The sequence below is a fragment of the Acomys minous genome (assembly GCF_964271855.1).
Source record: "Acomys minous genome assembly, chromosome: 18".
Taxonomy (NCBI): Eukaryota; Metazoa; Chordata; class Mammalia; order Rodentia; family Muridae; genus Acomys; species Acomys minous.
In genome coordinates this window covers 46,237,253-46,307,906 of record NC_140501.1, presented here as the reverse complement: position 1 = coordinate 46,307,906, position 70,654 = coordinate 46,237,253, and the positions used below count along the sequence as shown (strand labels likewise).

The 70,654-nt window shown below is 45.3% G+C and overlaps 2 protein-coding genes and 1 long non-coding RNA gene across 4 annotated transcripts; 2 read left to right on the top strand and 1 right to left on the bottom strand.

The window, feature by feature from the left end:
- The first annotated feature begins 30,210 nt into the window (after positions 1 to 30,210).
- MED4 (mediator complex subunit 4) lies at positions 30,211 to 41,535 on the top strand. The gene is made up of 7 exons (XM_084767558.1): positions 30,211 to 30,383; positions 31,473 to 31,539; positions 35,125 to 35,295; positions 37,328 to 37,385; positions 38,510 to 38,596; positions 40,000 to 40,131; positions 40,877 to 41,535. Exons 1-7 carry the CDS (start codon positions 30,232 to 30,234, stop codon positions 41,047 to 41,049), a joined length of 840 nt encoding a protein of 279 aa, XP_084623684.1. The 5' UTR covers positions 30,211 to 30,231; the 3' UTR covers positions 41,050 to 41,535.
- A 1,495-nt stretch (positions 41,536 to 43,030) lies between these two features.
- Positions 43,031 to 47,600, bottom strand: NUDT15 (nudix hydrolase 15). The gene is made up of 3 exons (XM_084767608.1): positions 47,355 to 47,600; positions 45,569 to 45,765; positions 43,031 to 43,690 (listed from the first exon to the last, which is right to left on the bottom strand). The coding sequence occupies exons 1-3, from the start codon at positions 47,507 to 47,509 to the stop codon at positions 43,530 to 43,532; spliced, it is 513 nt and encodes a 170-aa protein (XP_084623734.1). The 5' UTR covers positions 47,510 to 47,600; the 3' UTR covers positions 43,031 to 43,529.
- LOC311589300 lies at positions 47,459 to 66,942 on the top strand. 2 transcript variants are annotated; one of them, XR_014776493.1, is made up of 4 exons: positions 47,459 to 47,597; positions 49,973 to 50,076; positions 54,781 to 54,934; positions 64,822 to 66,942. It is a non-coding gene; the product is annotated as an uncharacterized lncRNA (long non-coding RNA). The 2 variants fall into 2 exon arrangements; XR_014776492.1 differs by lacking the exon at positions 54,781 to 54,934.
- The last annotated feature ends 3,712 nt before the right edge of the window (positions 66,943 to 70,654 follow it).

Here is a 70,654-nt window from a genome sequence, read left to right as displayed (position 1 = left end):
TCTAGTTCTGGGGGATCCAATGGCCTTGTCTGACTTCTGTGAGCACCAGGCATGAACATGGCACACATACACACTTGCAGGCAAAATATTCATACACATCGCTGGGAGGTACTGGCATATGCCTGTAATCCCAGCCCCCGGGAAACAGATTTCTGTGAGTTCGAAACCAGCCTGGTCTATAGAGTGAGCTCCAGGACAGCCAGGGTTGCACAGAGAAATCTTGTCTCAAAAAACAAATAAATCTATTCGTATACATAAAAATAAAGAGTCGAGCATGGAGGCGCATGCCAGTGATCACAGCATTCGGGAGGCAGAGGCAGGTGGATCACTGTGAGTTCAAGACCAACCTGGTCTACAAAGCGAGTCCAGGACAGCCAAAGTTACACAGAGAAACCCCTGTGTCTCTAAAAGAAAAAAGAAAAAAAAAACCCTCTCTAAATAAAAATATAAAAGAATTTATCAAGAGCGGGACTTTAATGACCATACTAAAGATTGGATATGAAAATCAGCAAAATACCACAGCACAATTTTACTGAAACAGACTGTTCCTTATAAGAACTCCAAAGTGGGGGACATAGCACAGAAACAAAAGCAAAAAGGCATGACTGTGGGAAGGGGACTTGCTTGGGGGCGGGGCTGAAGTGAGCGGGGATAATCAATAGAAGGTGAGATTATGTGAGCAGAGTGTGCTGTATCCAGGTATGAAACTGTTAACGAGTACTTTTTTTTAAGAGAGAAGGTGGGCCATGGTAGTGTGCAGACTCCTTTAAACAGCACTCTGGAGGGAAAGTCAGGTGAAAGTCTATGAGTTCAAGACCAGACAGAGCTGCGTCGTGAAACTCTCTCCAGAGGGAATGGCAAAGGTCCCCAGGTCTATAGCCTGGTGTGGTGGCTCACGCCTGTTAGTCTTACATCCAGGTTTTGCTGAAATGGGTCCTGGTCCCTGTTGGATATTGCTTGACTCATAGCACGGGCTATTGAGCTTGTCTGAGACTCGAGGCCCTTGACACCATCTGATGCTGACCAGCTACCTGATCCATCTTTTTCGTAATGGTCCAGTTTCTTCTTTCCCCTCTTATCAACGTCTCTCTTTCTATAAACGTCTCTCATCCACCCTGTGGCTGATCTTGAATATCCACCTTGGCTCCCACTGACTGTTTCTGTATTAGCCCACAGGCCTTGCTTCCTTTCTCATGCTTGGGGGAAATATGACCGACCCGGTTCTGATCCTGTGCCCTAGACCGTGAAGAGTAACTGTGACCACTGTCCATGCTTGAAGGAGAATTCCATGACACCACAGAGCATGGAAGGACCAGACTTCACAGTCCTCTGTGAAAACACCAGCTTTCTTTCTGTGGCCACTGATCTCTTATCCTCAGCTGAGACTCCTCCCCTGATTCCCTTTGTTGCAGATGTCCTCTTACCTCTTCTTGTCAATAATTATGTTTATAAAACAAAACAAAACAAAACTGGGCCCTTGGCTTTGCCCTTGTGGTTATCAGTTAGATCGCTATCGGTTGGATTGAACACCAGGGCTTGGCGCTTGCTATTACGTTAAAAGTTTCATTGGAGAAGGCCCAGTTCTTTTCATCAATTTTTCAAAAATAAGAAACTTTCAAAATCTTGGCTTGAAGACCCTTCCTTTGAATTAAGGATACTTATCTCTGAATGTCTGCAAAGTCCCAGACAGTATTGGCATCTCCCAACTCTACCAGACAGATGTCCTTCCTGGAGCTGTCTGGGGAAGAACGTGGACAGTCACAGTAGAGCTGTGCTCAAAGATGCTGTGGCATTCAGATCAAGATTATCTTGTGAGAAGAGGCAGGGAAGAGTATTCTACTGCCCCTGTCTGCTCATGTGCCATGACCAAAGCGATGGTGGTCTCTGAACTTCAGTTAGTTCTGGTTCGCGGTTCCGAGCACTCACTCTGTGTGAAGTGGACCTTCAGTCCTTCCTACATTCCTCCAGTTCAGGGAGCTGACAAGTGGAAATAACCCAGTTTTCAAATGTGGACCATAGGCCCTGAGGACTCAACCAACCAATCTGGGCAGTGACATGATGCATGTGTAACTCCAAGAAGCTACCAAAATGCTCCCCAGAACTGAATGTGGTGGTCTCTGTAGCACACGGCCTGGCTCCTTTGAGCGGAAGGCACATGACGCTGTGCGATGGCTGTAGAGCCTTATCCACAGAATGCTTCCTTACCCTTGGCTCATGGAAGGGGGCTGACTTCAGGCCACACTGTCCACTCGAGACACCTTCTTCCTGAGCCAGCTTTCTTTCAGACGATGGCCACAAACAGGTCTAAGCACATGTCCTGTGCTAGATTTCAGACCTTAGTCCTAACCACTATGGCCACAGGCTTGTGGCTTGCTTCACCCCAATGTGACCCTGTTTCCTCATCCGTAAGGAGGAGATCGGTAAAATACCTGTCCAATCAGTGGATACCTCAAAAATCAACTGAGTTCGACCCTGAAAACCCAACGCACACATGGGCAACACACACAGTTTCTTTTGTTCTCATTTATTTATGAATTTACTTGTGTTGATACATGGTCTTACCCCATAACCCAGGCTGGATTGGAGCTCACTGTGTACTCTAGGCTGACGTTGGGTTTAGGACAAGTGTCCTGCCTCAGCTTGACACGTGTTGGTTTTATCATTGTGGGCTCCCACCCCAGCGCCCACTTCTTATTTCTTGTATTTCTTTTCCCTCTTTGGGAGGCTTCATGCTGGGACCTTTCGTCTCATGAAAGTAGCAAAAAACTGAGTATCAGCCATCAGCTGTAGGATGGAAAAGTTCCTTCCTATTTAAGGAACTTCCGGTACTAGAGATGGGTTGGGGAAGGTGGGAGATAGGAAGAGGAAACATTTCGTGCCCTTGAAACATCTCTTTAAAAATCCACGTTTGTGTTTAAGTTTCTTGTTTAATTAATTAATTATTAACCCATTAATTTGTTCTTTGAGACCGGGTCCCATTTTTTAGCTCAGGACGGTCTCCAACTCATGGCAATCTTCTTGTCTCAACCTCCTAGGTGCTGGGATGACAGGCAGAAGGCCCCAGCCATGAAGTTGAGTGTTTTGTGAGTCTGTTCAATCATAGGCCTGCACCCTGTACCCCCTGCTGGGGATAAAATCCACAGCCTTTTGATTACATTTTCTCTCACGCTAAAGTCAAGGTCTACCTACCTGACAAGAACCCCTCTAACTGCATATATGTAGCAGGTATATTGTATTTATAATTTATATATATTTCTATAAATATAATTTATTTATTATACAAATATTTTATAAGTATATAAGATATATTATATATACTTCTTCCATCCATATCCTGTTCCTTTCAGCTGCACATTCCTATCTCAGCCTTAATATTCATTTTCTTTCCTCTCTAGATGAAGACTTCCCCTCCCCTAATTCACCGGGGCCCCTTTTCATGTGCCCTGTGCTGTGCTGGGTACTTCTCGTCCTTTGCCACTATGATAGCATTGTAGGGTCACAAAGTGAGATGATAGAAGTTATAAAAACATGGTTCCCGTATATAAGAGTAACACCAGCTATGTACATGACTGCTCAGTAATTATGCTTAATGGCCTGTCAGCATAATAATATAGTCTCTATCATTAGGGGCATAAGATACTTTACAAGTCCTTATTTGGAAATAGCATATGTCTATAATCTCAGCACTCAGGAAGTCTATGAAGGAAGTCAGTAGACCATGGCTCGCCTGGGCTACAAATGAGACCTTGTCTCAAAGAAAAAAAAAGAAAGAAAAGTGTTTTCCCAAGACCTAAGATGATGATACTGGTGCCTCCTGCTGTCTCTAAACTCTTACCTCACTCAGAGGAAATATTTTAAACCACAGGGATAAATAGCTATGAGTCTCATATCCAAGCTCCAGTCACACTTGAATGACAGCCTACTGTGTAGAAGTGTTTATTTTCTTGATTAAAAAAAAAAACCACACACATACACAGATAATAGAGGTTATGGGGATGGCTCAGCAGGCAAGAACATTAGGTACACAAGCACAAATCCCCAGCACCCACACAGAAAGCTGAGTGTGAGCATGCGCGTCTGCAACCCCCATGCTATGGGAGACCAAGACATGAGGATTGCTGGAGCCTGCTGGCCAGCAGCGTAACTCCAGGTTCAGGTAGACATGCTGTCTCCAGGCAATCCTAGGTGAACTTGGACACCTGACATCCTCCTCTGATCTCTGCGTGTACACACATCCATGCGTGCACATGTATATAAACATACACATAGCACACGCTCACACACACACACACACGCGTGCGTGTCCATGTAGCAGTTCTAAATGATACAAAAAGAATAGGCGTGGGACCATTTGAGATGGGTTTTATTCTTTGGGCCTTTGCTTCCTCCCCCCCCCCCTTCTGTTTGTCGCCCACCCACCAGGAGATACAACCTCAGGGCTTGTGCACGCCAAATACATGTTCTATCTCTGAGCTGTACCTCTCTTTTCTCTTCATAGCTTTTAGTCGAACCCCATTATTTAGCCTTTTCCTCATCCCTAACCCTTCTCCTGTGCCTGCTTCTAGCCCTCTCTCAATGCCCTTCAGTGTCCTGTGGCTGCATCACACAGCATGTGAGGAGCAGGCTGCTCAGCGCCTATGGGGAGAGCTTTTCTTCTCTGTAAAACAGAAGGGGGAAGGTCACTGCTCTGATGTCAGCATTTCCTGCCTTGGGGTGTTATTGTATAACTGGTGTTGTGGAAGCAAGCCACTTTGCAACTTGAAAAAGCAAGCCAGAGAATCCTGGGAGACTGCTGTACAGCTGCGGAGCCTACTTAGTTCAGCACCAATACAGGTTTGTCTGTGCAGTTCACAGGCTCTTAACGTTTTTATTCATCAGCTCATCAACACTCTGGGGCACATATGTTTAACAAGTCTTTGTCTCTTCATCCTAACACTGCGGTAATAGATTTTAGCTCCTCAAAGCTAGTCTCCTATTAACCAACTAGGATCTTTGGTAGTGTTGAGCACACACCCTTCGTATAGTACCAGGGTAATAACACTTTACACAGACACCAAAAATGTTGGAAGAGATGTCCTTAATGGAGTCCTGCTGCTGCTGGTATGTCTTCACAGTGACACATTCTTTCTAGGGGCATTTGAACCCTTGGCCCTGCTGCTGCTTTTGCTCTGGGAGGGTGCTGAGAGTGTGGGAGGTGAGACCGCACTGTGGAAGTGGGTCACTAGGGGCTCTGTGTGTGTGTGTGTGTGTGTGTGTGTGTGTGTGTGTGTAGGCCAGAGAACAGCCTTAGGTATTATTCGTCAGCCATTGTTCGCCTGTCTTTCTTTTTAAAATTTTCTTCTCTCTCTCTCTCTCTCTCTCTCTCTCTCTCTCTCTCTCTCTCTCTCTCTCTCTTTCTTAGATGTTTCCCGTTGACTGGAACTTGCCAAGTAGGGTTGCCTCAATAGTTTAACTGTTTCTACCTCCCCACTATTAGAATTACAAGTACCAGCCACCTACCTGCTGCTGTTATTGTTGTTGTTGTGTTGTTGTTGTTGTTGTTGCTGTTGTTACATAGATTCTAGGGATCAAACCCAAGTCTTTGTGTTTTCAAGGCATGGCTTTTGATGAGTGAGCTATCTACCTAGCCCTGGGGCTAGGCTTTTGAATGGTATAGCCCAGCTCCCTGTTTCTGGCACATTCCTGCTTCCTATATGCTATGATGTTGTCCATCTCTACCGCACATGTCTGCTGCCACTGCCTGCTAGGCCATAAGCAGCTTCTTCCGTGCCTTCACAAACCAAAATTCTCATGAACCAAAATAAACCTGCCCTGTGCGTTCCTCCTGCCATGTAACACTGTTACTGTTTGAATGTGGGGTGTCCTTCACCAGCTCCCGTGTCTTAACACTTGGTCTCCATCTAGGGGTGCTGGTTTAAGGAAACAGTGGAACTTATAAGTAACTCGGAGAGCTCATCTGGAGATGGGCCATCTATATCAGCCACCCACTGTGCAAGGCTCAGGGAACTTGATAAACTTTCCGAGAATTAAAAAATATTATTTAAAAAAAAAAAGAGTGAAGTAAAGTATAACTGAACGAAGGAGGACAGCAGGATTGGACTTCTGAAAGTTACAGCCCTGCTGGGCATGATATACACTTTAATCCCAGCACTCAGAGGCAGAGGCAGAGGCAGACAGATCTCCGAGGGTCTGAGGCCAGCTTGGTCTACTTAGGGAATTCCAGGATGGGAGGGGGGGAGGTTGTGGGGGGAGGGGGTGTTGGGGGAAGGCTAAACAGAGAGACCCTGTTGCAAATAAAATGGAAAGAAAGTTACAGCCCTCACTGCTGTCTCATTTCTGTTTTCTGCTCTAGCAGGATGTGGACAGGTTGAGCCATCAGCTCTATGCACAATGAGATGGAGTCTCACAGGAGTAACAAAACCCACTCAAAGCCCAAGGACAAAGAAGTCAGGCCACAATTAGAACTTTTTGTCATGTGCCTCTGGAAGTCACACTTAAAAAATATTTACTTGCATATGTATTCCATGTCACAGCATGTATGAAAATCAGAGGGCAACTTGTGGGAGCCGGTTCTTTCCTTCCGTGTGGGTCCCAGGTATCGAACTCAGGTCATCATACTTGGTGGCAGGTGCCTTTACCCCAAGCTGTCTCAGGGGCCCATGATGCTCACTTGGCACACTGAGCCACTTCCTTAATTCTTAGAGGTAGCTGTGTTGAAGTACACTTCTGCAAGCAGGAGCAAGCTGGCATCTCTCTCCAGTGCTCCGCCTTGGCAAGACTAGGAAAGACAAGCTGCAAGTCTGACATGCCAATGTAATCATGTACCGGGGAATGGATGCCCCTGTGCAAAGGAACCCTGGAGCTGTTTTCCATGCATTTGATTGACAGCGTGTCTATATTATTAAGCTCAAGTACAACCACCTCCTGAAGGCTCTTAGGTCGACATTTCTCAGGGTGAACTTTGTGTTCTCACGGGCTACCCTCCTAGTGCCTCGTGGCTGCTGACTTGATCAATCTGTGAGCTCCCTGAAGCCTGCAAACTAGTATGCTAACTCCGCTTTCATTACAATGGTCACACAGAAGTCCAAGAAATGTGTAACCCTGACTACCTCAGGAAGGTGGGTAATCTGTCGGTTTACCTGTCTACCTATCTGTCTTTCTAAAGATTTTGTTTTATTTATGTGTACTAATGTGTGTGTGCACCTGCATGCATAAGTGTGTATGTGTGTGTGTGTGTGTGTATGTGTGTGTTCATGAGCATGTGCCACATGTGGGCAGATGCCTACAGAGGCCAAAAAAGGGCATCAGATCTCTGGTGTTCATGCTGGGAGTGGAACTTGGGTCCTTGGCAAAAGTAAAAAGTGCTCCTGACCTCTGAGCCTTCACTTTAGTTCCAAGTCCTTGCCTTTTCAAGGCTGCTATTTCAAGGACAAGAGTGAGGTACCCAGGCCTCTGTCCTCAGAACATGCGTGGGCTCTTTTTATAAAATTTTTTTTCTTTTTCTTTTTGGGTTGTTATTGGCAAATAAAGAAATGAATTTCATTTACAGCTTTTTCTTACACACACACACACACACACAATTATGCTTTGTTTTTGTTCCTCACACATATACACTGTCATCTTTCCCACTCCTACTCCGTGTTGGTCTCTTATCTTGAGCCCTATAACCTTGTTTATCTGGTAGCAGCATCCTCTACTGGAGGTACAGTTGACTTCTTAGGGGAATTGAATAAGAGACCAAAAAAAGTTGGTTCAAGTCGTTTTCTTTTCAATGATTCTGAAATTAAGAATCTCTTTCATGACTATTTTGACCCCAAGTCAATTTTCTTTCTTTACTTGAAGACCATTTTCTTTTTTATGAATATTGTTATTTCTTCTTCTTCTTTTTCTTCTTCTTCTTTTTCTTTTTCTTCTTCTTCTTCTTCTTCTTCTTCTTCTTCTTCTTCTTCTTCTTCTTCTTCTTCTTCTCTTCCTCCTCCTCCTCCTCCTCCTCCTTCTTCTTCTTGTTTTGTTTTGGGTTTTTTTTTTTTTAGACAGGGTTTCTCTGTGTAGCCTTGGCTGTCCTGGACTCACTTCATAGATCAGGCTGGCCTCGAACTCACAGCCATCCCCTGTCTCTGCCTCTGCCTCCCAAGTGCTGGGATTAAAGGCGTGCACCACTGCGCTTTGTTACTACTTCTTTATGAATTTCATACAATGCATTTGCATCATATTCACCCCCAAACTCCTCCCTGACTCCCTCTCAGATTCACTCCCACAACTTCATACCCTCTTTTCTTTTATTTACTAATCCATGGACTCCAATTTGTGCTGTCCACAGTGGGCGTGGGGCTCCTCTGGAGTGTGGTCAACATGTCAGGGTCCACACCCTGGAGGGAAGCTGACTCTTTCTCTCCCAGAAGCCACCAGGAGTGGATGGCTCCTTAGTTAGGAGCAGTGGCTCACAACGCCTTTCCCATTCCCTGAGGGGCTGCTGACTGACTTGATCGTGGAGCACCTCTTTCCTGTCGTTTCTTTCTAGACACAGCAGCATCCTTGTGTTTCCAATGTGCTTTGGCCAGAACAACCCTGCCACTCCACTGCAGCCTCAGAGGACCTCCAGAACCACCTCAGCATGGGCTACTTTACTTTCCCCTGGGCAATCTTTTGCCTTCTGTCCCACTGCTTCAAAAATGTATCTTAAAATTCATGGTATTTTTATTCGTGAATATCTCAGTTTAATCAACTCTTTGTTTCTCTCCCATTGTGGAACATCCTTATACCACAAACACTATGAATGCCTTGGCCCATTGTAGGCTCAAATATCCATCTTGTTCTAGTCACAAACTGGGCAGAAAAAGCGAGTATGATTAGCACACAACCAATTCTAAACATTATACTAAGCATCTTCACCTATGCTATTTCATTGAGTTTTCAAAGTAACTGTGCAGTGGGCAGAACAGTATTAAAAACATAATGGATGCTCGTGAAACATTTGTCGAATGAGTGAAGAAGCTGTAACATCCATTTCACATATTTGAAAAAAAAAATCAGCCGGGTGTGGTGGTGCACGCCTTTAATCCCAGCACTTGGGAGGCAGAGGCAGGTGGATTGCTGTGAGTTCGAGGCCAGCCTGGTCTACAAAGCAAGTTTAGGACAGCCAAGGTTACACAGAGAAACCCTGTCTCGGGGAAAAAAAAAGAATAAAGAAAAGAAAAAAAAAGATCATAGATGACTAGGATAGGTAGCACATACACTTGTGGCTCCAGCACTGAAGAAGTTATAGCAGGAAGGGCAGTTCATGCCACAGTGAGCTTAAAACTAGCCTGGGCTACGTGAGATCCTGGACTAGCCTGGGCTACACGAGATCCTGGAGAGTTCTCATGCAGGAGAAGGAAGGGAGAAAGGAAAAGAGAAAAGAAAGATCGTAGCCCCAAAAGAGTATCTTGTCAGTTCTGGGCTCGTTTCTTCCTTGTCCCTGCCCTCTCCTTCTGCACCACTTGCCTGCAGAGCAGTAAAGTTAAATCACTTGAAGTCAGCTTACTGGTGTCATCAGATGGCAGCCCCGGGGGCTTTCTAAGTCACCACAATCAACGCTGACTAAATCCCACAGATAACCAGCGCCCTTTAATTCTGAAATGTGAAAGTAAAGGGCAAGGCTCTGGCTTTTCTATCTCCTGTGGATAAGAGGCCCCTTCATCTCATCTGTCTGGGATAGCAATTACCCAAACAAGTGTGGAGACATGCCCAGAAAGATTCAGAGGCTGAAATTAACTGAGTGACTGCAGGTTGTAGAAGGTCTCGTGAATTCCTGATGTAATCTTGGACCTGTCGCTCTCCGGCTGCCTTGTTGAAGTCAAACTCCTTCCTCAGCTTTGGGATCCCTCAGATGCCCTTCTCCATCCTTACTCCTTCCCTGCTATCCCTGGGTTCTGGTCCTCCTCCCCTCTAGGAGCCATTGTTAATAAGCTGTCTTTGAACTTGAACTTGAAAGACAAGTCGCCTTCTGTTTCCTGAGTCGCTTTTTCTTTGGAGGATGTTAGTAGCATCCCTTGTATAGGCACCACAGTCACTGTTGTCCTTGTCTGTTTTTCTATACAGGGTCTCACTCAGTAGCACTCACAGGATCAAAACTCCCCTATAGAGATCAGGCTAGCCTTGTGTTTGCAGCAAATCTTCCCGCTCTGCTTTGTGAACGCTGAAATGATAGGCATGCTCCACCACGTCCAGCCAACCTGTCTTGGATTCTCAACTTGATTGGCTATTTCTTGGCCCTGTTTAAGAGCACAGCTAAGCTTACCTTAATTCTCCCAACTTGTTTGCTCAAAGTCCTAGGTTCAATCTCAGCCTCAAAATAAACAGTAACAAACATACAAACAGTAGCAAAGCTAATGGCTTTTTATAAAGCCAAGTTGAAGCTTTTGTAATAGACACCCCTCCCCTCCCCCCTTCCCCACCCTCCAGGCCTTAGCACAACTGACTCCATGATGGAAGTGTCACTCATGGAGACAGCACCATGTGTAAAAACTAAAACAAAGGCCCAATCCATCAAAGTCTGTAGTTCTGAGAAAGTCTCTAAATGTACCAAGCTTGCTTTTTGGCTTCTGTAGTTTTGTTTCTGTTTAACTGTCCTTGTATAACCGAGGTATGTCAACCCAGGGCGTGTGTGTGTGTGTGTGTGTGTGTGTGTGTGTGTGTGTGTGTGTGTGTGTGTTTGTGTGTGTGTGTGTTTAAAAGCTCACCCTGAGAAAGGCCCAGGGCTACACTGGGATCTTGAACAGCCAGTGTAGTTGCCAGCTGGCTAATAAAGACTTTCTATTGCCTTAAACCCATGTCTGAGCAGTCATCTCTGGCGGCTACCTCATAACAGTTTTGGTTTTGTCTTTGTTTAGTAGGTCCAAGATGTTGGGACTCAAGTCTATAATGTCAGGACTCAGGCAGCTGAGGCAGAGGGGAGATTGCTTTGAGGTTGAGACCATTCTGGGCTATATAGTGAGAGCTTGTCTAAAAAGAACAATAACTAAAAACAAAAACAACAATAACAAAAAAAAAAAACCCTCAACTAGGTCACCAAACTGGACAAACTGGTACTCAAACCAGAGCCTTGCCCATACTAGGCAAAGGCTCTACCACAGAGCTACTCGCTAGTTACAAGTTATATCTTCAGGAACTCTCGTAGGATAGTACAAGTAAGATAGCCATTTGATATAAATCAATTAATAGCTTATTTGCTCTGCTTTATTATTCACCTTATTAAGCTTTAAAAACCTCATATACCAAAGCTCAATTGTTTTTGTAATTACTGGATTTTTGTTTCCTTTTTGGTTTTAGATAGGGTCTCACTCTGTAGCTTAGGCAAGTCCTGAATCATATAAAGTCCAAGTTGCCCTTGGATCATGGCAATTCTCCTGTCTCAGCCTCCTGAGTGTTGGAATTATAGGTTTAAGTCACCACCTCCTGAAACAGACATCTTCTGAGGCTTTCCAGGTAAGATGGTAGAGCTGCCTCCAGGTGAGCCAGGGAAGGAGAAGAACCCACACACAGAGGAGCAGACTCTGTGACCAAGAGAGAAAGAGGAGAAGTTTAATCCATAAAGGTAGCCAGAAGCCCAGGGTGGGGGTGGGTGGATCATGCCTTTAATCCCAGCACTCGGGAGGCAGAGACAAAGGGATCTCTTTGAGTTCAAGGCTAGCATGGTCTACAATGTGAGTTCCAGGACAGCCAGGTCCAAAAAACAAAACAACAACAACAAGCCAGAGCTTCAGTGAGGCACAGAGATGGGGGAGAAGTCCCATACAAAAGTTAAGCCAGATGGCCCTGGTGAAAAGAGCCTGGCAGCCGCACAATCCCACGGTCTTCACAAATTGCTAATTTGGGTGAGACAGAGACTCTTCTGTTGGAAAGGTCATTGTAGAGAGAGATCTCCATTTGTTATTCTCTGTGACTCAGCAGCCAAGCGTACCTTGGGGACAACCACAAGTCTAAGGGCTGGAAGTTAACCTTCCACAGCCTTGGGCTACAGCTCTGAAGAACACCAGTGGCCAGCTGAAAAGCTCCTATAGAAGGCTCAGCTCAAGTAGTGACATAACACTTCCCCTCGCCGCAATGTCCAGGAACAGATCTTATCAACTAAGAGCCCCGAGGCTGAGGTCAACAGATGGGTCGACCTCTGGAGCCACCTGTCTGCCTTTCAGTGCTGCAGAGTCTGAGAACTCTAAAGGACATCCCTCCAGCTGGGTGATTTGCACTTAGGCCATCTGGTCTACACATGTATAATCCCAGTCGGGGCTTTAGCTGCCTTCCCACACTGTCAATACGCTTTGGAAACACCTCCCAGATAGAACACATAAGAACTGACAGCAATGTTCTTCAAACTGTTATACAAAATAGTAAGAGAGCCGGGCGTGGTGGTGCACGCCTTTAATCCCAGCACTTGGGAGGCAGAGGCAGGTGGATCACTGTGAGTTCAAGGCCAGCCTGGTCTACAAAGTGAGTCCAGAACAGCCAAGGCTACACAGAGAGACCCTGTCTCAGAAAAACAAAAAAAACAAACCAAAGCAAACCAAAATAGTAAGAGAAGCTACACTTCCAAACTCCTTCTGTGTAGTCAATATTGCTATCATACCCAAATTGTATATAAGAAAGAAATAAAACAATAGATTGAGTGTCTTGGTGAACAAAGACATAAAAAGTCTCAATGAAATACTTGTTAATTGAGCTTAAAACATAAGAAGAAGATCATACACCAGAAGCAAGTTGGTTTCATCTGAGGGTAAAAAGTTGGTTCAACGTAAAGTCAGTAAATACAATATGACAGATAATGCAATTTAAGGACAGAACTGAGACACACTTGGTCTCAGTGGATACAGAAAATTTCCTTCACAAGAGTCACCATCCCTTCTTGATGAAAGTCCTAAAGAAACTATGAAGAAGAAGAAGAAGAAGAAGAAGAAGAAGAAGAAGAAGAAGAAGAAGAAGAAGAAGAAGAAGAAGAAGAAGAAAAGAAAGAAAAAAAGGAAGAAAAAAGAAACCATGAATAAAAGGAAAGGAACATGTTGGGAATGCTGGGGGAAGGAGGGGCAATTCGGGTGGATATAACTAGGATACACTGTGAACACGTATAAAGCCATCAAAGAATAAATAAAAGATTTTCTATTTTTAAAGAAGTATATCTCAACACAACACAATAAAAGTTTTAATGATAAACCCACCGACAACACGACCAGTGGGGGAAATTGAAAATAAGATGCTTTTTCTTCTGTCTGAAATCTGGAATGACGCAAGGGTGCTCATTAAGTCATGAAAATAGAAAACGGACCATAAAAGAAGAGAGGAGAGGAGGGGAAACAGAGGGTAAAGGAATCCATGTGATGTGTGAGCAGAGGGAGAATCATCTGGAAGGAGGAACTGGACCAGCAAGAGTAGGGGGCAGGGATGGGGGAGGGGAATATGTAAACATGTCAATGAAAGCCATTAGATTGTACGCTCATTTGAAGAGTGAATTTTATGTTTTCTTTTTTCAGTCCTGTGTGTTTCTCACTGGGGCTTAAGTCCTGGAGCACCCTGGAGCAGATCCTCGACAGTGCTCCAGCTAACCAACTTATCCCCATCTCCTGCCCTGCCACTCACCAATGTCCAGCATCATGCGTCGCCCAGAGTTCCCAACAGCATCCCACCTGCCACTGTCTAATCACTGGCTCTGGGATGGAAGACTTCTCAGCCAAGACAGCTTTCCCCCTGGTTTCTTTTGTCACCGGCCTCCGGGATTGTTGTGTTCTGCTGCCTCTGATGGTTCCCTGTGGCTCAGCACTGTTCCCCAGGGAGGGGATCGTCGAGAGATGGATCTGTGAGGCACGATGGCCGCTCAGTACTTTCGGTTTTATGAGTTCAAGGTTCTGTAAAGTGTTTGTGCCAGTCTCATATGGACTATGTCTTGAGCGGTTTGTAATCTGAAACTGATCTTTGGCTGGTGTCTGGCCGCTTGGTAGCAATGCTGGACAGGCAGGACATAGTGGTCAACCCAAAGGTCCCCACTGTTCCCACGTTGTCACAATCCAGGTGGGCTTGTCAATGTGGGGCCCCATCGTCTTGGAGACCTCAAAAGTTACTGTTAGAATGGTCACGGTTTACTGTAGACAACTTAAAACATTTAAAATGCCATATTCAGCAGATGTCTGAAAGGTCTGAGGACCACAATCTACTAAGTACACCCAAGGCATACAACCTTTGTTCCTAGTTACCTGCTTCAGACTCAAACCTGAAAACACATACAGAAAGCCAAAGGAAGCTTAGTTCTAGGATTTGCTAGTGCTCTGTATGACTACTAGTATCACAACAGAAAGTTTATATTTACATAATAATCTTATAGATGTAAGGATAATATTTACACCATAAGAAACGTTTTAAGGAGTCAAATGAAAACCAAAAAATTATGAACTTAGTTGTAATAAAATAGTCTTTTATTTTTTTGTTCTCATCTGTCCTAGACCAAGCAGCTCTTCTAATATGAGACAGATTTTCGATTTTTGTTTAACAAGTATGCTTGGGTTTAGAGAAGAAGAGAGCCAAGCTCCAACCCCAAAGCCAGCTTTAATCTCTCGTTGAATTGGGACCACGTTAGGACCATTTGCCATTAATGTCTATAGAAGGCAGCAGAGACAAGCTGAGGTGGACGATACCACTTTGCCAATTTACTCTTTTTCTTGGGACATTTCCTCTTGATGATCTGTCCTTTTTCTTCAGACGTTTCATTTGTCCAGGGGTCTCCAGATCCTTTAGTTAGATGCTTTTATTCTCCTGGAAAGATAAAAATAAAACCATGCCCCAACCCTAACTCTGAATTATATCTTTCCTAGAGCAAAGTGGGGTTTGGCAACAGAAACTATTTTTTTCTCTTGAATTAAAAAAAAAATGCTTTTGAAGTTTTGAATCTGAATATACCTTAGTATGTGTGGATGATTATATCTGTATACCCATTTCTCTTTATATGTAAATTCAAAGTTTACATGTAATTATTTTTAAGTCACAAAGGACATTTACTTTGAATTCCAGCCTGCCTTTTGCAAGTGGCTCTTAAATCTAAATCACTGTAATTCTTAAGTGCCTGTTTGCCTCCCAAGTGCTGAGATTAAAAATGTGAACCCCGACTCAGTGATGGATGCCCTTATACCAGTTATTCCCATAGGGTTGACCTGGTTTAACTTGGCTCTCCATTTCCCTTTGTTTTTTCACGTTAGGGGCAAACTTTCAAATTTTTCAAATGTGTAATCTATCATTCTTGCTGATTTATTCTGAGTTTATTCCCTGATTTTTTTTTTTTACTATCCTAGCCTTAATTAAAACATGATGCCAATTTGTCCACTATTTCATTACTTTCAGACATTTTGTCCTTCTTACCTGTATGAGGTGCATAAAACTTGATGTCTTTGCTAAGTCTTGCTGGGTCTTGCCATTTCCATTCATGCCTCCCATGAGCAGATAGCTCTGCCATTTCGATGACCCTATAGTTGTACCACTGCACACGCACCATGACTTGGAGAAGACAGAGATTTTCCTTTTGCTTTCCTGGTTGTTTGTCTTAGAGCCAATAGCACTGCACTGACTCTGTGGTTCCTTCCTCAGTGGTGGTGTTTCCATCCCCTGGTCTATAGGCTGCCGCATTCCATCAGTTTTGGTTCCATTAGTGAGTGATGAACCATCAATAAACCATGCATTAGCCAAATGTTGTGACCATTTCACTGGAAAGGCCAGACCTCTTTGCTACCATATTCTGGTCATGGAGGAATTCAGATAGGTACCAGTTCCATTGTAATGCCTTCAAATGGATACAATCCATTAATGTAATGGGCACCTTATGACCATAGGGTGGTTGGCAATGTCTCACTATAAGGTTCTCCATGCCACATACAATATCCAGATTTGTTTCTCTAAGAGAGAATATTCATTTCCTATGTATGGAAAGTGTTTGCAATAGAAGCCAACAGGCAAATGTCGGTGGACTCCTTTTTGCTTTATGTAGAGTCAATTGCCAACTCATCAATAAATATGATATCCACAATTAAGGTATCCTCTGGTTCAACACTGGTCAGGTTTGCATGCACGGAGATGAGCTTACAAGCAGCAGCAAAAGCTATTCTCTGTTCCTGTCCCCATTGGAAATTAGCAGTCTTTCTAGAAACCCTGTAGAGGGGTTTTATATCACTCTGTAAATATGGTATGTGATTTTTCTAGTGTGCAAACATACCGATTGTGAGCTGTGTCTGAGTTTCGTCCATGGGAGGTGGGAATAAAGGTGTGTGCTATGGCCACCTTGTTCACTTAAACTCTAGGATTTAGAAAACTACCAATTTATCGAGCTCTCTTCTGGGATTAAAGGCATGGTCTACCACTGCCCTGCTCAAATATTTTATCTTAGCTTCAAATCATTCCAACTCTTAGAGACTTTGAAAACAAGCTTGAACTGTATTTGAATTTACTTAAAATGTTTTAAATTTCTTAACTGTGTTTTACATACCAAGCCAGAAACATACCCTTTTTATTTAAGAAAAAGACTCAAAAGCTGATGTCCAAGATGGTGTGGGCCATGTGGCAATCTGTAGTCTAATATTCTAACATGGAATTAAGATATGAGTTCAAAAAAATATTTTCCACTTCATGACAGTAAGGCAAGTGTATCTTTGATAAATTATCATTATTGCTTCTTACTTTCATTTTTTCATGCCTGATCACATGAAAGGCATTTGTTAGTCTTTTTAAAATATATTTTATTAATTTATTCTTATTACATCTCAATTGTTATCCCATCCCTTGTATCCTCCCATTCCTCCCTCCCTCCCATTTTCCCCTTACTCCTCTCCCCTATGTCTGTGACTGAGGGAGACCTCCTCCCCTGTATATGCTCATAGGGTATCAAGTCTTTTCTTGTTAGCCTGCTGTCCTTCCTCTGAGTGCCACCAGGCCTCCCAATAAGTTAGTTTGGGCTGGATGACGAAGCTGTCTGATGAGCTATCGCCTCTCTTTATTTAGGAGATCTCTCCTGTTTGAATCAGATGATGCAGGAAGCTGATTCCCAACACACCAGCCTAAGAAGGACAGATCAGTCACCAGCTTTGAAAACCTTGATGCTGAAATGAACTGTTGCTGAAGACAGATGCTCAGGACTGCAGCTAAAGGATCATCACATTAATGGATCTTCATAAGGACATTCAGACTGTTTAGTTTTGAGGATTGATCATTGTTTTTGATAGAACAGTTTAACTGCATGCAATTTTTGGCTCAAACAGTAAGGGGGAAGGTGTAGAAGGAATTTAATCCAGCCACATCGCTATTGTGCTGTGAACTATGGACACGCCCTTAGTACACACTTTTAATTCCAAACAATGAAGGTAAAGTTGTTGGTAGAAGAAAGTACTGATTTTGAAAGTGATGTCTAATTGAGAGGCAGACATCAGAGAAAGTGATGAATCAGAGAACAATTTGACAGACTAGGATATGTCCAACTCTCACAAGAAAAGAGAGGAAAGAGAGGCAACTTAAGAGAGAGCAAGGGGGAGGGGGAGGGGGAGAGGGAGGGAGAGGGGGAGGGAGAGGGGGAAAGAGAGGGGGAGGGAGAGGGAGAGGGTGAGGAGGCAGTCTTATTGGGAGAATTTTACAAAGACAGGTTGTAGAGAAAACAAGCTAGACACAAGTGAAGACAGAACAAGCCAGAGACTGAGAAGGAGACAAAAGTTTAGAACAGACTGCTAGAGTTAGTTTGAGGCTAAGCAGAGCAATTTAGTTAGAAGTGAGAGAAGCCAGTTTGAATCAGTCAGCTTGGAGAAGAGTGAGCCAGAAAAGCTGAGTTGAACTAGCCAGCCAGAGTTCTGAAAGAGATAGAAAGGATGAGTTTATTCAGCAGTAAGTCTCAGAGACTGAAAGCATTCTAGACCTATATTAGATTGTATGGAGGTTAGACACTTCCAGGATTAGGCCTAGCCTAGGTTAGCAGATGGAGGCAGTAAGCCTCTGAGATGACAATTACAGCAGAGGAATAAAAGTTATTTTTATACATAATCATCACCCTGCTGCTGTTTTTGTCAAATCATATACTCCTTGCCTATTGGTCAGTTACTTGGAAGTTTTATGCCATAACCACGCTACATAAGAACTTAGTAAACATTTAATTTGCCATGAAGACCCCGCTTCTTGATAACTAGTGCCTTCATATCACAGATGGAACAGTCCAGGACATTTGCCTGCATCTAGGTTCTAACTGACAGACCTTGAGCAGATCTGTGAAGAGAGGAGTCCTTTTGGATGTGCTGGGGGAAGGGGAAGGCAACATCATAGACACTGCGATATGATCTCTCTTTGTGAATTGAAAAAAAAAAGAAAGTGACCCTGGGTAGGAAGTGTCTTTTTCAGGATGTAGCACCCCTGTTCATGAGACTCCACCCAAAGCAACCTACTGCCCTTTGCACTCCCATTTTAGCACAAATAAAATACTAACCCTGCCATGCTTTGCCTGAGACCTCCGTTGGACACCCACCTGTCTCTTCTGGTCTCTCTTACTTAATTCCACCATTTCCTCATAAAGTATGAGAGTTTGCATGGAGATAGAAAATTCTATTCTGCGGGGATCAACTTAGACAGGAAGATAACTCAAAATAGCTTCAGGAAGTCTCTGAAACTGACAGGATTCACTGTGTCTTTTCCTCCCAGGGAAAGCAGGAAACGCTGCAAAGAAGACTCGGAGACTAGCCCAGCTGCCTGGAAGAGCTATAGACCAGAGTCACCTGGAAAGGACACTCTCCAACCTGTTGAGCTGCCTGGTCCTCCAGGTTCCCAGCTTTGTGAGCTGTCACCCATGCTGGGGAGGGCTTTGGTGATGCAGCTGTCTTGGAGTTGTTTCTGCTCCTGTAAGTAATCCCAATAAAACTCACTGGTTCACCAAGATGGACTTTGGCGGTATCCGTACTTTGGTCTGTTGTGACTCCCTAGCTGGGGTGAGCGGATGTGTGTATGTAGCGTCTCCCCAGGAAAATTTGTCATACAGCACCTCAGCTCCTCAGACCCCTTCCGGTCTTCACTATTTCACAGCTTTTGTGAGTTCTCTTTTCCATCCCTTGGTACATAGCTAATGCATTGCCCTTCTTAGAGATAGTTTCGGTGGCTGCCCATATGAGGGGGCCCTCACCCCTTCACAATATTTACCACAAACTAAGATTATCTGGTCTGTTGGCTTGTTAAAGCTCTGCCTCCCTGTTGGAAAGCCAGCTGTAGAAGGGTAGGGATCATTTGGTTCATCTTCCACTGTGTCTTTAGCAGTGTCCTTAGAATCACAATTACTCCCTAAGTGTGCCAGAAGGGCTTGTGCTCAGGTTTGCGTGCAAGCTTTCTTTCTGTTTGAACTCACTCCCTGTGTCTCACCACTGTTCTCAGTTTCCAAAGGGAAACGCAGACCAGGAGATTATCCAGCCAAACCTCTATCAACAGAGTCTCCAGAGTGGTTCTGCTCCCCCCCGAGAGTTTTCCCAGGATCCTTTTCTCTACCACTTTGACCCTTTCTCAGGATGACTCAGGCCAGAGGCAGAGTTAATGGCCTTTCTTGTTTCACATTTCCTGGGGCCACCTTGAAGCTACCTAGGCCTCTGGTGGGACGTGCCATACAGGAACTGCAAATATATCCATTTTTACCCAGATTAGACAGGATAGGTCAGAGTTGTATAATCTTTGGATTTGGGCCATTTCATTGTCCTGGATGCTGGTCAGGTTCTACACTTCTTCTGGGGATCTAAAATTTCTGACCAGCACTCTGGAACACACGTAAGCCAAAAGCTCAGTTTTTGCAAGCATCTAAATATGCCTCCGTCAGAATTCTCCCTTGCCAAATGATATGTGCATTTTATAGCGCTACCATTTCACATCTGAATCTGGTGTACCCTGCTCTATGAATTTGGTATAAATCCGTGAGAAAAGCCACCGACACTTTTAAAATTCACTTATCCGGATACTCTTTGAAATGGTAAGGGTTTTTGTTCCAGAAGCATCTCGGTGCTTTTGCCAGAGCCTGAGAAGCGCCTCTGGGGCGCTTTGCACAGCATACCGGTACGACGGGAGAGTGTGCACGGGCAGATCCTGGAAGTGGATTGCCTGCGCAGCCCGCAGATGAAGCATTTTGCGCTTGTCTGGTTGAGAACAGATAAAAAGCCTGGATCAGACGGAGCGAAATGTGGCCATTTGGCAAGGACTTCCCAGGGAGAAGAAAAAGCCTGGCAAAGAGCAGAATTTGAAGCTTCGGATCTCCTAAGAGAGAGAATTGAGTGCCTGTAATTAGAAATTTTATATCAGGTATTAGATTCACAAAACGGGCAGGGAATGCGCTGGCAGCCTGACTGCCGAGGACACTGAGTCACTGTCTGCATGTCCGCATTGGGGCTGCCCGGACGGCATGAGGTATTGGGGGAGGGGGTGAGAATTAGACCTGGCAGCTGCCCAGCAAGACCAAGAGCAACATGTTATCCAAGAAGAGGCCCTGGGCCAAGCCCCAGAGACTCTGAAAAGGACAAAGAGCCCAGTGTTCTGTAGAAACAAGTACCAAGGAGCCTCCTTTAACCTTTCTTTGCATTTACTCAAACATTTAGCAGTAAATTCACCTTTGTGCCTTTAATGATGCAAACCTGGGCAGGCCTGGAAGCAGAGAGTGTGCCTCTGGGTGCATCTGACAGTAATTGGAAAGATGGGAATCACGGGGCTGTATTTATCAGAAAGACGGAATGGGCCGGGATGTGAGGGTCTTGATGCGCACACGGTTCTGCACTTGCTGGCACTGGGCTATGTTTATCTCCATGCCTTTGTGGGTAGACTACAGTGACTCATTTTGTGCAACAGGGTCAAATGGTACTTTCTGGATTGTGATAAGCACTCAGACCCAAGGTTAAGGCGGTCTGAGGGAAATTGTGCCAATTTCACTATATTGTTTAGCTGATCAAATGCTTTAGGAATTAAATGAAATTACTGTGCATTTACCAAGCACCTGTCTATCTCATGAGGGCTAACGGGAAAAAAGCAAACTGGTTTGAAAGGCAAGGAAATTGAAAACAAAGAGATCACGGCCAGTCTTTTCTGAATTGTCTCCCCAGAGCTACAGACAGGAAGCCCACGAACTTACCAACAGCTGAAGGAAACTTTTCCGGGAACCCTTGCACATAACACAGCCAAAGTAAATATTTTGATCGGGAAGAAAACAAAGGTTGAAATGAATGTAAAACTGACCTTCCCATGAAGGCTCTGGATGCGTCCTGTGATTACAACACGTGACAATAATGGGCAAATCCTAGGTGTAGGACAAACTGTACAGAGGTTAAAAGACCCAGATGGCGAACAAGAAGATCCATTTCAATGTCTTAGTCTGTCAAAATCAAATTCTGTATAAGTTTTCCTCCCCGCCCCCCCCCCCCCCGGTGGTGCTGAGGGCTAGACCCAGGATCTTACTTGTAGTAGACAAGCACAGTAGCACTGGGCTGCTTCCCCAGAACCTGCACCCTCTTTTCTTAAGGGTCTCACTAGCTCTCCTAGGCTGGCATGGGCTTGCGATAGAGAGGTCTAGGTAGGTCTTAGAGTATAGAGTGTGGGTAGGTCTTAAACTCCCACCTTCCTGCCTCAGCCTCACAAAGTAGCTGGACTACAAGAATGAAGTAGCCATGCCAGGGTAATTTTTTTTTTCCCTTTCTCTTCAAATCTTGGTTTTTTTCTTTCTATTTCCCATTTAGCTCCCTCTTTCCTCTTTCCCCTGCTCTCCTTCTTCTTTTTCTTCTTCCTTCTTCCCCCATCCTTTTCCTCTTTCTTTTTCTTTTCTTTCTCATCCTTCAGAGTCTTAGGAAAATTAGGAGGAAAAAGGCCAACATATTATTGTATTGAAGCCCATGAATTAGGATTTGGCCAAGTCTGTTCCAGTCAGATGGTGGTTACTTACATTCATACTAGTTAATTGGGTGTACTTAATTTATTGATTGCATTAACTTATTGATAGATGGCTGCTGAGGGCAGTCAGTCTCCACCATGCGTCCTTCCATCCAACAGGTCCTTGAAGACATTGGGCCTTGAGACCATTGTCAGTCATTGGTGCTACTGTCATAGAACACCTGAGGCTGGGTCAGTATAATAAACAGAAACACAATGGTTGGTGACCTTGAAGCCAGGAAGAACAGGATGTAGGAGCCACATCTGGGAAGGGCCTTCTTGCTATACATTTAAATGAGGATGTTGGTGACTTCCATGTTTGAAGCTGAAGGGTTCCCACCAGCCTGATGCCAGCTTGGTTTACACTGTTGTGAGTACTCAGCCAGCATGGGGCGGGGGGGGGGGGTGTACAGCAAGATCTTACCTAAAAACAAATAGAAAGGACAGTGATGCAGTATTACGTCTCTCTGGCTGTTAGTTATCCCTTTCCATGGTCCTCTCTGCTCCTGCTGATCTTCTAGGCTCCTGTAGTGCTAACGCCAGCACACTTCTACCTTGGGATTTTATGCGTTAATCTTCTCCAGGTTTTCTCCCTGTGTCTCTGCGTCTGTGTCTGTCTGTCTGTCTGTCTGTATATGCATTGTGAGCACTCATCTGGAGGCCAGGTAGCTTCCTCGCTAGTTTTCACCTTGTTTTTTGGAGACAGGGTCTCTTGGTCAACCTGAAGTGCTCTTGTTTTAGCTAGTCTGACTGGCCAGCAAACTTCTGAGATCTTGCCTGCCTCTGCCCACCAACACTTGGGGCACACATGGCCATGCCCAGCTTTTACATAGCTGCTGAGGATTCGAACTCTGGTCCTCTCGTTTTCACAGCAAGCACCTTTACCCATTAAGACGTCTCCCTAAGCTCCTTTAGGGACCTTCTTGTCTACTGTCATTTTGCTCATCCTCAAAGGCCCAATGCTTAGTTTGATCCCCCAGAACATGCATAGAGCTTGGGAAACATTTGGTAAGTAACGATTGAACCTGTGTGTAGTGGCACAGGCCTGTAATTTCAACAATTGGAAGGTTGAGGCGGACAGATCAGGGATCAGGGACTCAAGGCAAGAGTAAGCAATGTAACAAGTTCAAGGCCAGCCGGGGCTCCATTAGATCCTTTCTCAAAACACTCTGTCGAGAAGAGCTCAGGGTCTGTTTCTTTTATTCAGGGCATATTAGGCAGCGGCACGAGCATCCCAAAGACCCCGAGGACCATGGGAAAACAAAAAACATCAAGGCCTTCCTAAAATACCTAGGAAGCACCACCAGCTGCCAGGATTCAAGTCCCCCTAACTTACCCTGTTCACTTTCTGCGCATGCGCCAGGTCACTTTCTAAAGGGGGCTCGCCCCATTCTCGCTTTCTCTCTTCCTCGCGTCTCCCCAGAGACCACCTCTGTATACCTTTCCAATAAAGCCTCCTACATGGGTCTGCCCGTGGTATGATTTATATCTATTATGTAGTTACACCGCGGGAACAGTAGGGGGCTTGTATCGCCGGCTGCAATACCGATACAGCTCTGGTAGTGTAGAACCGTTTTAGCGACACGATTCTTTCAGTAATACAGCCCTTTCTACTGGGGTAGTAAGGGCTATATAAACCTGGGGGAAGTGGGTAGTGGTTTTCAGGTGAGTGAATATCGTTGGCTGGGGCTGAGACGCTGAGGATGCTTCGGACGCCTCATTTGCATAGAGAGGAATTCCACGTGCTAGGCTACCTGACTACTCAAGGGTGGGGCTTGAATGCAGGCTCAGAACAGGGAGGGAGCAATAAGATCCTTACTCCTGCGAGTCTCAAGATTGAGATTTTTCAAGGTTTGGACACTTTTCGACCTCACTGTAGCTCCAAGCCAGTTTCCCGGGTCCCACAGTCCACGTGCCCCACAACCCTCCCCACAACCAAATAAAAGAACAAATGAACCTGTCAGAGGAAGCCATGAGACACCCACCTTTCTTTGGCTACTGACAACCAGTAAGTCATCAATGATGCCTGAAATTTCAGGGAGACGGCAAGACTTTATTTTTAGAATAGATTAATTCTAGCTGACTTTTCCTTTGAAACCACACCACAATTACTTAAAGAGAAGCAAAGCTTTATTCTAAACAATTTGTTATCCTCAAAGTACAAGGCTGTTAGGAGTTAAAAAATCCGATGTCACATTCTCCAATGGGACTAATGACTTTAATTAACATAGAATGTGGCATTGTTGGGAACTTTTTGCTCTGTTGTGGGGATCATTCTTTTTTAGTTATATTTTTATTTATCTTGTATATGTATATGCATCCTGTGGCCAAAGTACAACTTGGGGAATCACTTCTCTCCTTTCACCATGTGGGGTTGTTGTGGGATTTGCTTAAATCCAACATAGCTCAAATGCCAGATCAAGGCAGATGACAGAAATTTATTGTAATCAAGCCTCAACTGATCGGTCAAGGCTGCAGAACAGACCCTGAAGGGACGTTGTACATACACCATATTTAAAGGATGAAGCCATAAGTTGAGGTAGAGTGGGATGGGCTGTAGCACTGTCCAATCATATTTTGACAGAAGGGGCTGAGCAAGGGAGCAGCTGCCATCTATCAGGACAGGAGTGGGTCCCTGGGTCTGAGAACATAAACTTAGTTGACCCTGCCAGCAGGATGGGGAAGTTGTCCTTGACAAGCTGGCCTCAGACAACCGTCTCCTTACAAGTTGTCCCTGAGATGTCTGGGCTCAGGCAACTGTTTCCTTCCAACAGAAGCTGTTCAGCTCCTGAAAAGCCCCCCTATCCCCCCCACCCCCAAGCTCCCCTAGGGCCTGAGACCTCGAGTTTAGTTTCTCTCTAGCACTGAATGGAGGCTGGAAAGGAAATGGTGGTACTTCGCCTGTTGGAAAACAGGTTCCTGGGGATGGGACTCCGGACCTTGGGTTGGCAGCTCACGTCGTTAGCTACTCAGCCGTCCTGCCTGCCCTGTGGTGTGGTGGGGAAATGAGGAGGCAGGGTCCCCCCCGCCCCAAGAAGGTTTTACAGTGCACCCCATACAGATTGTGAGTCTTCTTTATGTACGCAAGTCTCGGTCAGGTTTAACCCGGTGATTTGGTTTGTGAAAAGCAATTTAAGTGACACATTTTGAGGCTTTATAATGGATTTTAAATATGGTGGTATTAAGCCAGGTGTGGTGGTAGACGCCTTTAATCCCAGCACTCGGGTGACAGAGGCAGGTGGATGGCTGTGAGTTTGAGGCCAGCCTGGTCTACAAAAGCGAGTCCAGGATAGCCAATGCTACACAGAGAAACTCTGTCTCGAAAAACAAAAACAAAAACAAAAAACAAAAAACAAAACAACCCACCACTACCACCACCAACAAAACAAAAACCAACCAATCAAACAAAAAACAACTTGGTATTAACAACAACCCCTGACCTAGTGGCTTCTGTTGTTTGTGTTGCACAGACTGGCCGGGGACTTGTGGCACTTACTGTCTCAGCTTCCCAAAGTCTTGCCATGACCACGAGCATAGGAACATAGGCCACCACACGGAGTTCCCGGTGGAGAGGTATAGAGTTTCAGAAAGCACAGCTGGGAATCAGTAACTGTGAAGCTGGACCTTTTGGGACCATCCCTGGGTGGGTAAGCACAGACGGAAGCTTGGTGTCAAGGTAGATGTTGTTTGTACCCAAGCCTAGAAGGCCCCGAGGCCCATGCCTTCAGGGGGAGTGTCAGAGCCTTTTGCTCCTTGGAGAATGGAGTTAATGAACGCAGTGGGCGTGGCCTCTTTCCTTCACTACCAAGTTATCGGGAGAGGAATGTCTAATTCTGCTTCTCCACCTCACCCTTGATCCTGAGCAGGAGCCTGTAAACTTAATTTGGGAAATGGCTGTGGAAAAGAGCTTTCCAGAACCGAAGCAGATGACGGGCTAATGTCTGCAGGTTTCCAAGCAGCGCCCAGCACACCGCAGCTGTGAGCCGACACTCCATCTGTGCTTGAGCATCTTTCACATTTGGGGATCTGCCGTAAAGCGGGTCAAGGACTGTGTGAAGGCAAAGTAGCGGAAATAAGCTTTTTTTTTTCTTATTTTCTTACTTAAAGGCAAGCTGTATATAATTATAATTTGTTTTTAGTGTCTTTAATTTCCCTGCCTATCAGGTCTTTGGTGAGTTCAACATCCTTCTCAATAGTAAATACAAGACTTATAAGCGTCCGCTTTGCTCACTACATCAGTAAAAGGCAGAATTCCTGAGTACCACACTGGTGTTATGGACACGGTGGAGGCTAGGCTGGGGAGCTGCAGAGTGTCTTGGTCCACGCTGTGCTCCTAAGACAGATCATCCTGCTCTGGGTAATGGATAATGGGAAATTTGGTTGGATGAAAAGGGTGTTTGTTGTCAATCCTGAAGGCCTGAGTTCAGTCCCCAGACAGAACCCGCATGGTGAAAGGAGAGAGCCAGCTCCTGAAAGCTGTTTCCTGTCTCGTGTCTGGTGAGGGCCTTCCTGCTGTATTATCCCTTGACAAGAGGGCTGAAGTGCTCGCCTTTGAGGGGAAGGGCGGGGCACTCCCCAAGACTAACCAACTCACTCCGGAAATAACAACATCAACCCATTCACCCGGGTTCCTGCTGACCTCCTAAAAGCCTCAGTTCTCCATACCATTGCCAGAATGCTCGAGCGCTAGGCAGGCAGTCTGTGGTGTGACGTGGGTGGGCAGGTGGGTGGTCGCACGCAACGGAAACGGACTGTGGAAGCCCTTCCTTCTGAGTTTGCCTCCTTTCTTAGCGCTCCGAGTGGACCAAGATCCAAAAGTGGGAGAGGAGGAAAGGGGGAGGGAGAGTGCTGGCGCTTGGAGACAGGCCGGAATGTGAAATGATGCCAAGGATGTGGGGGAGGGATTCAGAGCACAGTGTAATTATGCAGCCTCAGCCAGGGTCACACTGGAAAGTCAGGGTTTGCAGTCATGAATTTTGAGAATAGCCGAGAGGCTTGTACGTTGTTTTTATTTTTTTTCCTCCGTCTGTCTTCTTCTGGGTTGGTATAGAAGTGTAGCAGGCAATGCCGCACTTAGCCCGGTGTGACGTCATGACAAGATGGTAACACACGTCACGATGGGGAGAAGGCCTGGGAATGTAGCTCTGGGGGAGAGCACTTGCCTGAGACTGAGAAAGCCCTGGCTTCAACAAGAAGCACCAAACAAAGAGGATGGAGAGAGGGTCACGTGCAATGGAATTCCTTCAACTCCTGGAATCCTTACCGACGTGCAAGCCCTCCTTGTACGGCTACTGGGGCTGCTCCCGCACTTCCACTCTGCTTTGGAGATCAGAGTGTGAGACCAATAAATAGGCCTGGAGGGGGCAGACTGGGCTTGCTTTGTCCCTCTCAGGCTTCCAGAGAGCCACCTCACAGGGTCATCCCAGCGCCTCTCCTCATATCTCTGGCACATCTATCTCTTACTCTCCCTGGGGGTGGTGCCATTCAGAGTGGATAGGGCCCCGCCCTAATAACCCTCAATTAACTTCACCACCTCTTTAAAGGATCCCTCTTCAAACTTTCACACTTTTCACGCACAGTAAGATAGTCATAATACAGCCAAACCTGGTGGGGCCCATGGGAGGCGGAGGTGTTAGGTCAGTCTACAAAGAGGATTCTAGAGCACTCAGAGCTTATGTAGCTGAGATCTTGTCTCCAAAAAAAAAAAAAAAAAAAAAAAATCGCTGTGTATAATTGAGAAAAGCTTCCTAGAGCAGGACTACGTGTCTTGTGTTTTGAATATTTTCTCTTTAATAACTGCTGCACAGCTTTCCACTAGACAGCTGATGTAAATAGTAAGCAGACAGAGGTATGCAAAAACAAACAGAAGAAAACAAATCAGCAGAACATGTGTACCTCATGGTCCTAAACTAGGACAGAGGAAAAGAAATGGGGTGTTGATGACACATAGAGCTTGATTCATCACCGCAGGAAAGAAATACATTTGTTAAGGAGTCCAATAAAGGCATATGTGTTTATATATATAAAATCTTAAAATCTGAGCATAAATAGTGAAAGTCATATCTAAAAATATTGATAGTTATTGCCTCGTGGAACAGCACATGATAGAACGTGAGGCTCTCGAGGTGATAACAGTAACTTTTTTTTCACATTTGTAAACATAATTTATCATGATGCCCGGTGGTTGCTGTGTTGACAGGAATGGGCCATAGGGATGGGGGATGGGCAGGAAACAAAAGGAGTTGGTGAGTCTCTTGCACCACGTAGGGAAGAAGGCACCCTGTCTTGTGAGCACAAAAGCTCTGGTCTCCAACACCGATCTCCCCACAACTGGGGAGATACACAGCCTCACGGCTGCATCATCAAGTGTGCAGCCTGTCCTCATTTGTTTGAAATCAAGATCACCGAGCAACTAATGTGATAATGAACTTTCCTGCAGGTTTATTTATGGGAAAATGTGCTCAGCACCATTATTTTTCATTGTTAACTGACTAAATTGACATCCTGGATTACACAGCTGTGGTTATGACTGAATATAGAAACACAAGTCTCCTGGGGAATTGTCAGTTCTGGATGCCCAGGTGGAGTCAGACTCCACAGGACAGTGGGTAGGGCTGAAATGAAGGGAGCACAGTCACTGTCATTGTCCCCACTCTGGTGCCTGGCTGTGAGGAGTGTCTTTACCTCATTTTTTTTGTTTGTTTGTTTGTCTTTTGGTTTTCAAGACAGGGTTTCTCTGTGTAGCCCTGACTGTCCTGGACTCGCTTTGTAGACCAGGCTGGCCTTGAACTCACAGAGATTGGCCAACCTCTGCCTCGTGAGTGCTGGGATTAAAGGCATGTGCCACCACACCCTGCTTTTACCTCATTTTTGGTAATAGTAACATGACTTAGCACAGCGTCCCCACTGCCGATAGCTGGAACTCTGGGTTTTCCTGGTGGGCAGGGTTTTCTACTGTGCTGATTTTCTACAGAAACAGTGGGAGGAAGTACATTTTCAATGTTGACACCCAGTCCCGCCTTGGAATATGTACTTCGTTGATTATTTATACTATTCTTCTTGAACTACCTTACACACTGTTGATTCACTCGGTTCAGCAGTCTTGTTGGAAGATACACAGGCTGAAGGTGAGTTCTAAAAGCCAAGAGAGTGACCCAACCCAATGCCCATCGGATGGAGGGTATGGTGTGCACATGTGGGAGTGTACCGCTCAGACTTTAAGAGAAGGGTTTTCTTTACCTATGACAACATGGATGAGCCTCGATGGCATTAGGCTAAACGAAATCAGTCTGGAGTAGTGGCTCAACGTTCAGCTGGCAGAGAGGAGAAGGTCAGTTCCTTCCTACTTTAGGACTAGCTTCTCCAGGAAGATTCTGTCTGAAAAAGAAAGAAAACAAAAACAAAAACACAAAAAGCCCGCCTCCAGAACAGTCTATGTGACTCCACTCATACAAAATATGCAGAATAGTCAGAGAGAAACAGAAAACGCAATGTGGTTTCCGGGAATGGGAAGTCCGTCTTCTGGGAATATAAAATTTACATTTTACAAGATGAAGAAATTGGAGGTGGATGTTATTTAACAGCAATTTGTTTTGTTTTGTTTTGTTTTGTTTTGAGACTGGGTTTCTCTGTGTAGCCCTGGCTGTCCTAGAACTCGCTCTATGACCAGGCTGGCTTTTAACTTGGAGATCACCCGCCCCTGCCTCCTTCTGCCTCCCAAAGTGCAACTTGATGCCAGTAAACCCTATACATGCAATGATTAAGATACTGAATTTTAATAGTCAGGCCTGGTGGTGCACCTCTTTATTCCCAGCACTCAGGAGGCAGAGGCAGGCTGATCTCTGAGTTTGAGGCCAGCCTGGTCTACGAGGCAAGTAAATTTGGCTACCAAATAGAAGAGTGAGTGAGCAGGGGAGAAAGGATTTTAGTTCCTGCCCTAAATTTACTACAACCTCATGAGAGACTAAATTTGATGGTTGGGACATTATTGTCGAAATAAAGACAAAAACAGAAGTTAATCATTATGAAATGCACTCAGTGTATCAAAACTCTTTTGTAAGAAGCCTTCCATTGTCGCTGAGGAAACAGATGACCCGGCCGACTGGGAACTGTGTCTCTCATCCTGGATCCAGTTGGAGCCTGCCAGATTGGAAGGCACCGCAAACCCTTCTCTACCCTGCAGATGGCGCTCGAACTGCAGTGCACCTCCAGGACCCTAGGCGGCGCTCGAGCGGGACCGCTTCGTCGTGGCCTCCGTTACTCTTTTTTTCCGTTTTCCGGTTCCGCCCTTCCTGCTGCTTGCTCACAGTGCGCATGCGGCGCCTGGTGATCAGCGGGACAATGGCGGCTTCTTTAAGTGGGGAGAAGGAAAGGGAGCGGATGGGAGGCGTCTCGGGAATGGCAGGCCTTGGCAGTACGCGAGAGCGGTTGCTGTCTGCTCTGGAAGACCTGGAGGTGTTGTCGAGGTAACCGCGGCCTGAGAGCCTGCTCGAGTAGGGTCGGCTGTGGCCGCTGACTGGGGAGCGCGAGTGCGGTGGTCCTGGGGTCTACTGCCTTCCGGAGCTGTGGGCGGCATTTTCCCACCTCGGGGACATCTCAATGACGATCACCTGGAGCCCCAGGGCAATCAAAGCTGTAGTAGCCTGTAGGAGGGTCAGATGCGAGCCCCATCATTCACGAACTCTCTGTAGACATTTAAAGCGCGCTCCCTGGGGTGCGAAGTCCTGAGATACTGTAGTCATGGAAGGATCCAGGGTCACAGGGAGGGAGACAGATGTGTAAATCTGCCGATAAGGGTTGAGCTACAGCCTTCTGCATTCCATGAATGGGACTCCTATTCCGGTGGTAGCAGGGCAAGCTTCCTGAAGAAACGGGCTGCTTACAAAGTCATCAGACTTGCTAAGTAGATGGGGCCATCATCCGAAAAAGCTTAGAACCATCCTGCAGGGCGCGGCGGGGTGGCTGGTGTGTGGCCGAGATGGATTAAATTGGATGTAATTCTCCGTAATGTCATGATAGCCTTGTATCTGTCTCTTGGGACCTTGTAAGGGGAAAGCAGCCACCATCAATGAGATCAGAACCGTCTTAAAAGAAAACATAATTTACAAGCTGGGCACCGGGGCACAGGCCTGTAATCCCAGCACTCAGGGAGGCAGAGGCAGGTGGATCTCTGTTAATTTGAGGCCAACCTGGTCCAGGACAGGCTACACAGAGAAACTCTGTCTCAAAAACAAACGAACAAAAACATACCTTACACAAATGGCAGCAGTAGATTTTGCCCGCAGCCCCACAGCCCAGTCAGTTGTAATTCACAACTGAGGCATTGGTGATTGTGTGTTGTGAGGGCTGATGTGTTTCCAGTCACCACAAATGTCCAGCATGCTGGGAGTACCATGGCCTCAACAATCAGGTGGGGCAGAGAGCAGTTAACTTGCACAGATTTTTACTGTGTTGTTAAAAAGGTCTCACTAGGTAGCCCAGGTTGGCCTGAATCCTCCCAAACACTGAGTTTCCAGGCAAGCACCGCCATGCCCTGATGGTTGTTTTTCTTTTAGGGAACTTATAGAAATGCTGGCAATTTCAAGAAATCAGAAGCTGTTACAGCTGGAAGAGGAAAATCAGGTAAGTGGCTTTTTAACTTAATTAAATTATTAATGCCTGGCAGTAACGGCTTACACCTTTAATCCCAGCACTCGGGAGGCAGAGGCAAGCAGTTCTCTGATTTCAAGGCCAGCTTAGTCTACAGAGCGAGTTCCAGGGCAGCCAGCACAGATAAACCCTATCTCAAAAAAAAAAAAAAAAACTAAAAAGAAAGAGGGAAAAAAGGATATTGTTTGAGAGTTTGTTTAAATTTTGTGTGAGAACAGGATGCTACATGAAATCTTTAAATTGATACTTTTTTTTTTTAAGCGCAGTTTTATTTACTTAATTTTTGTGTTTTTCTGTGACAGTGTCTGACTATGTAGCCTTGGCTGTCCTGGAACTCACTCTGTAGGCCAGGCTGGCCTCAAACTCACAGAGATTGGCCTGCCTTTGTCTCCCGAGTTTAAGGCATTAAAGGATTAAAAGCATGCATCACTGTACTAGGTGTATTGATAACTTTCCTTGTATCATGTATATAACACTGTGCCTAAGAAAGTTCCTAGGCGTGCATTCAAGCCTTAAATCCCAGCACTGGAGTGTCCCAGGTCAGCATCTCTATCAGTTGACGTTCTTATAACAGAGATCTGTATATGTTGCTGATTTGTCCCAGTGAAACTTGAAATGATTGGAAATCAAAGGCCATATCACTCTTAGATGCTTTTATACTGTTCCATTCTTTCTATTTGTCTACAGTAGTTAGATATATTTTAGTTGGTTTTTGTTTTTTGGTTTTTTTTGTGATTCAGAAACTTCTTTTTCCTTTTCCTCCCTTTCCTTTCTTTGGGGAGTGGGGGAGGGGCAGATTTCAAGATGAAGTTTCTTTGTGAAGCCTTGGCTATCAGCTTGTGAGCTGTCCCTGTTCCTCAGTGGCTGCAGCCCTCAGAGAGAGCAGGCACTGCACTTTGCTGGTCAGCGCAGTAGTGTTGGCTCATGTGTGTGTGGGGGTGTAGGTGAGCCAGCCCCAAGGGTGAGAGCCAGAGCGAGCTGGCCTTGCCACTCCATCTGTTGTGAGGTGTGGTGGGTACAGGGGTGATGCCCTCCCGCTTCCTCTCTTGGTACCTGCAGGAGTTCAGAGGGCTGGCTCTACCCCCTCACTGGTTGTAGCACTCGGGAGAGTGGGCCCCGTGCCTTGACTGTGCAGCCATAGGAAAAGGAAGGCTGGCCTGCTTCCTGCCAGTGGTGACACTGGGTGGCCTGGCAGAAACAGTGCTGGAGAACTGAACTTGCCTTGGTGGTGTCGCTAAGGGACAGCCAGTACGCTGACAGCTCAGCTCCCACCCAGGCCCAGAGCCAGGGCTCTGAGTTGGCCCACCCCAACATCTACGTCATCTGCAAATGGTTGGGAGGCATGAAAGGGCTGTCCTGCTGACCCAAAGCTGCAGGGTCTCCACGACACAGGACAGCAACAGGGAAACTGGGAAGGGTCCCACTGAGAATCCAGGACTGATGGTATCACAGGGGCCGGAGATGAGCTAGACCAGCGACTCATTCCAAGGAACATTCGCAAGTGAAGATGTGTGGACCGAGGACTGTACTGTGGGACACGCATGGTGTGACATAGTACAGCTGCCGTGATGAGACGCCTCCTGTGCTTTGGTGTTGTTTGTGTGTTTTTTATTTTGCAGGGAGGTTGCAGGGGCGAAGGGCAGATATGAGGGGACAGAGATGGGCAGAGCTGGGGTGCATGGTGTGAAGCTCACAAAGAGTCAGTAAAAAGTGTTTTAAACAGGCTGTTGATGTGTGAGTGGAGAAGCTGGAGAAACGGTGTTGAGGTTTCCACTGTGATTCCCCTCGCCCCACATGGCCGAGGGTCAGGTTGTTGACTGTGCTTCTTTAGTTAGGATGTGTTAAACATACAGCAGCCTTTTAAAACGATTACACAGTTCTCTATTCATTTTGCTGTGCCTGGCCCTAAGTGCAGCTGGTTAAACAAGTTTAATATATATTTTTCCAGTGTTGGCTCTGTTTCTCAACAATTAAACTTTATTATACAACCCAACTATCTTACATAAGAGGGAAAAAAGGTTAAAAGGAAACAAGAACATTCCAGTGGAGCCAGGCGTGGTGGCGCACGCCTGTAATCCCAGCACTCGGGAGGCAGAGGCAGGTGGACCTCTGTGAGTTCGAGGCCAGCCTGGTCTACAAAGTGAGTCCAGGACAGCCAAGGCTAACACAGAGAGACTTTGTCTCGGAAAAAAAAAATTTAAAAAAGAACATTCCAGTGTTAAGTCTCACACCTGTATACCCTTGGAGACTCCATCCTGATCCTTATCTTCCTTATCCTTAAGGTCTCACTGTCTTTATGTGAAGAGTGGTGTATAATTATTGAAATCTATAAAAATAAAGTGATTTAAATTAAAGAAAAAAAGCAGGCACTGCCAGTGCCACAGCCCAACTTTTTCTTTTCTTCCTTTTAAAAATTTATTTATGTATTATGTATACAGTGCTCTGCCTGCATGTGTGCCTGCCCCCTAGAAGAGGGCACTAGGTCTCATTATAGATGGTTCTGAGCCACCATGGGGTTGCTGAGAATTGAACTTAGGACCTTTGGAAGAGCAGACAGTGCTCTTAACTTCTGAATCATCCCTCCAACCTCTTTCTCTTTTCTCTTTTTGGGTTTTTTGAGACAGGGTTTCTCTATAGTCTTGGCTGTCTTGGACTCACTTTGTAGACCAGGCTGACCTTGAACTCACAGTGATCCGCCTGCCTCTGCCTCCTGAGTGCTGGAATTAAAGGCGTGAGCCACCATGTCCGGCTTCTTTTTCTTTTTTTTAAAGATGGGTTTTTATGTAGCCCAGGCTTACTTGTTGATTCTCCTGCCTTTACCTCAGAGCTGGACTTACATGCTGAGCTCTTCTTATGTGTTTCATGAGTATTCAAAACAGTCCGGCATATAATAGCTGTTATTAGTGACTCTTTCTCTTTAGAGGAGAAAATAGGCTCAGAGGGTCTGACCTCTCTGTCATACTGTAGCAAATGAAAGGCTGCAAACGGAACTCAGGCTTCTGTTGCTTACTAACCTGTGTGGTGGCCTTTTGCCGTATCAGCATACGTCTATGTAGTTTACTATTTTTTTTAAAAGCCACTCATTTTCTGGGCTTCCAAGCAATCCTGGGAATGAAATTACAGTTGTAACTGGGTTCCAGTTATAGCTTCTAATACATTAGTGCAGCTCAGACCTCAAAGTTTTTAAAGTTTTTGGTGACAACTAAAATTACCTCAAAGCATTAGATTTTGGGAGAGATATTATTCCATTTTGTATGTTTAAGGATAACTTTTTAAATTTTATCTGTGGAAGATAAATAAGTCTGGTTTTGTTGTGGAACTACTTGTGACAGATTTGTTCTTCCTTGAAGAGTAGAATGAACGGGAATTCCTGATATTAGCACTGTTTCCCAAAATCACCACAAATGCAGATGGTCCGTGCATGTTGTTCATGCTGATGAAGACTATTTTGAGGTGTTAAAATTTGTAAACCTAGCCAGTTCAAGTATGGATTCTTTGTCTCATTGGTGATCGCCTCGATTGTCCTGTTGTCTGATGGAATCAACCGTTACTTGATAGGTTTTGGAGTTGCTAATTCTCCGAGATGCGAACTTTCAAGAACTAATGAAATTAGCACTTAACCAAGGAAAAGTCCACCATGAAATGCAGGCTTTGGAAAAAGAAGTAGAGAAGAGAGACAGTGACATTCAACAACTGCAGAAACAGCTAAAAGAGGCAGAGCAGATCCTGGTGAGTTGACGACGGTTGGTCCTCGAGAGGAAGTTGCTTCATTCTCTCCTGAAAGGCCTGTTAGAAGGGGGGAGGGGGGGACTTTCCATTTTTAAACATTTCATCTTACGTGTATAATGTTTTGCTTTCGTGTCCTTGTGGATATCACATGTGTGGGCCTATAGAGAGCAGCAGAGGCATCAGCTCCCCTGGAACTGGAGTCACAGATGGCTGAGGAGTCACAGTGTGGTTGCTAGGGTTCAAACCTGGGCCCTCTGGAAGAGCAGCCAGTGCTCTTAGCCACGGAACCATCTTTCTAGGCCCCATCCCTTTGATTTGACAAGATGAGCTTTACTCTGTAGTCAGCTGTGACCTCAGCTTCCTTAGTGCTGGGATTGTAAGTGTGACTCACCAGGCCCAGGCAATTTTCCAAGTGGCATCCTAGCCATGGTTCAGTGGACTCCGTTGTCACCTCCCACTGCACCCGCCGCTGTACTTGCCACCCACTTATTTATTTCAGGTAGCCTGTATTACTCTTGAGCCATTATTTCAGTGTTTTAAATTACAGAAATAGGAAGGAAGCTTTACTTTTCTTTGGCCTAATTAGGTTTGATACTACTAGTCACAATCTTGAAATATTTTGGGTCAATAAACATGTTTCACAAGTTCTTTAAAATTTTATGAATTAATTTGCTTTTCCATCCTAAGGTAGTGAGTTTGTTATCCATCAGGGTTCTACATTAGGCTTTCCTTTGTTGGTCTCTACCATTTAAAACAAGTTTTTTACTTACATTTTTAATAAAACATTTTTACGTGTATGAGTGTTTTGCCAATGTAAGTGCACCAAATGTGTGCAGTGCTGGCAGAGGCCAGAGGGGGCATCAGGCCCCTGGAATTAGACTTTACAACTATTTTGAGCTGCAGAGTGGGTATGGTTGCCAGGAACTGAACCTGGATCCTCTGCAATTGGTCTTAACTGATGAGCCATCTCAGCTCCTTGCCTTAAAAAAAAAAATCTTGAGATAGGGTCTCCCTATGTAGCTCTGGCTGGACTAGAACTCTCTATGTAGACCACGCTGGCCTCAAACTCATAGTTATCCACCTGGCTCTGCCTCCTGGATGCTGGGATTAAAGGTATGCACTACCGTGCCTGGCTTGGCTACTATTTTGAAGAAGAAATTTATTTGCTTTGATTGTCCAATTATTTTGCTAACTGCTAATGCAGCTGTCTGGCACTCGTATTACAGAAACACCTGAGCTTGACTTCCTGTTGCCCAGCGGTGCTGCCTTTTTTGCTCCTGTTGAACAGCTTCCAAGCCACAGTGGGGCTCTAGGTAAAGGAGCCTGGGAGGTTTAGGATAGCTTGGGTCCCTTAAAAGAAGGAGACCCAATCCTAAGTAAATGCCTTGGGTTTTTAAGTAAATGCTTTTAAAAATTATTTTATTTTCTTAAGAAAGTCATATTTACTTACCAGGAAAAATTCAGAAAATGCAAGAAAATTAAAAAAAAAAAGAAAGAAAGAAAAATTGCCTTTGTCTCACAGTTCAAACAGTGACAATCCATATCTTGGTCTTCTGTTGTTGTTTTTGTTTTGTTTTTCTAGATAGGATTGGTCTATTTCTTCTGACATTTTTACTTGTACCCTCCCCCATCTTTTCTTCTGTCCCCCTACCCTAATCCCCACGTAAGCCATCTACTCCTAGTGTTCCTCTCTGTAACTTCCATGTGATGTATTTCTAACAGCCATTTATTTATTGATTTATCGTTATTAATTATCTACTTTACATCCTGGTCGTGGCCAGCTCCCTCCTCTCCTCCCAGTTCTACTCTCTAACAGCTACTTACTAATGGGGGACCAAGTCGTGACTGTATTTCTTTCATTAACTATAATTACGATGTAATGATACTAAGTGATGCTTCAGATCACAGATGAATTTCAGGGGCTTCCAAGTCTTGCAGATAGTTTCTGTAGGTGAGTAACCTTGTGAATCAATCTAAAAAGCTGCTTGGCATAGTTAAGAGTAATTTATACCTTAAATTTTGTTTAAATTAGGCAACAGCTGTTTACCAGGCAAAGGAGAAACTGAAGTCAATCGAGAAAGCAAGAAAAGGTGGGTGTGTGGGAAGCCCGGCCGGCTCAAATGCTGGCGAAGGGCTGGGGAGACGGTGCGGTAGGTGAAAAGCTTGTTCATGTGTGATCCTGGGACCCACATACGGCTGTACGTGTGCTCAGGCTTACACAGGTATGCACACATAAGTAAAAAGAAAATTAAGTTGATAAAAATGCTGCTAATGAGGCTGTTGGAAGCATGCCCAGTGGCTACTGTTTGTAAAGTGTGTTGTGGTCCTGCATTGCAGTCGGCACCCTGCAGAGGGAGGGTGCTTTTTACTTACACACGGAGGGCAGACAGCGGCTTATAGAACTGTTGAGAGAGAGGGGTGGGAGTTAAGCTGGAGCTTGAAGGCGAGGCCGAAGAGAACGGTGGTGACCACACAACTGAACTGAGAAGGGAGCCCTGAAGTCAGGCCATGCCAGCACCCTGCCTGCCCGCCCTCCTTGCCCACGTTAAAAGCCTCACCTCATGGGCTCACGGGATCCTCCAGTTCAGATACCGAGAGTGAAATTCCAGGTCTCTGATTTTAATACTTTGTGCGTTTGGTTTACATTCAGCCATCTCTGTTTTCTGCTTGCCGCTTTGGAATCTGCTTTCTGATTATTCCATGCGAGGAAGCAGCAAGTAATCTCTGAGAGGTGGGTGGGCTCCTGTAGCAAGAAGCATAGTGCTTCTCGAAACAGGGTGAAGTTATGGAGTGAAAGCTGTTCCCGGCCCTTGGGGGGAGCTGCTGTTTCTGTTGGGTGCACATCCCGCCTAGAGCCTCTCCCTTGGGTTCACAGAGGGTGTGCACTGCTGAGTTAGCAGCTCGCCCATCGCTGGAGCGAAGCGCTTCCCCCTTTGACTGTTTGAGAAGCGCTCTGCATTGGGTGGCGACTAGTAAGGAGACTACCGAGTGTTGCGCTGGCCTCGCCTTGATGTTACCTGAGTTTGCTGACTGGGCCTCTTGGTTCTCTTGTTTAAAAATATTTGTGATGGTTTTGTATATTCAGGTGTTAGGGAAGATGGCTGAGACTATCCCATTTCCTGATTGTTTGAAATTAAGCATGCTGTGTGACTGTGGTGTATGTTCTTCTGAACTTGTGCTCAGTGGTCTGAACTGGTTTATTTCCTCAACTCAGGTGCAATCTCCTCTGAAGAAATCATTAAATATGCACATAGGATTAGTGCAAGCAATGCTGTATGTGCTCCGCTGACCTGGGTTCCAGGTAGGAACGCTTCTCCGTATATCAGATCAATGTGGGTTTGAAAGTACTGGGGTGTCTAAGTAAAACTATTTAAATGTAGAATGCCCTTATTTAAAATGACATCTGCAGCTGGGTGGTAGTGATGCATGCCTTTAATCCCAGCACTTGGGAGGCAGAGGCTGGTGAATCGCTGTGAGTTTGAGGCTGGGTGGGCTCTCTGGCAGCTGGTGTTGCTGCAAACGTAGATGCCAGCCGCAGTTTGCGGATAATTCCTGACATCGGTGAGAAACATGACCAGGCTGGGTGTGGGTGTCACCACCAAGCTGTTCCTTAATGACAGTGTGTTCTCTTGATAAAACTAGAGAAGTACAGGAATTTGTCCATCCGTCTGCTGCTTTCTTTGTGACAGGCTTTATGTATCCTAGACCGGCCTCCATCTTACTATATAAGTGAGGATGAGCTTGAGCAGTCCTACCTCCACCTCGGAACTGCCTCCTTGCTGGCCTCCCTGATGCTGCCTTCCAGTGCTGGCTCACAGGTGGGGTCACAGGTGTGCCCACCACCCCAGCCTTGGAGCTAGGCAGACTCAGAAAGGCTGACAGGAGATAGTCCTAGTAGGCATTCCAGTCCTTTCTAACATGTGAGTGCTCTGCTCTCTATGTGTCATTGTCACATTTCTCACTGGGAAATAGAATTAAGTTGAAAGAATTAAGATTGTTAAAATCTACCTAAATCATCATTTGGGATGTTTTCTAAAATGCCTATTTTTTCCCTAATTTTTACAAAACACAGATAATAGTATATTCCTAGGAGGATTCAGAGGAGAAACAAAAATGTGTATATTTTGAAAACTAATATATGAGGGGCTGAAGAGGTGGCTCAGCGGTTAAGAACACTTGGCTGCTCTTTCAGAGGCCCTGGGTTCAGTTCCCAGCACCCACATGGCAGCCCTCAACTGTCTGTAACTCCAGTCCCAGGACTTCGGGTACCTTCTCACAGATGTCCATGGGCGAAAATGCCAATGAGCATAAAACAAAAACACATTATTTTTTTTTTACAATTGATACATTATACCTTTAACAAGTGACAGAATAAATTTTCGTTTTCCATAATTTTATTTTATTTTTTGAGAAAAATTCTCTATGTAGCCGTGGCTGTTCTGGAACTCAGTTTGTAGACCAGGCTGGCCTCCAAGTCAGAATTTTGCCTCCTGAGGGCTGAGATTAAAGGTGTGTGCCAGCAGGCCCAGCTTAAGAATTTTAAGTGTAACTTTAGGCAAGGCATGGTAGTACATGATGTAAAGACAACCCCTGAGGAAGCCAAGGCAGGACTGCAAGTTGGAGGCTAGCCTGGGCTACCTAGTGAGACTTGTCTCACATAGCTTGAGTTTTAACTTGAGTTAAAAGCTGTCTTTATTGTTTTAGGTGACCCTCGGAGGCCATACCCAACCGATTTAGAGATGAGAAGTGGACTGTTGGGCCAGATGAACAACCCTTCCACCAGCGGCGTGAACGGCCATCTGCCGGGGGATGCCCTCGCAGCAGGCCGACTGCCAGGTAATGCCGACTGGAAGGTGCTTTCAAGCAGACCGCGGTCTTTTAGAGGTGCCTGCCAGCGAGGCGCCATCTAGCAGTGAACGGCAAGGCTTGTTGCTCTGTGCCTGCTTCATCCAAAGAGCCTGCAGTGGCTGGTCTGACACTAGCAATGGCTGGTCTGACACTAGCCTAGGCCTTCTGTCCCTCGTGTGCATCTCCTGCCCCCCTCCCCAGGCGCTGACCACTCCTTTCTTACTATCCTGAAGAGCATTTTTTTGCAGTTTGCTAGGCATGCTCCCCAAAAAGAGCAAGCACGTTTTGTAGGTGCCATGTGCGAATGTGAAATAACCTTTCTAAGGAGAAAGGACGTAAGTGGGGGACTGCTTTCTGAAGCTTGTTTTTAGCTATCGCTACTGTGTGACGTGTGGGCTTGGAAACTCTGCTTATTAATTCCCAGAGGTTCCTTGAGTTTCTCATTGCAGTTGTACTGAACTGTTAGTTATAATCCTTTTGAGAGACACCACATCAGTAACTTCAGTAGGAAAAGTGAAAGAGTTAGTAGCTAGTAGCAGATACTGTAGTATATATGTGTATGTAATGTGGCTGGCTGTAGATGGATGGAGTTCCTGGGTGTAGCATTGTGAAGCCCTAATCTTAGCGTCCCCAGGTAGGTGGGTGCGTAGATAGAGCTAAGCTCCTTGCATAAAGGGAGGGGGCTGAGCAGGTGGACACAGGCAGAACTGATGTCATGTGCTGCTTTTCCCAGATGTCCTTGCTCCACAGTATCCCTGGCAGTCGAATGACATGTCTGTGAACATGCTTCCACCAAACCACAGCAGTGACTTTCTGTTGGAGCCTCCTGGGCACAACAAGGAGAACGAGGATGACGTCGAGGTCATGTCAACAGACTCCTCAAGCAGCAGCAGTGACTCTGACTGAAGGAGGCGGAGCTGCGCGCAGACTCCCGGTGCTGCGTTACCGTCAAGAGGGAAATGCAAACCACAGACCCTTAAGGAGCAGCCCAGTGAAGGCCGAACCCTGGCTTCTGTCGCCCTCGAGGCAGATCTTGAGGATTACTCAGAATGACTGTCATGCTGGGTTTGTACCTAGTAGTTCAGGAATGAGACTGAAGGAGAGCGGCAGGCAGCTCGTGGAGATTAGAAAGGGCACTGAGCCAGGCACGGCGGCTCGCACCTGTGGTCCCAGCACCCGAGGGGCCGAGGGGCTGCTGTGTCGGGTCAGTGTGAACTACTCTGAGGCATCAGGGCTAGAACAAAGGCTGGAGCTCAGGGAGTGTGATATTTCAAAATACAGAGCTCAGTTGAACTGCAGTTGGCTGCTGTGGCAGCGACAGCATTATCACTATTTATATCTAGTCAATACTGTAACTTGTGTAAATAAACTTGCTTTTGTTTGAATTTTTAATTTTTTCTAAAATTTTTCAGTTTATACACATTTTTTATTTAGGTACACCTTCAGTGTAGGAGGGAAAATTTTAACTCCAGTTGCGTTTAGGCTGAGCTGTGGTGGCACACCCCTTTAGTCTCCAGCGCTCAGGGGACAAAGGTAGGCAGATTGGAGTTTGAGGCCTGTGGGACAGCCGGGACTGGAGAGAAACCCTGTCTTGCTACTTCACCCCCTTAAAAAAAAATCCGGTTGCATTTTATAATATTCATATTAGGACTCTGGTATATATGAGAATGTACAAGACAAAATGACTGTATCTTAACAAGTAGTCACGATTAGGTTTCTAAGAAATTGAAACCATTTATTACAATCCAATACCACACAAACACACATACACAGAGTAAGTTTTATGGAAGGCTTGGAATAGAAGGCTGCTCTCTCGTGGCGTCACCTTGTCCACTGTAACTTTGTCTCATGTTTTATAGGACTGGGTCTTCTGCTTATGTAATGTGCACAGGCTAGCCTGGGACCGTTAAAAGGAGTTCCATTAACTGTAACTTCAAGCATTTAACATCTGTGTCTGAGACGTTTGTATAATTATCAGTTTTAGACAATATGTTTTATTACTAGGAATGTATTATAACATGGTAGATTCTTGGATATTTTTCAAGACAGGGTTTCTCTGTGTAGCCCTGGCTGGCCTGGACTCTCTTTGTAGACCAGGCTAGCCTCAAACTCACAGAGACCCACCACCTTCTGCCTCCCCAAGTGCTGGGATCACGGGTGTGCACCACCACGCCTGGCTCTTACTGTCAGACATTTAAGAAGCAGCGTAAAACATAAGAGTAAACTTGGCCTTCTCCTCAGTTAGTACCAGTTAACATTTTGGTATAGATTCTTGTTAAAAATTCACGTGCCAGACGTGGTGGTACACACCCTACTACCTAAGTGACAGAAGCAAGTGGATGTCTGTGAGTTCGAGGCCAGCCTGGTGGTGCACACAGTCCCAGACCACCTGACACTCATGATGGGTCCTTAAGGTATGCAGCAAGCACTCAACCAATGACCCACCCAGAAGGTCAAGGACCATACATGTATCATACGTGAACACACACATTCTGCAAATGTGTAGGTATAAATAAGAGAAAGTGGGATTTATAAATAGTAAGAGAAATATGGTACGTGTGTTAATTCTGAAAAAAAAAACAAAGGCTCCTTAGCAAACATACAATAATATAGTATTTGAAAGCAAATTTCAAATGTTAGCTACTTCTGACATCATTCGCAGCAGTGAGCTTGTAAAGGGAAAGACAAGCTGTGGTCTAGAGCAGCCACTCGAAACCCTTTTGGTTGCTGTTTTTTCTTGGAGCTGAGAACAACCCAGCCTAGCAAGAGCGCTACCACTGAGCTAAATGCCCACCCCGCCCCCTTGGGTTTTTGGATCCCTTTATAAAAGCTTAAAAACCACAGAGCTTTTTATAAGCTTTTATGAAATGATATTTAACACTAGAAATTTAAAACAAGTAAAGTTTATTGATCACATAATAAAAATCAAATGCATGTTAGCACGTTTTCTTGTAAACAAAAATCCACCAGTGGAGAAAGTGTCTCCTCGGTGTCTGACCTGACAGTAGGAAGCCAGCTTTGTTGGCCTTTGCATTCCGTCTGTTACGGCACTGGTACATCACATGTAAAGCTCTCGGTTCAACCTTCAGTACCAAAACAGAACATTCCAGAAAACTGACATGATGACAGGCACTAAATGGCCAGGTGTCGTGGTGCACGCCTTTAATCCAGCAGCCAGTGTTCCTCCCTGTCCTCCTTGGTTTTGCTCTGACCAAAAATTAACCCATGAGAAACAGGCAGACTGGTAAAAGAACAAGACCCTAAAGTAAAGGATGAGGCGCTTCAGGTGGCACCTGTGCAGCAGGGTGAGCTGGCGACAGTACACACAGGAAGAGAGCACCAGGGGCTTGTGCACAGAATCTTTACTAAAGCTTTTTTGTTTTTAATCAAGGAATCTTCTTGTTCTTTTCGAGGTGCTCTCCCCTGTACCCTTCCAGGTGGCTCAGGTCCTCTTTAAATGGATCATAGCCTTGTTCTTTTAAACAACGGAGAGCCCAGAAAAGCTGGTCTAAGGGAGGAAATGCTTCCCAAGGAATCCACTCCCAGCCTAGAAGAGAAAGAGAGGCGATCAGTGCACACAGGTGGCAGAGCAGGGAGCTTTCATTTGGTGAGCCAACCTATTAACGTATTCAACAAAACAAAACAAAACCAGCTGAACTTACAGGTGACCCCAAGCCAACCAAGGGCGATGTCTGGGCTAGCTTCTCTGAACAAATAGAACCTACATTTAGAATGAAGAGCTTAGGGAGAGGCGACCATGAAACATTAGGCTGGGTTTGTTTGTTTGTTTGTAGACAGGGTCTCATGTATTAAAGCATTCAGTCTACCTGAAATCCAAAGTGTACTCTTCGCACAGATGAGAAAAGATACCCCACCATTAAGTAACTTGGCCAGGGTCACAGAGAACTGTTAGATCCAACGTGGACCTCCAAAACAGGGCCACTGACAGGCTGGGCTCTCACAGGGCAAACAGAAGGATTGCTGGTAGCTGAAAGTCTTGGTGACGGGCGTTTCTGTCAGGAAGAGCCACTGTGTCCCTTCTCTGCCTCTATAGCTCAAACAAATGGGGCATCTAGTTCCCTATTAACACGTACCTGTAGCACATAGCAAGTCCCCAAGCTTGCACACCCCCCCCCCCAACAGCCCACCCAGACTCTAAACTTCTAGGCTGTTCCACCTGACAGATGCCCTCCAATCGCAGCCCTGTTTCTTTACGACTGCCAAGGCGTTCCCCACCTTTTGGTACTCTGTGTTGTGTCCCCCAACCCCCAACCCTCACCCCCACCCCTGCCATGGCAGCTTTCAATTCCTCCAAATAAGCCTTTCTTTCTACCCATGGAGTCGTTTAGATCATGACTTTCACTGTGCCCTCAATTACAAGAACAGTACAGGAACCATCACACAAGCCCAGGCGGTCTATTTTACATGCCTCAGGATCTGCGCGCTTTCACACTTATACTCTGTGCTGCTGTACCAGGACGGCTTGCAGTGCAAGGGCATTTATTTCAGTGATTTCTGCAGGTTGGAAGCCTCAGATGACAATGCTGGCAAGACATGATGTCTGGTCATAGCCCCTTTCCTGGCTCATGGGAAGCCACTCTCCCTCTGTAGCCTCACATGGAGGAAGTAGTGAGGATCTTTCTGGGGTCTCTTTCCTGTGAGCATCAGTTGCAGTTGTGGGCTGCTAGGCTTGAATACACAGTACTCCAGACAGGCTCAGGGTAAACAGTGGATCCCAAGCTGCTGCCACCGCTGCCTTTGCTGCTGCTGCTGCCAGGGATGCTGCTATTTCGGGAAGCGATAGAAACTTTAGGAGGCGTGGACTGTGTACAGGGTCACTGGGGATGCAGCTCTGAAGGCTACCGCTGGCCTGTATCACTCTGCCTCAGTCCTGCAGGGAGGCTGTGAGGCGAGAAGCCTCTATTACAGCTCTTCCATGACATTCCATCTCACTAGGGGCCCAGAATCAACAAAGCCCAGGTCCATGGGCTAAAACCTAGGAAATCCAAGCCAAAGGGATCTGCTTCCCTTTTGTCACAGGAGGGCTTTGCCCTCCTGACCAGATCACATCCCAGAGGCCCCATCTCCTGTCACCATCACCCTAAGTCAGAATTTCAAAACAGGTGGGGGTTTTTTGTTGTTGTTTTTTTGTTTTACTTTTTTGTCTCTCTTTGAGACTACATCTTTGTTTGTAGCCTTGGCTAGCCTGGAACTTTATTTGTAGACCAGGCTGGCCCCCAAATCACAGAGATCTGCCTGTCTCTACCCTCCAAGTGCTGGAATCGAAGGCATGTGTCACCACTCCGAGCGCCAACACTGGGAATTCTGGAGGGCAGACAGAGAATCCAGTTCTCTTCGTATGGCAACGATTCTCCTCCCAACTAGGTTTCTCTCAAGAAAATCACATTATTGTGTATTGTCTTACTTTCATTTTTTTCAGGTTCCATATTCCTTGGCTCTGAATCCCCAGTCGTGTCCACCTCCCCTTTCATGAGTATGGTGACATAATGGTAATCCTCCTCCTCAACAAAAGAGTTTACCACGGAGGCAAAGCGCACGTTTTTCAGGCGAAGTGCAGCCTCTTCCCACGTCTCCCTCTGTGCACACTCTTCCCAGGTCTCCCTGGGAAAAGAAACAGTCTGGTCGGTACACATGTGACGTGAGATTCTTGGTTGGAAAGTTGTAGTTGGTTGTAGTATAAAGGAAAAGCAACAGTAATTATGATTTAAAAGAAAACAAACCTCCATGTTGGTATTATACATATTCTATAGTTAGTGGTTTGAAGACCCAAATAGCTTTATATCAGGCAAACCCCAGCATTTCACCACCAGCATCAACTCCCAGGCCTGGAGATAGACTAAGCAGCCAGGGGGCAATTTACTGTGTCAGGTAATAACCTGGGCTTTCTCTGGGCGGTGGGGGGCGCACACCTTTAATCCTAGCACTTGGGAGGCAGAGGCAGGTGGATCTCTGTTCTAGGCCAGCCTAACCTACAGGGTGAGTTCCAGGACAGCCAAGGGTACACACTGTCAACAAAAACAACCAGACTTCCGAGTCAACTCTACCCAAGGAAAAGGGAAACATTAATTTTCTCATGGGTTGTTATGTTTCGGAAGTGCATTAAATGCCTTCCCTGTGCTTCAGAGTTCCAATTTAAGCCTCAAATTTGAGGCCATGAGGCAACAGAAAAATATGTGATCTACTTCTGGGGCTTGCTTGCAGTAGGCTAGTCCTGTGATGACTGTGCTCCCAGGCCACACAGGGAAGTAGAGGTTACCTTCAAGAGGAAGGAAGTTGTACATGTTCAGCCTGGTAGAGGACTATTTCCCTTCTGTGTAACGGAAGCCAGTGAGAGGCACATCCCATTAAATAAGGCATGCCAAAATCCCAACACTCGGGAAGCTGAGGCAGGCAGATCTGAGTTCTAGGACAGTCAGGGCTACACAATGAGACCCTGTCTCAAATAGTTGATAGATTAGATGGATGGATGGATGGATGGATGGATGGATAGATAGATAGATACAGAGACGATAGATAGATAGATAGATAGATAGATAGATAGATAGAAAGAAAGAAAGCATAACAATGGCTGATAATTACTGTAATAGGGAGCTAGGATTTCCTTTTAAACTGCCAAGAAAATCTAGTATGGTACATGTTGGATACGGCGTAGGGAGGCTTGAGACTTCACCTTCCAAGTGTTTTATATTACTATACATTACCAAAGGAAACCACACTAGATCTGGCTGTTTTGGATAGTTTTATCTGTTATTTTTAGAACACACTTGCGAGCACAAGGCCAGGGTTTCATGGCGCGGGTGTAGAAACTGCCTTAGCTGCTCTCCCTCCTTTGTAGGTCTGACACATACTCCACACAGAAGCGGCGGAGCCTGTCTCACAACACTCCGATATTATCTAAGTTTCACAGGGCAAAGGGAAGAGTCCCCGTTTTTTTCATTACATCCACTTTCTTTGTAAACACCAAGAAACACAAACAACTTCCACGTGCAGCCAGAAGAGGGCGGAGCGAGGACTGAGGGGGTGCGGGTGCCGGCACAGCGCCCCCTCCTGGCGCGATCCCGGAGGACCCCCGGGTCCGTAGGGAACACACGGAACGTAACTGCGCACTGACGCGCGTGACACGGACGCATGTGTCGTGCGGACTGCTGCTACCCGCGTAACTTCCGCTTTCCCGAGGTTGATTTGCTCACCCGAATTCCAAATGGCCCCCAGGAAGCTGGAAGCTGCCGGCTCCAAACGACCCTTTCCTCTTCCCCAGCAGGACGCAGCGAGGATGCTCGCAGCTGACCACCACCACGCCAACTCCAACCCCCGGCCGCCGCCTCCGCTCCGCGTCAGCGGCCATAGCGCTTGGCTACACCCGGAAGTGACGTTCTGCTCCAAGCCCACCTTCAGTTTACGGAAGCCCGCTGAAGCCGAGCTTAGTGCTTTTTGTGAGTGTTACATCTCAGAACTCAGCTGTTGCTTGGTAGGTAGATCGTGTAGAAACAACCCATGTAAATTACTCATTTAACAGAAAGATGATTCGGAGAAGTAAATAAGACTAATTCATAAATTCCGCTAGGATAAAGTACGTATTTTAGAGAAAAACATACTACATCAGATAAAAATATACGCCAATGAAAAATGAAATATAAAAGCAAAAACTCTTGGAGAAGTCAGCTGTAACTAAGCTTGACATGTTAAGTCTCTGGATAGGCAAGTTTGCTTTAAAAGTATGGTTTTATTTTTACTAAAGTAATGTGTGAATAATTTTAGAAACTCAGTAGCACAAAAAACTCTGAACAAGAACACTGTCCTCTTTAGTCCTGCTTCCAGTGACAGCTTTATCTCTTTGATAGGTTAATTATTATATTTGCACACGTATTTCTAGGTGGGTACTTATTTTAAATCCTAGGTCATCCATTAGAAATTTACAATAACAATTAGCTTAGCCAAGTTCTAGTAGACAGTTTAAAGCAAGAGAGGCACAATCATTATTTTTGAAAGTGTTGACTATCAGGGAAATACACACGAAAAGTTCTTTGAGATCCTATCTCACCCTATTCAGAATGCCTGCCATCAGGAGTTCTGACCACAGATGTTGGAGAGGCTGTGAGAGGGAGGAACCCTTATTCACTGTTGGAGGGGTAAAAACGGTTACAGACATTATGTGCATAAGTTTGACAGTTTCTCAAAAAAGTAAATGTAGAATTGCTATACAATCTAGTTGATTCACGCCTTGACATATACCCAGAGAACTGTGTGCCCATCACAGAGATATTTGTACCCTTGTTTCTATATGCTCTATAACAAGGGAATGGAACCATCCTAGTTTTCCATCAATAAATGAATAGATAATGGACGTTTGGTAAATACATTAACATGGATTCTATTCAGCTCTGAAGAAAAATAAAATTGAAAAGTTTGCAGAAGAAACTGGAAAGACTTGCAATGTATAGTGTTAAGCAAGGTCACACAATGTCAGAAAGAAAAAAGCGGCATATTCTTCCTCATATATGAATTGCAGCCTATGGTATATATGTATATGTATAAACACTTGGACATGGAGGCACAGTAAACCATATAGACATGGTGATGAGGAAGGGATGAATGAAGGTAAAAGCCTTCTAAAAGAGGAAATAAGGTTAACTGCTTTTTCTAGTTGCACTCTTGTGATTTTTCGGGATTTTGGTGGTGGATAAGTATATTTGATGGTGAAAGTAAAACCCCGCGTGAAACCCCACAGAATTACTGCTCTGACAGTATAGGGAGTTGTTGAGCTGTATTCCCTTAGGGTTTGGTAGGAAAAATGAAACAAACACTTTGGAAAACATATTGTGTTTCATAAAAAGCAAGTGCATTCTTGTGACACGACTCGGTGATCCTGCTGCTGGATAGTTGTTTGAGACAAACGGAAGTTTATGTTAATGCAGTGATAAGTGTGGAAATTCTACAGTGGCTTTATTTACAATTATCAAGGTGTTGCTCTGTGGTACATTCATAAGTGAGAGCAAACAAATTAACTGTGGCACATGAATAAATGAGAAACAAGGAACACCACATTGGTACCATCAACTGCGCAGGCAAATCTCAGTTGCACCACACTATGTAAAAGTATTAGATACAGAAGCTGGCTAAGTCCACTTAGAGGGTTATCTGAAATAAACCACACCTTTGCCACAGCCAGTACATCAGTGTTTGCCTGAGGCTTAGATTACAGGGAGAGGTCAACTACAAAAGACCAGGAGAGGTTTTCCTGGGACATGGAAGTGTCTGCATGTAGCCTATGATGGTAATAACGTGGCTGTTTTAATTCGGAGGAGTTTATTATAAAAGGAGTGGAGTTGCTGCGTCTGCATTAAGCCTCAGTATATCTAGCTTTTAAAAAAAAAGCCAAAATAGAACTTGCAGAAAGGAAAAGTGATGAAGTACTCAGCCGGTGAGGAGGACCGAGGCAGTGCAAAGCGAAGTGCCTGCTTGCTGTCAGAAGTTCCTGGCGTAGGAGTGTATCTAGGAAGATTGCGAGTTTTTTGAGGAGAGCAGCCTTGCACTGGGCGATGGGAAGACAGATGCTTCCTGTCACTGCGTCTAGTAGAGTTTGGAGTTGGACAACGGTCATAGCAATGGACGTCCATGTTCAAGAGAGTAGGTTGCTTTTAAAACAGAGTAAGACCTTGGGGACTAAGAGGAGGTGACAGGCGAAGAGAGCAGACTGTCCTACTTAGATAAACTCACCTTTAGCTGCTGCTTTCACGTTTTCCATTATTTTATTGTAATTCTGTTTTACTTTACGAAGTCCCCAGTAAACTGTGGTTCTCTCCTGCAGTCTAGTCTTCGCTGTGCTTTGGAGAGTTGGAGTGAGCATGGGCTTGTCTCTGCATGCAGGAATGACTGCAGAGGAACGTCATTCCAGAGAAGCGTGAAGCCAAGGTAAAGAGCCTTACCGCAGCATCCCTGGCTCCCAGAAAATGTCCCACATGTAAGGGCACCACGAAGAACATTTGGATGATGAGGTGGCTCAGCAGTTAAGAGCACTGGCTGCTCTTTCAGAGGTCCTGAGTTCAATCCCAGCACTCACATGATGGCTCACAACCATCTATAAAGGATCTAATGCCCTTTTTCTGGCACCTAGGTGTATACACAGACAGAGCATTCATGTATTAAATAAATAGAACATTTGAATAAAACTGCTGTCAAATAAATAAATAAGTAAATAGAACTTTGAATAAAATTGTTTTCCTATAAATGAATTAAGAAGAACATTTGAAGAAAACTCTTCTCCAATAAATAAATAAATAAGCAAGTAAAAAGAACATTTGAAGAAAACTGCTCTCCTATAAATAAATAATTGAGTAAAGAGAACATTTGAAAAAAAAACTGCTCTCCTATAAATAAATAAGTAAAAAGAACATTTGAAGAAAACTGCTCTCCTTTACACTAGTATAGTAAAATAGCAGCTGAGTAGTTACATTGTATCACAAGACAATGACTTTTCCTGCAAACCATGTGCTGTGTGTAAAGGGTAGCATGAGTCACATGGGGTACAAATGGCTGAGTGTGAAAGGTAAAGTGACATTTGAGAGGGGAGAGAGGTGGGAAGATGGTGTAGCAGATAAAAGGATTGGCCACCAAGCCTGATGACCCGACTTTGACCCCCAGAACCAACACTGTGGAAGAGGAGAACCTGCTCCAGCAAGTTAGCCTCTGATCTCTCCGTGTCCTGTCCCCACACACTAAGTTAACCCAACCAAACTTCCTCAAAATAAGAGGTAAAAGAAGTGAAAACTACCCTGCTTAGGTGATGCACAGTCTAACCTGAGAATCCACACAGCATGAGCCCTGCTGCGTAGTCACAAGTAATTAAACAAGGTGCGCCTGCTGTTACTGTAGCTCTGGATCCTGAGAGAGAGGCTCAGAGCCCCATCTCCTTCCTGGCTTAACATAGAAACTTTTCTCTTGTCATTGTACTGGTTAGTTTTGTGTCAGCTTGACATAAGCTAGAGTTATCTGAAAGGAAGGGACCTCAATTGAGAAAATGCCTCCATTACATCTGGCTGAGGGCACTCTCATACTCACACCCTCCTCCTCCTCCTCCTCCTCCTCCTCCTCCTCCTCCTCCTCCTCCTCCTCCTTCTCCTCCTCCTCCTTCTCTCTCTCTCTCTCTCTCTCTCTCTCTCTCTCTCTCTCTCTCTCCCTCCCTCCCTCCCTCCCTCTCCCTCCCTCCCTCCCTCTCATTAAGACAGAGTTTCTTTGTGTAGCCCTGGTTGTCCTGGAACTTACTCTGTAGACTACTCTGGCCTCGAACTCAGAGATCTGCCTGCTCTGCACAGGCCTGTTGGGCATTTTCTTAATTAGTGATTGATGGAGGAAGGCCCAACCATTGTGTGTGGTGTTATCTATGGGCTGGTGGTCCTGGGCTCTATAACAAAGCAGGCTGAGCAAGCTCTGAGGAGCAAGCCAGTAAGCAGCACCCCTCCATGGCCTCTGCATCAGCTCCTGCCTCCAGGATCCTCCTCTGAGTTCTTTTCCTGACTTTCTTCAGTGATGAACAGTGACATGGAAGTGTAAATCAAACAAACCCTTTCCTCCCCAATTTTCTTTTTGGCCACAGTGTTTCATTGCAGCAATAGAAACCCTAACTAAGACAGTCCTGTTTTACCATGTCCTTGATTTTGGTTTTTTCTTTTTTCCAGAGAGGGTTTCTCTGTGTAGCTTTGGCTGTCCTGGACTTGCCTTGTAAGACCAGGCTGGCCTCGAACTCACAGAGATCCACCTGCCTCTGCCCTCCCTATTGCTGGGGTTACAGGTGTGCACCACTGCCCCTGGCTCTATGTCCATGTTTTAATGACAGTTTATATGTTTATTTTCCATACTTCTGTGGTCTATGATGTTGTTTTGTTTTTATGTTCTACCGGGAATTGAACGTAGGGACTTGAGTGTGCAAGGCAAGAAGTCTGCCACTGGGCTACCTCCCCAGGCCAGTCTGTTCTTCCCAAACCAGTTTCCACCAGCTCGTTGTCCAGTCTCATTCCACATTTTGCACTTAACCTAAGAATATTCCTAGCAACGAGTTAGGGGTGAGTCTTCTGTTATTTTCTTGAAAGTGTCTGACAAGTTAGGATATAAGACAATGCTTTCCAAATTCTCCTCCCTTCACCTGGCGTTCCTCAAGGGGCGGACTCGGGAAAGAGACTCATCCCTTCATTTCCGCCTTGTTCTGACTAACTATTCCTGGCTGGTCTTCTGTGCTTGAACTCATCTGCTTTCTCTTTCCTCTTTGCTCTTGGCAGTCCCTGCATTTAGTTTTGAAGCTCTGTGTAACTCAAAACCCACATCACAAGTCTGTGTAGCTTAGTATGGAATCTACTGTATCCAAGTCATAAGTTTAAATCAAACTAGAATGCACATGTCCCCCAAATGACCTGTATCCCCCTTCTCTCCTTTCTTCCAACACTTATCACCAGCTGACACGTGGGTCTGTGCAGAATTAATTAAATGCATGCCTCTGGGGATTATCTTGGTTAAGTTGACAGGTAGGCAAACCTGTCTTCTGTGGACCGCACTGTTCCCTGGGATAGAATCCGGGAGTGTGTAAGGCTGAGAAAGTGAGCTGAGCACAAGCATTCATTTTGGATGACACTTGAGAACACGAGTCAGTGAGACACACAAAAGATCACTGTAGAGAGATACTGTGATCACAGAACACGGACAGTACACTTCACCAAAGAGACACATGACTGAGGGACCTAAGGGCGAAGTCATCATGCCCAGCACAGTGAACCAGCAAAACGATCACCTGTAATGGAGGGAAAATAACGAACCTAAGCAGCCTGGGGGGGGGGGGAACCCCCAAAATAAACTTAGCCAAAATTTCTCAGTAATAGACCTAAGTATAACTATTCTTAGCTCTCCAAATAAAGATACAGATCAGCTCATTAGATAGAAGAGCCAATAGGATCCAACTCTGCTGTTTCTAAGAAGCGTACTTCCCTGGCAGAGATGCTCACTGTCAACTCAGAAAGCAAGTGGACACCGAAAACAAGCTGGCTCAGCGATTCTGGTAACTGATAAGCTGGCCTACTATCACAGCTCGGAGAAATAGAACGAGAAACCAACAACAACAAACTACAGAAAGTTTGAAAACACTTGGGGATTGAGCCACGGACTCTTTTTAAAATACAAGGCTTATTTATCTTTATCTTCCGTGTGAATGTTTTGCCTGCATGTATGCATGTGTATTACATGTGTAACTGGTGACCACAGAGGCCAGAAGAGGGCAGCAGATCCTCTGGAACTGGAGTTTCTATCCAGGTGCTGAACCTGCGTCCTCTGGAAGAGCAACCCATGCTCTGACCTGCTGAGCCAGCTCTCCAGCCCCACACAACATACTCCCGAATAACCTATGGGATTATTTAGGAATCAAGGAAGCAATTGAAAAAAAAAAAACTCCTAGAATCAAATGAAATGAAATGAAAAATTACTAGTACCTCTGAGACACAGCCAAGGCAATTATGGGAAAAAAATTTGTGTGTTTGTGCTATTTGTTTTTTTTTTTAATCAGGAGCGAGGAGATGGCTCAGTGGGTCTAAGCTCTTGTGTCAGGCCTGATGATTTGAATTTGATCCCTGACTCTCACAAGGTGGCAGAAGAAAACCAGCTCCTGAGTGTTGCCCTTTGGCCCTCACACATGCCGTGTCATAACATGTCTTCACACGTACAATTTTTAAAAATCAGAGATATCACAAATAAATTATCTAATCATGCAACTAAAGGTTTTAGGAAGAGCAAGCAAAACTCCAAAGCAGCAGATAGAGAAAGGATATAAACAGCCGGACAGTGGTGGCGCACGCCTTTAATCCCAGCACTTGGGAGGCAGAGGCAGGTGGATCTCTGAGTTCGAGGCCAGCCTAGTCTACAAAGTGAGCTCCAGGACAGCCAAGGCTACACACACACACACACACACACACACACACACACACACACACACACACACAAACACACACACACACCAAAACCTGTCTCAAAATAATAAACAACAACAATAAAAAGGAAAGGATACAAAATGGGACAGAAAGTAATGAAATGGAAACAAACAACCAAACAAGAAACAGCACAAAGTATCAACGCTTTTCATAAAGAGCAGTGCGATTGATGTAGTCAGAGTCTCCAAATAGGAATCTCCGAGGACCAGATGGTGCTTGGTTATACCAAATCTCTAAGGGATAGCTAACATAATGCCCCCAGCATAGTCCACATGGAGAAAGGAAAGAGCAATACTACACCTATTCTACTTAGTCACCGTTGCTATGACAACCAAGAGAAGGTCACATGGTCACTATTTGGAGCTTTTGAGGAAAGTCGCTCTGATTTCCAAAGAGACTGCACCAGTTTCCGTTCTCGCTGCTAATGCTTAGGCTTTCCTATTTCCCCACATCCTTGCTAGCATTTTGTCGTTTGAATTTTTTGAGGACAGTGTCTGACCACAGTGAGATGGAAATTCAAAGCAGTTTTAATGCACGTTTTCCTGATGGCTGAGAATGTGGGAGCACTTTTTCAAGTATCTATTGGCCATTCACGTTTATTCTTTTGAGAACTACTCTGGTCACTGGAGCTGTGGTGTGTTTCTCTCCACAGGGTCTTGAATTCTGGCACGGACTCTTCACAAGGGCCGGAAAGAACCTCTGTCCTATCTAGGGCTCATACTTCGTATACCTGCTGGCCCTCTGTGCTTGTCTACACAGCTCTAAGGACACCATAAGCCTTTCTAGGTTTCCCTAGGTTTTCTGAAGTAAGTATGAACATTGAGAATAAAATTTACTTACAGCAAGATGATGCAAAAGTCTGTAACTATCCTGGAAGGAATGGTGTGTGAATGAGTGAGTGCGCGCCTGCATGTGTGTGTGTGTGTGTGTGCACGCAAGTGCGTGCGTGTGCATGTGTTTAGGTTAAGATAAGGCCAGGTGGCTCTTGTTTGTGCCGCTGAACTGTGCGCTCCAGGCTGGCTTTCCTGTGAGCTTCTGGCAGTTCTTGTGTCTCGGTGTCCATCTTACCATAGGACTTCTGTGGTCACAAATCTGTGCTGCCACATCCAGCTGCCGCGTGGGAGCCGGAGATGGACTTTGGCTGCCAGGCTTGTGCAGCCAGTACTTTGACTGGTTGGGCCTTCTCCCCTGGAAACAATGAAGGCGCTCTAAAGTCACACTTACGCCCCTTCCTTTAATAGTTCACTGTTTAATAGCTTAATGTCAAACTATTAAGTAGTGAACCCCCAAAGAAATAGGAATTTCCCTTGGAATCCCATGCCAGAAGAAGGAAAATAGATCGCAGTAGAGCAGGAACCCATCTCCCCGAAAGAGGTCACACCATCTGACAACTGTCAGGCCATCTTACAGTGGAGACTGGAGTCCAGGCAGTGATGAGTGGGACCAGCTAAACCAGGGCTGCTACTGTGCGTTCCTTCTGCCCTCTGTATAAGCCTAAGCCTCACATCTGGACCAGGTGGGGGTGTCCCTAGACCTCTTCTCAGTGTGCCCACAGGGAATAAATCTTTTTTTTTTCCTCCTCTTTGCTGTTACTTGGTTTCTGCTTCTTCCCTACCCTCAAGGGATTTTGCGACCTTGGGTGCCCATCCAATGCTCCTTGTCCTAGATTCCCAAATCTCTCCAGGGTGGCTCAACCCTTTGTCCTGGGTACGATAGCCCTTGGGAATCCAGGGCACACAGCTCCTTCTCAAGGGAGTACCATCAAAACTTCTCATTTCTGTCCTTATTCTCTTTCCCCCATTCTCTCTAGAGGTGAAACAATGGTGCCGGGAACAGTGAGCCCAAGATGGAAGGGTAAAAGAATTACTGGACAGGAGTTGGCACAAAGGTTTTAGTAAAGAATACATGCTGTGGACAGAAATACAGGGGGGTGGGGGTGGGGGGGGTGGGGGAGGGTAAGGGGGAGAGTATGAAGTGCTTCCCCGAAAGACACTGGGATCCTGTTAGAGTAGCTAAGTTACCTATTTTATCTTGGTGGGCTGTTGGCATCATTCAAAAATCTATTTTTATTTTGGTTTCTTATATCTCTTTCTCTCTTCTTCACCTCAATCCCTTCCAACATTCCAATACCGGGTAGGAGAGAAAGAAGGTTGCGGGAAAGGTGTTAAAGTAACTTTTATCCTCCTGGCTCAATTGTTGTCTGGGAGGCTAACTGCCGCCTTCTGCTAACCTAGGCCTGGTCCTGGAAGCTTCTAGCCTCCATACAATCTAACCTAGGCCTTGAATGTGTTCAGCCTCGGAGACTTACTGCTTAACAAGCTCACCCTTACTTGTGCTTTCTGAGCTCTGGGCTGGCTGTTTCCACTCAGCTGTTCTGGCTCAAACTCTTCTCCCAGCTGACTTATTTAATCTGGCTTCTCTATCGGCCTGAAATTGCTCTGCTTGGCCTCAAACTAACTCTGCAATCTGCTCTAATTTTCTGGCTTCTCATTTTTGAGTTCATTCTGTCTTCACCTGAGTTTTCTCTCTGCAACCCATCTCTCTATTACTATCCTGGTAAAAACTGCCTCTCTCTTCTTTTGAGAGTTGGATGTATCCTATTCTGTCAAATATTTTGATTTGCCATCTTTTCTGCCCCTCAATTAGACATCACTTTCAAATATGGGTGCTTCCTTTTACTAACTTTACCTTCTCTTGGGATTAAAGGCACGTACCACCATGTCTAGACCTAAGCGTTTCTTTTCTTTTTTCCTTTGTTTATTTTTTCTAAGCTTTTCTTTGCCTGATACTTGCTCTATTCCATCTTGGCCTTGAAACTCCAATCTATTTGCTTCTGTCTCCTGGATTAAAGGCGTGTCTGTATTTCATCTGGATCATACAGACCTAGATCTTTAGATGTGATCTCTTGCCAGAACAGCCATGTTCTGAATTAACAGTCCTCTACAGGAAAGGGGGTGTATTCCTCTTTAGCCCGTTCCTGCTGTTTAGGGTCATCTGGTTCTTTGGGCCAATACCTGTTTTCGTTTCAGGCTGTCTCTGACTTTGTCTCATCACACTGCCTCAACAGCAACCAGGTACTGCCTTCCTTCTAGGAGACCCCAGTCCCTCGCTGGGTCTGGCATTTATTCCCATTGGCAAAGACCACACCCCTGCATAAGGCAGTTCCCAGCTGACAAGGTCACTAGCCCTCTCATGAGGTAGTTCTCAGCTGTGGACAGCCCCCGTATCCCATACCTGGGATTAAAAGAAAAAAAAAACATGTTTACATATCATAAACCAAAACTTCCACAACAGTGGACCATTTGAGAGGGAAGAGATTTTAATAGATAAAAGGTACCAAATTGTCTATGTTGTATACATTTCACAATGTATATATTATATACATTTGTCTGCTTTCCAGACTGGTCTTTTAAGGTAAGATGTCAGGGATTCATCAGGAATTAGCCTTTTTTTTTTTTTTTTTTTTTAAAGTTTTGGAACCTCAGAGTTGAGAGGGGGTGATGGGCGCGGAGCTGGTTGGCATTGCTGATGTGTTATGGGGTCATAGTACCATCAGGCAAAAGGCTCAAGCCATATGTTATAGGTGGGGAAGATAATGATTATTGTAGGAGGTTGGAGGCTGGACTGCGTGAAATTTTTGAAGGCTGAGAAGCCCTCGGTGGTGGGAGGCAGGCATTGGAGTTGATGGCTGAGAACTCTCAGACAGTAAGTACCATTTGGAGCTTAATGCGCTATCATCCCAGCCCTTCAGATACGATTGTAACAGAAGGTTAAGTAAGCAGGGACCAGTGATACAAAGTGCACTTAAAAAGAGCAGGAACGGGCCTATAGGAGCTCATCGGTCTTCTCAACCCATTTTGGTAAGCTGTCTAGGAGCTGTCCCACCCGAGCACTGCACTAAACGTTGATTTGGGCTCTTGGGTGTTTTGGCTTATTTTGAGAAAGATTTTTTTCTGTCTTCCTTTCCATAGGTAGTGAGTGACCCAGCAGCACAGACTGAATTGAAGGAACTAACTCAGGTGCCTCCAGTCATTAAGGCTGCCTGGGACTCTGCAGTTTGGGAAGGTCACTCCTGCAAAGGAGCTAGGACTGTGGTGCTGTGCCTCTGGAGATGCCACTGTGGCCTTCCAGGCAGCGTACAAGAGAGAGATTTCTGATATTTATTACTGAGATTCCCATGGGCCGAAGGAGTCCTCTGAGAATAGACTAGGCCAGTGCTGCCTGTTCCAGCAACAGGTTGGTCGTGGCTAGCACTCCAGAATGGGGGAATTTCAGACTTTTATATTTACATGTAAGACATGAGGTAATGAGGTATAATAAGGTACCAGGCAGCAGATATGTTGTAGAGGAGTTTATTAAATGAACATGGGGGGAGAAGGAAAAGGGGAAGGGGTGCCCTAGAGAGAGAGACAGAGACAGAGACAGGGCCAGTAAGAAGAAGAGAGAGAGTAGAGACCATGAAGAGAGTCTATTCCTTCATATGGCCCTGGGCAGGGCCACGCCCACATGGCAGGTAAGCAATGACATCACAAGTAGGCAGACTGAAGCACTCTAACACAGCCAGTCCTGGAATTTTGTTTTTGTGACATGAGGGCTTGGAAGTAAGAATGCCTTCCTTGGAAAGAAGTCTAAATTGTGAAAACACTGGAAGATGAGAAATCTGGCCATCCAGCGTGGCAGTCCTATCACTTGTTTGGGAAGGCTAGCTACAGTTGGAACCACACAGAAACTTGTATCTTGTTCCTTTGTGTTACCTAATCCAGTTATATCCTGTCAATAGGTGGTAATGGAAGGTCTGAGGGGCGTCATATCAGGAAATTACTCAACACTACACAGAGGATGCTCAAAAGTGGGATGATTGTAAGGGATTTGGCAAGCCGGGGTTTGAACGACCAGAGATGAAAGTGGAGTCTCACTTAGTTTCAGGCAGAACTACGAAAGTTATATTTATCAGAATGCCAGTGGTCTCTCCCACTGCTAAATGGTTATGTGAGTGCTGTTTGGAGCAAAAAAGGAAGAGGCCTGGAGAGATGCTCAGTTGGAGAAAAAAAAAGATCTTTGCATTGTTATCCAGCTGCAACCGCTCGAGATGCGGCGGGACCTGGGAGAAAGGAGCCGATAAGCGAGGCTGACTGAAGTCTCATGCAATAGTCAGCTTCATTCGGAGCATCAGGCAACTTATACTCCGAGGGTTGAGAGGAGTCACGTGAGTAAAGTGTATAAGGACCAGCTGCATGTAGTGGACAAGCCACACATGGGAGAAACATGTTTTTCCACAGGGGCATATGAACATTCAATTGAATAACAGCAGCAAGCAATAATGAGTGTTCTGAAGTAACCTCACTCCTCTCTGCCACACCTGGGAGGAGCACAAAACACACTCCAAGAACAGTTCCTCTTTTTCTTTTTCTTTTCTTTCTTTTTAAGAAACTGATATCATAAGACACTTGTCTTATTTTCTTGGAGTTTTTTTCACAAGCACTCAGCTTTCTCCTTAGAGGACTGTGGTGTTTTGAATAAAAAATGACTCCATAGGCTCATATATTTGAATGCTTATTCACCAGAGAGTGAAACTGTCTGAAAGAATTAGAAGGATTAGGAGCTGTGGCATTGATGGAGGAAGTATGTCATGAGAGTCTGGCTCTGAGGTTTCAAGAGCCTCCCCACCCTCCCCTCACCCCCTGCCCCCCCAACTCTATCCCCCCACCCCCGCCATCTCTGCCTGAAGATTAGGATGTGGCTCTGGCTACTGCTCCAGCACCATGCATATTGCCATGCTCCCTACCGTAATGATAACAGGACTAAGCCTCTGAAACTGTAAGCAAGCCGCCAGCTGGAGAGACGGCTCGGAGGTTAAGGAAACTGACTGCTCTTCCAAAGGTCCTGAGTTTAATGCCCAGCACCCACAAGTGGCTCACAACCATTTATAATGTGATCTAATGCTCTCTTCTGGCTTGCCGGTATACAGAATAAATAAATCTTAAAAAAATAAAAAAGAGTTGTCTTGGTCATGATGTCTCTACAGAGACTGACAAAAATAGTATAAAAAGCATACCTATCTAGGTGGGCCATGGTAGCGTATGTCTTTAATCTCAGCACTTGGAAGGCAGAGGCAGGCAGATCTCTATAAATTCAAGGCTAGCCTGTTCTACAGAGTGAGTTCCAGGACAGCCAAGGCTACACAGAGAAACCCTGTCTCAAAAAACAGACGAACAAACAAACAAAAAATGTGCCTATCTTATTTATTTTATGAACCTCACTAGGATATCAGCACTGGGGTTTCAGAAGGACAGCATTTGGTAACCTAAGATGGTGTCCAGGCACCCTGTGAAAGGTCAGCCCAAGGGCTGCACTTTGTTTTTTGTGGGGTTGGGCTGTTGCCTTTGGCCTCTTATGTACCATGGACCTCCCCCTCTCCCCATCATATCTAACTGTGGACTAGCTGGTGCACGATAATCTCAAGTAATGTACAGAGGAACTAACCAGGTAGTTTATGGCCATAGGTAGGCTTGGGGAACCATCACATGTATCAACATGGAGTCTATTTATGAGCAAATCCAACAACTAGGCAGATTAGACCAAGTTTCTGTTCTGTTTATGACTAGATTGGGGGTTGGGGTGAGAAATGCCTAAACTATAAGAGACGCCCTTCTGGAGGCAGCACAACAAAAGTTATAGCTATTGGGAAAGTGGATCAGCTTGAGGTCATTGCCTACCTAGCACAGGGACATGGCCGTGCACAGTGTATAAAAGGACAGAGCTACCTCACCCCTCCCTCTCTTATCTCTCTCTTCCTATCTCTGCCTTTCTCTCTGTCTGTCTGTCTCTCTGTCTGTCTGTCTCTCTCTCTCTGGGGTACCCCTCCTCCCCCTTTTCCTTCTCTCCCCATGTTCACTTAATAAACCTCATGTAATCTAATATCTCTTGTCTGGCATCTTATTCCTTATATCTTATATCTTATTATTAAACATAAAGCAATGTACTTTTGATTTGCATGTCTCTGATAGCTTGTGAAATGGAATGTTTTTAAATCTGTTTATTGAACACTTGTGTTTCATCTTTTTAGAACAGTCTTACTTTATTGTCCCATTTACTGACTGGATTGCTTGGTTTCTTATTGTTCAGTGTTTTCATTCTTCATATAGTCTAGATCCTAATCTGTCAGATGTCTAGCTAATAAGGATTTTTCTCCCATTCTTTAGGCTATTTACTTCCTTAACTGCTTCTTTTGATATGCTGAAGCTTTTCGTTTCATGACATCCCATTTATCAATTGTTGGCCTTATTTCATAAGTAACAGTACTCTCATTTTAAAAGCCTTGGTCTATGTCTATATTAATTTTTTTTCTGAAACTGTACTGGATAGTTTTATGTTAGCTTGACACAAGCTAAAGTCATCTCCTTGCAGTGCAAGAACTGCCTTATTCAAGAATGTGTAAGAATACATTGTACCCAGGTGGCTAGACAGGGCATTTTAAGCTGATTGGCTAGGATATAGTCTTGGGGACTTTCCAGTTCCCCACCGTTCCAGACGAAGGAAACATAGTATTGTGGTTTTGTTAAAGTAGAGTATATATCATCAATTCAAGCTGAACATCAACAAGTATTGAATTGTAAGTAAAAGGCTATTCAGTCTCCCAGGCAAGCAGAGCCTGAAACCCTCAACTTAATTTCACCTTATGATCAAAACAGAGATTTAAAAACCAAGTGTCTCCTCTTATGCTAAAGTCAAAAGCAGGTGTTAACCTACAGTTCTAAGCAGGTTACAACAATCTGAGAGAAACCTCAAGAAAATGTCTTCATTAGCTGGACTCAGTTGCACACGCCTGTAATTTCAGCAGTCTGGGAAACATAGGCAGGGGGATTGCTGTGAGTTCCAGACCAGCCTGGTCTACAAAGTGGGTCCAGGACAGCCAAGACTACACAGAGAAACCTTGTCTTGTGAAAAAAAAACAAAAACAAAAACAAAACAAAACAAAAAAAACAACAACAACAAAAAGAAAATGCCTCCATAAGATCAGGCTGTAGGCAAACCTGTGGGACATTGTCTTAATTAGTGATTGATGGGAGAGGCCCCGCCCCATTGTGGGTGGTACCATCCCAGGGCTGGCAGTCTTGGTTTCTTTAAGAAAGCAGGCTGAGCAAATCATTGTGAGTAAGCAAGCCAGGAAACAGCACCCTTCTATGGCCTCTGCATCAGCTCCTGCCTCCAGGTTCCTGCCCTGTTTGAGTTTTTTTCCTGACTTCTTTTGGTGATGAGCAGTGATACAGAAGTGTAAGCCAAATAAACCCTTTCCTCCCCAACTTGCTTTTTGATCATGGTGTTTCATCACAGCAATAGAGAACCTAACTAGGACAAGTTGGTACCAGAGTGAGGTATTGCTGTGACAAACCTGACCATGTTGTGGAAGGACTTTGGGATTTTGTTCAAGAATAGGTATTGAGCGTTCAGTGCCTGGGCGAGCTGTTCTGTGGGAGCTCGGAAAACAGGAATGCTGAGGACAATGCAGAAGATGGAGGCTTGCATTGTGAAATTCCAGAGGGAAGTTTAAAGACTCCATCAGGGCCATTTGTTATTTAGGATTAAGAATCTGAGGCTGGAGCATCAGCTGTGATTAAAAGTTACCAGAACTACTGAAGTGAAACCTTTGCTTTGCTGGAATATTCGATGCTGGTCAGCTGGAGCTGAGAGATTAGCAGTGGTTAGGAAGAGAGCAGCATCACTGAGGTGAAATCTGGGAAGTGTTTTCTGAAGAGTCAGCACGCAGAAGCTGTGTTCCAGAGGTGGCCAACTGGCACCCAAACTTGGCTGTGGACAAGTCACTAGGTGGTGCTGGTTTTGAAGGTGTGCGGGGGATCATGGGACGAAGCCGAGACTAGGCACTCTGAGAAGCCAGGAAAGGCCACTGGTGAAGGTGCAGCCTCCGTGGCGGTGGAAGGTTCAAGGCTGAGGAGGCCATGCAGAGGATGTGAGGCCTGGTACCACGAAGAGTGCCAAGGAGAGGCTGTTGGTGAAATTGGAGCCCAGTTGCAGCAGAAGATGTCAGAGTTTTGGAGACGGATGCCAGTACCATGGGAAGACCTCCAAAGCCAGCGGCAGTGATGGTGCGGAGCCTGCAGGAGCTTAGAGGACAAACTGGTGCCAAGGAAGGTGGCACTGGAGAAGCGACCCAAGTCTCTTTGAGGAGCCCAGGAGATTGTGACTGGATCCCAGACACTGGACAGTGTGTTACTTACACTGTTGTGAGTTCGTTTTACTTTGCTCTGATTGTGGCTGTGCCGTGGCTCTTTCCTTCTGAAGTAAGAGAATATTTGAATTAGTTTAGATTTTTTTTTACAGGGGTCCACAGTAGAGAGATTTTGAATTTTTAAAAGAGATTTTGAAAGAAATTTTTTCAAGACAGGGTTTCTCTGTGTGGCCTTGGCTGTCCTGGACTCACTTTGGAGACCAGACCGGCCTCAGACTCACAGCAATCCACCTACCTCTGCCTCCTGAGTGGGATTAAAGGTGTGTGCCACCACCACCTGGTAGGTTTTGGAATTTTTAAAAATACTGAGTATTTTAAAGGGAGCAAAATTTTAACGTGCTTGAATTGTAAAGATTATGGAACTTTTAGAGTTATGTTTTTAATGTAAGATCTTGGGGGTGAATGAAAATGGAAAGGTTGTGGCTTAACAGTGATGTGTTCATATATCAAGTTAATAAGAGGTCAGTTGTAACGAATAGACTTAGTCAATTTGACACAGCTAAAGTCATTTGGGAGGAGGAAACCAGATTTAATAAAATGCCTCCATTAAGATCCAGCTGTAGAGCATTTTCTTAGTGATTGATGGAGGAGGGCCCAGCCTGTTGTTGGTGGCTCCATCCCTGAGCTGGTGGTCCTGGGTTCTAAAAGAAACAGGCTGAGCAAGCCACGGGGAGCAAGCCAGTAAGCAGCACTCCTCCACGGCCTCTGCATCAGCTCCTGCCTCCAGGTTCCTGCCCTGTTGGAATTCCTGTTCTGATTTCCTTCCAGGATGAACAGTGATATAAGCGTATAAGCCAAATAAACCCTTTTCTCCCCGACTTGCTTTTTGGTCATGGTGTTTCATCGCAGCCATAGAAACCCTAACTAAACACTAACAGTTTCAGAATTTCAGGTCTTACAGGACTTTGATCCAATTGGAGTTGATCTGTGTACATGATGAAAGATTAGGGCCTAGTTTCATTTTTTTTCCATATAGCTATCTAATTTTGCCATCAGTATTTGTTGAAGGTGGTTTTTCCTCCCTCCAACATATATTTTTTGGCATCTTGACAAAATCAGGTATAGTTGTGTGGGTTTGTATTTTTTATTAGTTTCTGTTGACCTACATACCTGTTTTTATACTAATGCAATCCTGGCTTTATTATTGTGGCTTTATAGTATATCTGGAAATCAGATATGGCTATACATATAGTATTCTTTTTGTCCTGGACTGCGGTGGCTATCTAAGGTCATTTTTGAATTTTAAGAATGTTTAGAGATTATATTTAATTACACCATTTCTCTTTTCCCTTTCTTCTAAGTCCTTCCATATGCTCCTCCCTGCTCTCCTTCAAATTCATAGGCTCCTTTTCCACTACTCGCTATTGCATGCATATATATACTCATATACATAAATATTCTTAAATAGAACCGGCCTGTTCAATGTTATCTGTATTGTGTTTTCAGGGATGGCCACTTGGCCCTGAACAGCCACCTAATGTGCTCTTCCCTGGAGAAGCCCAGCCCTGCCGCTCTCAGCTGCCCTCAGGTGCCTGTCCTTCTCTGCATAGGGTTGAGGCCTTGTGAGCTCCTCCTCATTTGGTTGGCACATTGGGAGGTGCCATCCTTCTTCTGCTCACATACTGGCGATCCAGATGCTGAGACTTTCATGGTGAAGCTTGTGATGCAGCTAATAGACACAATCTTACAAGAACTCCCCGATGCTTCTGCATGAGTCTGAAGATTGTTCTCTGGTTTTTGGTGAAGAAGAATGACGTTGGCGTTTTGATGGAGATCTCATTGAATATTAAAGATCCTGAAGATTTCATTGAAGACCACCAAATAGCAGTATAGCCATTTTCATGTTGGCTGTTCGAGTCCTTGAACATGGGATGGCTTTCCATCTTCTGCTTCTCAGTTTCTTTGGTGTTTGCATATTTCTACAATGGAGGCCTTTCTCTTCTTTAATTAGGTACTTTATTTTTGTGTACACATTTGGCAATTGTGAGCATGACTGTTCCCTCAGCACGTTTGTTACTGATATGTAAGAAAGCTACTGATTTTAATATTCTAACTTTGTATCCTCTCACTTCTTCGCTAAAGTGTTTATAAGTTCCACAGCATTTTCTAGTTCTAGCTGGGATCCCTGTTGCTGTGATGAAATGCCATGACTGAAAGCAAGTTGGAGAGAAAAGGGTTTATTTGGCCTACACTTCTACATCACTCACTGTTCATCATCGAAGGAAGTCAGGACAGGAACTCAAACAGGGCAGGAACCTGAAGGCAGGAGCTGATGCAGAGGCCATGGAGGGGTGCTGCTTACTGGTTTGCTCAGCCTGCTGTCTTATAGAACCCAGGGCCACCAGTCCAGGGATGGCCACAACCACAGTGGGCTGGGCCTTCCCATCAATCTCTAAGCAAGAAAATGACCCACAGGCTTGCTTACAGTTTAGTCTTTTGTTTTGTTTTGTTTGTATTTTGAGACAAGATTTCTTTGTGTAGCTTTGGCTGTCCTGGGCTCGCTTTGTAGACCAGGCTAGTCTCAAACTCAGAGACTGGCCTACCTCTGCCTCCCTGAGTGCTGGGATTACAGGTGCCCAGCTCACGTATAGCCCAGTATTGTGGAGACTTGCTCAATTGCAGTTCCCTCTTCTCAGATGACTCTAATCTCTGTCAAGTTAACATAAAATTACCCAGCACACTAGTGGATGGTTTTGTTTTTCTGCAAGACAGGATTTCTCTGAAGGCTATCCTGGGCTCCCTTTGTAGACCAGGCTAGCCTTGAACTCACGGAGATCCACCTGCCTCTGCCTCCTCGAGTGCTGAGGTTACAGGTGTGTGCCATCTCACCTGGCCCCTTTTTTTTTTTCCTATTTCTTATGTATAGAATCAAATCTTCTTCAAATAAAGATATTGTAACCTCTTCCTTTCTTATTTATATCCATTTTCTCATCTCAATCTCTTATGTAATAAGATGTTTTAAGTATAACCTTGGTAAGTTCTTTTCTGGTCTTGTCTATTTAATGATATAAATATATTCTGTACCTAGGTGGGCATCACTTTGCCTAAATTTGAGAAATTTTCTGTGATTATTCAGCTGTGTGGTAGTGGTGCACTCTTTTAATCCTAGCACTTGGGAGGCAGAGGCAGGTGGATCTCTGAGTTAGAGGCCAGCTGGTCTACAGAGTGAGTTCCAGGACAGCTAGGGCTACACAAAGAAACCCTGCCTTGAATAAAACAAGCCAAACAAAACAAAATGTTATTTTATTTTATGTGTATGGGTGTTTTGCCTGCATGGGTGTTTTGCCTGCATGTATGTACCGTATGTTTGCTTGGTGCCTACAGAGGCCAGAAGAGGGCATTGGATCCCCAGGAACTGAAAGTTAATAGACAATTGTGAGCTGCCATGTGGGTACTTGAATTAAACCCAGGTCCTGTGAAGAGCAACCAGTGCTCTTAACCACTGACCTCTCCAGGCCCTAAGTTATTTATCTATTTTTACGTTCTTCTGTGTTCATGTTCATGATTGGTAGCATTGATCTTATAGATCTTGAATGTTTTCTTCTTGCTTCTTAAAAATAAACTCTTAAAATATTTTGGCTGCTTGTGGTGGTGTGTGCCCTTAATCTCAACACTTAGAAGGTAGAGGCAAGTGTGTCTCTGTGAATTCAAGGCCTGCCTGGTCTTCATAGCAAGTTCCAGAATAGCCAGGACTGCATAGAGAGCTTACCTCAAATAAGTAAAACTTTTATGTACATAAGCGTTTTGCCTGCAGGTATGTCTGTGCCCATATGTATGCCTGACGCCTGAAGAGAACAGAGAAGGTATCAGTGGGAGTAGTGTTACAGACGGTCGTGAGCTGCCATGTGGGTGCTGAGAAGTGAACCTGGATCCTCTGAAGAGCAACCAGTGCTGGCTCCCGAGCCATCTCCCCAGCCTCTCCTCAGACTTATTCATTTGTTGTCCTCACTGCGGTAGTGTTCCAGTCCCTCTGCCTTCAAGGCCTGATATTCTGTCTTCTTGATCCAGTCTATTGGTGAGGCTTTATGGATAGTTTCACCTAACACTGTAGTTTGGCTTTTATCCCCCCTGTATTTATATTTATTGAATTCTACTTTTATATCCTTTATTGACTTGCTGCTTTAGACTGTTTATGTTCTGGCATTAATCTTGGAATTGGTGTTTTCTTTGACTTATCTGAGCATCCTTATAGTCACTTGAATTCTTTGTCTGGGATTTCACTTAATTCACCGGCACTGGAAGCCATTCCTATTAGAATAGTAATTTTCAGAGAGTTGTATCACCTTAGTTTTTCATGTTTCTTGTATATCTGAAGTTAACCTATTGGTTGAATTTTTTTTTGAATCACCCTTATTCTTTCTCTGGAAATGTGAGAAACTAGGTCAAGTTAGACTTGAGGTCTCATTTTCCTCCGCTAGGCTTATACTGGAGGGCCCAGGCTCAATTCCTAGTACTCCGCTGGCAATAGAATACTGTGTGTAAAACCGATCTCTATCAATGGGTAGGCCCTCTGTGAGACTATAGTAATAATAAAATAAAAACAACATCCCCTGAATCCCAGGAAGTAAGGAACACTGTACTGTCTGAATTAACTTGTTAGTTGCAGAAGGGTGTGTTTATGTGTGTACGTGTGCATGCCCATGCTGACTCATATGGAGGCCAGAGTTTGATGTCAGGATATTGGCCTCAATTGCTTTTTCACCTCTTTTTTAAGATGAGCTCTCTCAGTGAAGTAGGAGCTCACCATTTTAGTTAAACTGGCTGGCCAGTGAGCCCCGAGGATCCTCCTGCCTCTGCTCTCAGTGCTGGGATTACAGACATGGACCACCGGGCCTGGATCTATATGTGGATGCTGGGATATCTGAATCTATGCCCCAGGCTTGCACCTCACCCACTGAGCTATGCCAACCCTATGTGGGAGGGCTTTGAGATAGACCTAGTCTCCCGAGTTGATGTGAGGAAAGGTGGGTACAGGTTTAGGGCTGTCCTTCTCCTGGGCTGTACCCAGCCTTGTCTGTCCTAGTGACAGACAGATGGTGAGTCTCTGAATCTAGTGAGAGGTCTGTTTGGAGGAAGGGCCTACCATAAAGGACTTGGAAGGGGCTGTGGTTATAGTCTTGGGAATAATACATAATCATAAAAGTGGCCCAAGAAGACCATGGAGTTCCAAGCATGAGCTTACTGAGAGATTCCGTAAAGGGTTAGGTTAGTCTTTTTCACCTTCTGGGAAGGTTGAGGGTATTGGGGGGTCAGGCTATGTTAATATTGAAAGCCTCCCTCACTTCCTGAATGATATTAAAAATGAAGGCCTGACCATAATTAGCCTGGAGTGATTACAGGAAGCTGAGGCATGGAATAACGTATCCCATGAGGACAGTGGTCACCTCCGAGGCTGTGTCTGCTGTGGATGGGAAGGATACCCCAGTGGCGGTATCCACTACAACCCTTGTGGGGTCCCTTGTATAAAGAGCTGTGGTGGGTGAAGCTTTGGAAATGGAACATAGATCTAAAAAACTCTTATGCCTGTGGAAAAAGGCTCAGTTAGAGTTTGCAAGGTGTCATGGTTATTGCCCACTGGACACAAACCTAGACATATGGGGGGGGGGGGAAGAAGGCCTCTCAATTGAGGATGTGCTGCCATCAGATCGACCTGTGGGCATGTCTGTGGGGGTATTTCCTTAATTGCTAGTTGGTATGGGAGAGCTAAGCCCAGCGTTGGCAGAACAGGCCCTGAGCAGGTGGCCCTGGGCTGTGTAAGAGAGGCAGCCAGGCAAGCTAGTGAACCCCACCCCTCCATGGGCTCTGCTTCAGGTCCGGCCTCATGCTCCTGCCTGGCCTTTCCTCGATAGTGGAAAGGCCTTTCTTCCTCCTCCAGCTTTGTTCTTGGTCATTGTTTTATCACAGCAACAGAAACCTAAGAGGGCTTCGGCCCCCGGAATGTGACCTGGGGACAATTGTTCAGGGTTTTCCGTTATGAAGATCCAAGAGCAACAGCTTATTTGGGGGCTCCATAAAAAAAGAGATAATCCTTTAGGAGTTGCTGCAAAGCCTTGATTTAAAGCCTGCTGCAGGGCTGGAGAGATGGCTCAGCAGTTAAGATCACTGCTCTTCCAGAGTTCAACTTCCAGCAACCACATGGTGGCTCACAACCATCTATAGTGTGATCTGATGCCCTCTTCTGGCCTGCAGGTGTACATGCAGACAGAGCACTATATATACAATAATAATTAAATAAATATATTTTTTAAAGCCTGCTACATCTCTTGAGTGGTGTACTGCAAAAAAGGGAGAGCATGACTGGGAACTAAGGCAGCCCTCAGTGGAAGCTGTGTTTGGTCTGTTGATCCACGTGGTTGCTATCCAGAGGAGCATCAGAGACCTTCTGGTGGGTCTGTCAGTGAATAACGACCATCCGAGCTGGAAGCCAGGAGGCTTGGAGTTGGGGCAACCTCTCAGAGGCATGTATCTTTAATAGAAGTCTCATGGGTGTTGAAGAGGCCCCTTTCTCTACAGATGGCGTCACATGGAAAGAGCACAGATGAAATCAATAGTAAGTCTCACTCCTAGCCTATGACCTCCGTGAGGGTCACTAACACCCATGTCCTGCCACATGATGAGCCAGATGGCCTTGTGCTGAGGACATAGAGAGTCTCACACATACAGTCCAGCGCTGCAAGTCACAGGAATGTTGCTGAGGAAAGGCCTCAGAGTCAGGGTCTGGCAGCAGCGAGGTCATGTCACGTATGCTCTGGCAGGGCTTACCACATGCCCTGGGGTTTGTAAGAACAGGCTGTGGTGCTTACACTACCACCTGTGACTCAGTGGAAGGCTCTGGCAGGACGAGTTTCAGAGAGCTGATGAGGCGTGTAAGCCGCTGTACTTAGCCCTCAGGATAATTTGGATTTCTCTGCTGTTTGAGGAAGTCTAGGGACCATGCCATCTTAGGGACTTATTCCGGTTACTCTCCTTCTGGTCCCTTTAAGGCCCTATAAAGAGGTTTATCTGTAAGGCCAAACCCAGGAGTCCAATTTTTGAAAAATCCTCTCATGACAAGCAAGTCCATTGTTCTTGTTTTCTGGCTGGGGTCCCCATGGTCAAAATGGAATCCTTAAGGCTACTGAAAAGGCTCTTTGTGACTGGAATTAGTATAAATCCCATCAACTGGATCTTTTGATACATGATTGGGCCTTTTGAAGGAGAAACCTTACATCCCCTTAAGGCTAACAGTATTTGATCTGGAATGGGCTTGTTTGGGCTGCAGGTTAACCCTTCACCTACA

What these genes read in the sequence shown, in the direction of transcription:
- MED4 (XM_084767558.1), top strand. Translation starts at nt 30,232, where the DNA reads ATGCGGCGCCTGGTGATCAGCGGGACAATGGCGGCTTCTTTAAGTGGG. An exon ending in GACCTGGAGGTGTTGTCGAG is followed by an intron (nt 30,384 to 31,472) that starts GTAACCGCGGCC and finishes TTTTTCTTTTAG; the next exon opens with GGAACTTATAGAAATGCTGG. An exon ending in CGCAGCAGGCCGACTGCCAG is followed by an intron (nt 40,132 to 40,876) that starts GTAATGCCGACT and finishes TGCTTTTCCCAG; the next exon opens with ATGTCCTTGCTCCACAGTAT.
- NUDT15 (XM_084767608.1), bottom strand. Translation starts at nt 47,509, where the DNA reads ATGGCCGCTGACGCGGAGCGGAGGCGGCGGCCGGGGGTTGGAGTTGGC. An exon ending in GGGGGCCATTTGGAATTCGG is followed by an intron (nt 45,766 to 47,354) that starts GTGAGCAAATCA and finishes TTCTTTTCCCAG; the next exon opens with GGAGACCTGGGAAGAGTGTG. An exon ending in GGAACCTGAAAAAAATGAAA is followed by an intron (nt 43,691 to 45,568) that starts GTAAGACAATAC and finishes TTTCTCTTCTAG; the next exon opens with GCTGGGAGTGGATTCCTTGG.